This window comes from Anopheles merus, chromosome 3L (assembly GCF_017562075.2).
Source record: "Anopheles merus strain MAF chromosome 3L, AmerM5.1, whole genome shotgun sequence".
Classification (NCBI taxonomy): domain Eukaryota; kingdom Metazoa; phylum Arthropoda; class Insecta; order Diptera; family Culicidae; genus Anopheles; species Anopheles merus.
Genome location: NC_054085.1, coordinates 2,947,425 through 3,019,513, shown reverse-complemented (window position 1 = coordinate 3,019,513; position 72,089 = coordinate 2,947,425). Strand labels below are relative to the sequence as shown.

The window sequence follows — 72,089 nt, the reverse complement described above, 5'->3', positions numbered from 1 at the left end:
CTACAAATGTTGTCGTCAGCTACCAAGCTGGGTTTTTTGGAGGCAAATCCACCACCGACCAAATTTTCACTCTACGGGAGATCCTCCAGAAGAGCCGAGAGCTCCAGATCCCAATGCACCACCTGTTAATCGACTTCAAGGCGGCCTACGATACCATAGACCGGAAGGAGCTATGGAGTATCATGCAGCGGTACCACTTCCCTGGGAAGTTGATCCGGCTGTTAGAGGCCACTCTCCTGTCTGCTCTTCAACATCGCCCTGGAAGGTGTCATTCAAGACGCGGGGCTAGACTACGACATCCGTGGTACGATCCTCTACCGGTCTCTTCAATTTCTTGGCTTCGCGGGTGACATCGACATCATTGGCAGGACAACAGCAAAGGTTTGTGAGGCGTACACCCGACTCAAACGCGAAGCAGCAAGAATTGGATTGAGAATCAATGCGACGAAGACGAAGTACCTGCTTGCCGGCGACTAAGACCATCTGGGAAGCAGTGTATTAGTTGACGGCGACAGTCTCGAGGTGGTAAAGGAGTTTTGCTATCTCGGGACGGTCGTTACTTCGGACAACGACATCAGCAGCGAAATCCGGAGACGCATTGTGCAGAGGAATCGTGTAAACTACGGGCTTAACCGACTGCTGAGATCCAGAAGACTTTGAGCCCGCACGAAATGTGAGATATACCGCACATTGAGTCGCCCGGCGACGCCGGGTGTAATAAAAAAATAAATATCAATTGGGCAAATGTTTTATAGTTCTTTTGGCAAAATTTATTTTGCAAACGTCAGATTTTGTTTACTTGCCATGCTCGAAATCCTTAGACCGCTCTAACATAATATTGTCAGTTCGTGGTTCATCGGAAAGATATTCATCCAAAGGGAATATATTTGGCAACATTTCAGTGTCCTGAATGTGAACAATTTCAGATTTGCTTACATCGATATCCGTAGAATTGGTCTCAAAGTTATTCATTGCAGATCTTTGTTGATCGAATACAACATGAGGACGAACAAATTCACTGTAAAAAAAGCGAATAACACGATCTTCACGAGACAAGAGGTTCACGTCTCCTTCGATTTTAGTTCTCATACCAAAACCAATCAGGTCGTATGCCTCAATTATACGCTCCATGCTTATTGTGACGTTTTTCTCACCACTATCTTCCTGTCTAGCTGTGCTATTTGGTTCCATAATTGATGTACGAAGAGAATCGCAAAAGTCATCAACTTCAGACTGTTCAACTTTAAAAGCAGCTGCTGTCTTGGCAATGCACTTGGAATAGTCTACCGCATTAGCATCAAATGGATGCAATCCGCATGCCCGAAAACCATTGATAATCGATGGATTTTTTATCCATTTTCAATAGCTTCACATAAAACTGACCCAAAGTGCAAGATGTTAAGAGCACAACCTTATTTTTCAATCTCCAAGCTTCTGCTGCACGCTTCCATTCGTTTTTTAATGGCTTAAATATAGCCACGTCTGCGGGCTGTGTAATATGTGTGGTATTAGGATATAGGCATATCAATATTATGCCCAGTGATTTGCAGAGATCGGCTACTTCTATTGCAATGTGCGATGCATGGCCATCAACAAATAATATTATAGGAAATTTCACCCCTCGTTTGATGACAAAAGGGTGAAATATTTTATGAATAAATCCCTTACAATTAGGAGAATTAATCCAACCGCGTTCGTTTTGACCAAGACCTCATTCGGAAGGAATACTTTGCACTACCTCTTGCCGCAAACGTTTACCTGGCAGTATCACATGTAAAATAATGTCATTTGCTCCGAATGCAATCATAACTGTTACATTATGTTTGGCGGCAGCTAGCTCTGCTTCGTAAACATTGCGGGAACTAGTACGAGCAATAACCTCTTTTGATTTTGGATAAAGGAAAAATGAGGTTTCGTCTGCATTAAAAATTCTAGCTGGATCATTCAATATTTCCGCGGATATCTTTCACACTAATTCGGATACTAGCACTAGACAAAGTTTCGGGCATACGGAAGGGAAAACTGTTGTTGCGCTTCATAAAGCCGCGTTACCATTTGCGACCAGAAGTTAGGAGATATTGTGAATTATTGGGATTTAAACAGAGACTCATACGCTTCTTAGGCGGTTTGTTGTAACAAAAAGGAGTCACTCGATCTGGATTAGGTTCTAGAAATTCTTTCAACTTAAAGAGCAAAACTCTTCGAGTGACTGGAAATCCACGATCCTGCATTTCGTTCAACCAGTCAGCAATGTGTTGTTCCTCATCTGGTTCCTCATCACAATCTCAGTACAGATCGTGGACCCGGTTTCAACTTATTTCTCCAATTAGCACTTATTCTGTTACGGATGGTGGACTTCGGGATAGCAAATTCCTTAAAGGTAGCGTACAATGTTTTACCGGCATGAATGGACTTAATACAGTCGTTAAACGCATCTTCGGTGCACGTTTTCAAATTACGTGACGGAGCCATTCAAAAAAAAAACAACACATAAATTGAACGAACGTTTTCTTTTCAATCTAAACTCTACATACCTGGTGATTGTTTAGCAAATTATACAAATTTTACGGAATACTGACACGGACAAAGGAATTGCAACACTCGTTAGTTAGCACTTTGACCAAACTGACAGTATTGAAACATGCATTCATAGCATGCTGCGATAATTGGTACCCCGGTGTTTAGTTGTACCAATGGTGGAGTATGGAAAATTACGCCCCATTTTCTATGAAATGTCAGTAAAATGTGAAGTGAAGTGAATAAATAAATAATATTTTGCACCATGATATTGTTTTTTCGAAGAAGTACTGGTCCCTTATACTAAATATTCCTTATTACTCAACGGTATTCCCCTTAGCAAAATGGTAAGAGATGCCAAACATCTTGGCAACACCTTCAGCCCGTGCCTTCGCCTTCCGCCTGCCTGTACCACTGCTTGTGGGCTTGGCTTTCAGTGACTTATTGATTCCCCCATAGCAGGATAGTCAGTCCTACGTATGGCGGTACGGTCCATTTGGGGCTTGAACCTATGACGGGCTTATTGTTAAGTCGTACGAGTAGACGACTGTATCAAGAAGACCGGCTATTGGTGGGTGTTAGCATTTATGAATTTGTGTGTGATCTTGAGACGATGTGGGAGAAGCTGTTTTGGGATTTAAAGTGTTGTTAACACGAGGTCCCTAATTGACAGCCAAAGTTGTTGTTATTGTTGGCTGTGACAGCTATTCGAACAGCATGTGTTCGAATCATCCGTTCGAATGGTGCAAGGCTTTCGAAATGCTACCAAAGCGAGACAGATGTTGATTGGAAGAGCATAACCAGTTTGCGCATTAAAGGGACGAATCAGAAAACAGGTCGGCCACGGTCAGCATAAGAGTCAACTGAAGTCGTAAAGAAAAAGGGACGCGCGCAAGCGTAAACAAGTTTAGTAGCAACATCAAGAGCAAAGGAGAAACTGCGAAAACGTTTTTTAAAGTGTCGGAAAATAAAACAGTTCCCACTCTTAAAAGGAAAATTTGCCAAGTGTTTTATTTAAGCCCTCTACTTCATTGATCGTTGCAACATTCTTTAAAAAACTTTTTCATTTAAATTTTCGATCAATCTTGACAATTTTGCGTTACAAAATGTCCGCGAGTAAGTGCGAGTGTGTAAAGTGCGATTCACCAAACGACATCGACGATATGGTGGAGTGCCAAGATTGTAAAAAGTGGTGTCACTTTAGTTGCGCTGGAGTTGGTGAAAGTGTGGCAGAAGAATATTGGATGTGCGAAAAGTGCGTAGGAAAAGGGCCAGGACCGTCAATGAAGACGAGGCGCTCGAAGAGTGAGAAAGCGATGGCGGTTGCTGCAGGACCAAGCTAGCAGCCCGATCCTCGTAAAAGTACAGAGAGATCGGAGTCGATGCCTGTTACAAGCGAAGAAACGTTAACTAAGCCTCTTAAAATTACTACCGTCGTAACATGCCACTCGAAAAAAACCGCCTCCAACTCTTCGCGTTTATCGGCGCAAGTGGCACTCCAACGCTTGGAAAAGGAGCAAGCGCTGCAAAAGCAGATATTACTGGCAGAAAAGCAGAAAATGGAGGCCGAGATTACGGCGAAGATGGCCGAGCTGCAGTTGCAGCACGAAACCCAACGCAACGCTTAGGAAGACGAGCTGGAGAACCTATCGGTTTATTCATCCGTTACTAAAACCGACAGAACAGCTGAATGGGTGAAGCAACAAAGGCAGAAGCAGCAAGGAGCACCAACTTTCCCATTAGTTCAAAAAAAAGTTGAACCCTCATCACAGCATATGCCGCAGGCAAGCTCGTCGACCCCGATAGTGACGACCGCTTCAGCGGCACCGCTGAGCAACGCACAACCCAATGAAACCCCATTGCAAAGTAGGCAACCCACAAGCTCATCAATCCCCCGCGAGACTCCTATGCGAGCGACAGCGCAAAGCATCGCGCGAGATATGTACCCAAAAAACTTGCCTATCTTTTCGGGATGCTCGAAGGAATGGGCAGTATTCCTCAACTGCTACAACGAGTCGACAAGGGCATGCGGATACACGGACGGTGAAAACACCCTAAGGTTAGTAGAGTGTTTGAAAGGCCCCGCTCGGGATGCCGTTCAATCGAAGCTAAGACTGCCCAACGCCGCACCTCTTATCATCAAGCGATTGGAGAAGCTTTTTGGAAAGCCGGCTCAACTAATAAGACAGCTTACGGATAGTGTGCCGAGGTTAGATCCACTGAAACCCGAACAGCTGAATAATCTTATCACGTTCGGACTAGAAGTGGTAAACTTGTATGATCACCTGACGCTCAGCAATATGTAAAGTCACTTCAACAACCCTGAGCAAATACATCTTAAATACACACAAAGCCAGTTCTAAGAAAGTCTATCCAGCTTCTCACCAAATTGTTACCAGGCGTAACAACATTTAAAAATTAGTCTTTCTTCGATCGATTGACTTTTGCCACTAGCAAACTTGGTGGAAAAACTTCCCGCTGCGAGGAGGCTGGAATGGTCTCGATTTAAAAACCAGTTTGCCAAACCAACTATAACATTTCGGGGAGTTTATGGAGGCTTTGGTGGATGATGCGTGCGACGTTACCGCGTATGCCCCCGCCCCATACCGAGCAGTTCATCCAAGGCCGTCTAGAAGTTTCCACTTACACGTACACTCACAATCTGCCGAAACGGAAGCGAATATGAGTGTTTCGAGCGCCTCACAGTTCAGTAACGTTAAGTGCCTGGTTTGTGCAATTCATGGACATGTTGCCAAACATTATGAACTGTTCAAACGGATGGATGTGGAAGAGCGGTGTGAAAGCATATTAAGGCTACAACTCTGCTCGACATGCCTTAACAAACACGGTTCCAAGCCGTGTAGATCGCGATTTTTGTGTCGTGTACCAGGATGCAACGGACGTCACCATACTTTGCTACACCGTGGCCAAAACACCCAGCAGGTGCACTACCAAGCGCACCATGACTCTAAACAACCCGGAACTGCTGCAACACTTGCAGCACCTTCCAACGTCATCACTGGAGCACGCAAAACCATCCTTGCTGATCGGACTCAATGATGTGGATATGATCCGACCTCTGGAAACTCGGTTCGGTCTACCCCACGAACCCATCGCAATGAGGACCCAAGTGACTTTTTCGAGCAGATTGTTAGCGTTTTCGAGTTGCTGGAAGCTTAAAGAGCAGGCTTAAAACTGGCTTAAAGAGCAAGCGATAATGCAGGGTTTAAGCTTATTATAACAGTTGAAACGTCAAAGTGAAGCGTTTTTTCTGGTGCCATTTTGAGAATTGTCATCACGTTGTACACAAGCTACCAGTCCAAAACAAAACATGCGTACTCTTCAATCCGTATCAAACAAAAAGTTTATTATAAAACAGTCTTTCACGTTGTTTTGTTATTTTCTCTGCGTTTCTCCACTATTCTGATACTCTTGGATAGATCGTTTATTTCTTCTTACTCAGTGTTTTGGTTGATGAACACCGAGGACGAAACTGCAAGCTTCTAATTTGTCCGGCTTCTACCGAAGTTCTGACATAAACATCAACGCTTCAACACATCGTTGTTCACTCACACATCCATGTTTTCAAGCGTTTATATGAGGCAATGGGTTAAATCGAGCTGTTCACAAGGAGTTTAAGCTAAATATGTAGAACAGTTGTCACCTGGGGAGCGCCCTGGGCTGGGCCATCTACGGGCCAAACAACGCGAAGACAGGAAGGACGATGCTGGGAATGCATCAAATCCCCCGGCAACTAGAAGAGAGTTCCCGCGAAGACATCCGCAAAGAGGAAACGCAAGACGATCTTCTACAAGAGATCCTACCGACCCGCACAACAAAATCGAGCAGTTTTTGAGCTCGCTTTCTAGCTCGCTTTCCGCCGAAACAGATCGAGAAAGCGAGCAGAAATGTCCGAAGAACCGATCGAAGCTCTTGATCGGTTGAAGCGTTTACGGTATTTCGAGAGAGCGCGCTGTATGTGTTTATCTCTTTTTGACTAAAAAGCTCCGGTACGCGACCGTGTTGGCGCAAAAATGATAATGGCCGAAAAATAGTTACACCCACGTTTTCTTTCTCCCCTCTTTTCCCTTTCACCTCGCTTTATCGTTATTGGTTTTTGCTCTCTAGCTACATTGAGCGAGTGGCTGACAAGTTTTCGATTGCTTTGCGCAGCGGGGAAGAGCTCCCGCCCCATCCCGATGAGGGAGCTAATACGGATCTACAAGAGGAATTGGTGATTCCACAACAATCGGTGAGCGAAACACACTACCTACATACTCTACCGGTTAAGTTAACAGTAGATAAATGTGCCCGCGATATACCTCGCGACGAGGGTACAGCAAATGAAGAAATTGACCGCGAACTAAACGAATTGCTACTACAACAATTTTTGCTAGACGATATGGGGACGTTTACTGGCCCGATTCCGGAACCCAAAGGCATAGAGAGAGCAAAAAATAATTTAAAAGGCACCTCATTTAACATAGGCGGTAGGTTTATAACCGGCCTACTTAGGAAAAATGATAGTATTTGCTTTCCAAACAGCAGACCGATGGCTTTGAAAGGACTGTTTGCTCTGGAAAAGAAGTTAGAAAAAGACTCTGTACATAAAATTGAGGTACATAAGCAGATTAGGGACTATGTAGAGAACGGATTTGCCCATATAGCGTCACCCGAAAAGCTCCGTTCAGCTGATCCAAACAGAGTATGGTACTGTAGGAGTTGAGAGGCGTATAGCAGGAATTAAATATCCAAGCGACGCGGAAAGGTCAGAAAATAGGAGACGGGAGAAAACTGTATTACCTAACGGGCAGCGCATAGAAATTTGAAATAAGGCGAAAGACGGAGAGAGAGAGAGAGACCAAACAAAAGGAAAGAGACCGAGAGAGAAGCGAGCGAAAACAAAAAAGCGCGGCATGCAGAATCTGACAGGAGGAGTTGAGTCAGTCTTGTGATTAATTGTGTTGATGAAAGATCGGCAAGTGCAAACGATAAAAAATAAAATTGTAAAAATGAGCGAAAATCACGACAGGTACCTTCCTCTTAACATCGTGCCGCATCCAAAGAAACCGAGAAAAAACGGCTAGTTTGGGATGCTGCAGCAAAGGTAGGTGGGACGTCCTTGAACTCACAACTTCTAAAAGGTCTTGGGATATGGATATGGATGATTATTTCGACAGCTGCGATACGCAAGAAGAAGCAATCGAGCGTGCAAAACAACTTCGACTAATTCATTCCCAAGCTGGTTTTAATATGCGAAACTGGGTGTGCAACGACTCCATCGTTTTAGAGCGTCTGAAAGAATGCCAAACAAATCAAAACCCGATAGCTTTCAAAACTACAACTGATGATTGCCAGACAAGAGTGCTCGTTATGGTCTGGGACCCGGCAGAAGATGTTTTCCAATTTTCTTCAGCTTGGCACAAAGACTTAATCCCCTACGTGAATGAAGGGAAAAGACCAACAAAGAGAATGGCATTAAGAGTAATTATGAGCATCTTTGATCCCTTGGGAATACTAGCTCCTGTGTTAATCCATGGCCGCTTGTTTATGCAAGATCTTTGGCGAGCACACATCGATTGGGATTAACAGATGAGCGACGATGAATTCGCCAAATGGACAAAATAGACCGCTACACTTCCCAACATGTTTGAACTGAAAATACCACGATGGTACTTCAAAAGCGCTAGCTCGATGCCCCAAGAACCTATGCAATTACACGTGTTTACCGACGCGAGCGAACAAGCCTATGGTTGCGTGGCGTATTTCCAAGTAAATGATGGAGGAAAAATCCGCTGCGCATGAGTAATGTCGCGAAGCAAGGTGGCACCCTTGAAACACTTATCAGTACCAAGACTTGAGTTGCAGGCAGCCTTGCTGGGAGCGAGATTGATGAAAGCGGTGTGTGACAATCACGATTATAATGTGAGAGAAAAGTACATACACACAGATTCTCAAGTCGTACTTTCATGGCTTCGATCACCTCCTCGGGAATTTAAGCCATTCATAGCACATCGAATCGGAGAAATTCGAACACTCACCGACAGTGCTAATTTGAGATATGTCCCTACAAAAGAAAATCCTGCCGAGTGCCTCACAAAATGAAACAAGGACACAGATATTAACGAAAAGGGCAGGTGGTTAAATGGTCCATCGTTTCACTACCATCCAGAAGAAATCCGGCCGGAGCAAAAGACCGTAGAACCAACGATGGAAGAAAGAAGGGTACCTATGCTAACCCATTCCATTACGCTTCCAGCCATGTCTCTTATGGAAAATATCATTACGTGGAAAATATAATTAGTGGAAAATATTATTACGAACAATTGTATTTGTCCACAGATTCGTAGAGAACTGTAAGCTAAAACTAAAAGGCGAGAGTACTAAGGCACTAAAGGCTACTGAAAATCAAGCCAAAGTTATTCTGAGAGTAGAGCGAGCTGCAATTACTCCGATAGAATCAGAGGAACTTCAACGTGCCGAAATACTCTTATATAAACTCGCTCAAACAAAATGCTACCACAAAGAGCTAAAAATCCTATCGCAACAAACAAATGATGAAGCAAAATCGGGCATGGATAAAACGAGCCCCCGATACAACATCGACCCGTTTACGGATGAGATGGGATTATTGAGAGTCAATGGACGAACCGCAAATGCTAACCATATCCCATAACCCTATGATGCACGATTCCCAATCATTCTGCCCCAGCAACATGCCATAACGTCATCACTCCTGGGTCACTATCACGAAACATATGGGCATGCTAATCGGGAAACCGTAGTGAATGAGGTTAGACAACGTTTCTATATCCCCTTTCTGAGAGCAGCGTTTGATAGAGAAATGAAAAGCTGTCAACGCTGCAAGATAAAGAAATGTAAACCACAAAACTAAAGAATGGCACAACTACCTGCGCAAAGACTTACCCCCTTTCTGCGTCCGTTCACAAATGTAGGAGTCGATTATCTGGGACCAATAGACATTACTGACTTGCGCCGCAACGAAAAGCGATATGTGGCTGTCTTCACCTGTCTAGTAACGAGGGCGGTCCACCTCGAAGTCGCATATAGCCTATTGACTTAATCATGTATAATGGCCATCAGAAGATTCGTTTGCCGTAGAGGACCACCGACAGAGATTTTTTCCGATAACGGAACCAATTTCCAACGCGCGAGCAACGAGCTAAAACAACAACTAAAGGAAGTTAATCTTACCTGCGCAGCCACCTTTACGGACACACACACTAAATGGAGCTTCAATCCTCCATCAGCACCACACATGGATGGGGTATGGGAACGGATAGTTCGTAGTGTGAAAGAGGGATTGAACGCGTTGGATGATGGAAGGAGGTTGAACGATGAAATATTGATCACCGCGCTGACGGATGTGGAAAATTTGATTAACTCCCGACCTCTGACCTATATGCCCCAAACGTCCGCGGATAATGAAGTGCTAACACCGAACCATTTCATTTTAGGCAGCTCAACAATAAGAAAAGAAAAACTGCGAGTGATGCCAGACCTAGCAAATGCCCTTAAGAGCAGCTACAAGCGAGCAATCGTGTTGTCCGAAGCAATGCGGGATAGATGGCTAAAAGAATACGTCCCAACACTAAACCGCCGTACAAAGTGGCTTGAGCCGTGCACGCCGCTTAAGCCGGGAGACTTAGTTTTTATCCCGGAGGGACCGAGAAAAGAATTAAAGCGCGCGATTGTTACAGAAACGTTCCCGGGAACAGACGGTACAATAAGACAAGCATGTGGATGTGGATGTGGAAAAATCTGTATATCACTCACGTCTCATTCGTCATCGAGTGCAAACGTCCTTCCGATTTCGTCCACAGTATTATTGTCGTAATTAATCTACACTACTCGGTTTGATCACTTCCGACAGTTGCCACATAAACGCAACAGTTTCCCAAGTATCTTCTGCTTCAGTGAATTGTTACACTCGTTATAGTTCAGTAAATTTTCGGATGTCAACGCATTTCATAATGACCGATATTTGCGTAACTTGTTCGCGCCCTGTGATCTCAGATAACCCGACATACACGTGTGATGGTGTTTGTAAACGCCGGTTCCACACTTCCTGTATTAGTGTTACAAGTGCCGTGTACAAGGAACTCACTAAAACAGACAAACAGTACCTGTGGTTTTGTTTGGATTGCCTAGAGTCGTGACGTACTGGTCGATCCTTGATGCTACAAGAGCTGTCATTTGCTCTCTCATCTCTCAAAAAGCAATTAATAGCGGAATTTGAGCGGCGCGTGATTTCGGCTTTGTACGAAACTAAAAAAGTGTTAGCCACTGCACTTGATGATATGGTTCCTCGAGCAAAAGCCATTCCACTCCACTTGCACCGACAACGTCACTACGCAGACCATCACTCACCGCACACACAACACCTCAACAAGACCTGTCCAACACATCGAAGCGTAGACTCATCGATCGATCACCGCCTTCACCGGATGTGATCCCAGCACTTCTTTCGGGTACAGCAGCACCGCCAACATCGTCTCACCCTACTTTGACGGTACCCCCAGCACCACCAAGATTTTCGTATCGCTCCTTCGGTATCCGAATCCGAGGTTGAGACATTCGTTAAGGAATAACTTGGGACTGATGACGTCATCATCAAGCGGACACCGAAAGATCGTGATTCTGGCACACTAACATTTGTATCCTTCAAAGTTGGGATGTCGTCAGCACTAAGGGACAAAGCACTCTCTCTGTCCGCTTGGCCATGCACTATAACCTACAGCGAATTTATTGATAACCGCAAATAACAAATAAAAACATCGGTTTTACGCGTGAAACCTGTCATAACCTCTATCATCATACAATCATACACTAATAGCACCACCGCTGGCCACTGCTCACACATCCAATTTATAACCCACACATACGATCCCTCGACATCAATAACTACAACAACTAAGAGAACTCCAACAGGATATGTCAATCTATGACATCTATGACGTCATTGTTTTTACCGAAACGTGGCTAAACGATTAAATACCGTCTTCGCTCTTCTCGGGTAACAAATACAACATTTACCGTTGCGACCGCTCTCCTAATAACAGCGCACACTCTCGTGGTGGTGATGTACTAATTGCGTGTGCAACGGATCTGATCACCGAATTGAGATCATCTCCAGCCAACATCGAGATGGTCTGGGTAAAGATAAGGATGCAGAGAGTATCTCCAAAGGCGGCATTTATATCCCACCAGGTATGATATCAAATAACGTGTTAAATAGCCTTTAAGGCTATTCGCTAATAGCAATAGTATTGATGTGGTTCAACACCGCCTAAAAAGAAACGATTCAAGATTTTTGTTAGGTGATTTCAATATGCCTTCTATTGTTAGGACGCCCATTGAAAACTATTATGTTTTGAAGTAATGCACACTCATCAACCAACGCTCAACATAATGTATTTTGCGACATAATAACAGAGTGTAGTCTTCGTCAAATCTCAGGGATCAAAAATAGTCTGGGACGTCAATTAGATCTGAATTTTGTTAATGAGAGCGCAGTTGATGTAAACTCTCAGGTGCTATCGGCTGTAGCACCTTTACTTAGACCAGATGATTTTCGTCCAGCTTTAGAATTCTCGCTCTCTGCAAATAATCAAAAGGCTCCGCGCTCAGTATTGTCATATATACGTAGATATAACTTAAAAATGGATTACTGTAAACTTTCAGCTATGCTTTCGAATATTAACTGGTCGTTCTTAGATACAGATATTTCAATTCATGATGCGGTTACTACTTTTAATGCTAATATTATCTCGGCTTTCCCTTCCTGCTGTCCTACCTATAAACCTAACAACTCCCCTCCCTGGTCTGACTCTACACTCCGCTCCCTCAAAAGAGATCGCAATCGCACACTACGTAATTATCAAGACATGCGAGATACTCATCATAAGCGCATATTCAAATACGTCTCTAATGCATATCGCATATATAACAGGGCTTGCTTTAGATCTTACGTCCACCGAGTGCAAGCACAGTTTAAAATTCACCCTAAAGCCTTTTGGGGATATGCTGATAAACGTCGTAAATCTAATGATATCCCTTCTCATCTAACTCTTGGCAATCTCTCTGCATCCGGTACTGACGGCTGCTGCAGCCTTCTAGCTGAACATTTTTCAAGTGTGTATGCTGAATCAATCAAAACCAAAGCATCAATCTCTAATAGTACTCCTAACACGCCCACCGATGTAATCAACGACAGTAATCTAAACTTACACCTTAGCACAGTTTTACAAGCAATACAAAATCTAAAACAGTCATATAATCCCGGTCCAGATGGCATTCCAGCAGCACAAGAAATGCAATACTGTGCTTGGTTCTCTCCTATTAAAACTGTACCGTATATCCAATAATTCATGTTTATTTCCGGACACATTGAAATTAGCTCATATTACTCAAAATTCTCCGAACACCATGATTTCTTCCATCGCTTTGCACAGCGGGTGGGGATAAACCAATCCAGTATATATAATATTCTTCGAAAATTTCGCAAAACTGGCCAAAGGCATCGGCAAAACGTGGTGGTTGTACCGTTATAAAACTACCTGAGGTAGCAGTAATATCGTTACGCTCTTAGATTGATGAGGGCTGCAGTCTCTCCTTGAGAAAGTTGGTGGAAGAGATTTAGGAGGAATATTCTATTCGAGTCAGCTCATCGAACTTGACTCGGGAAATAGTTACATTCAATTACATATTTAGGGGAAAGCGGGATATAATGGGCACTCTCTATTTAAGCATTATTTCACTACAAAGATACTTTCCAATGCTCAAAATATATTCATTAGTGTTCTATGAACACCATGTAAGTTTCATAACCCTTAAATAACAAACAACCAAGAAAAATACAAAATAAGATTTAGTATCATATAGATGTAATTTTTGCCACTTCGAAAATAAGCTTAAACCAATGTCACAGGGATGCGTTGAAGTTTTACATGATATTTTTTTAAAGATACGATATTTCTATACAATTTGTCTGAAGAAAGCAAGGCGATTGAATGCGTATTTTTACTAATATAACAAAAAATACAAAAAATGCTTCACGTGGGGCAAAATGGGCAGTTACGCTTGGGGCAAAATGGGCAGATGCTTTTGACATACGGCGCTTGGTGAGGCTATGGTGTTGTATTTGTCGCCTCAATAATGATAACAGGCACAGCTTCAAAAGATTCGATTTTGTAGATTTAAACGTGTAAACTGTTTTAATTTTGATAACATATTTTTGGAAGAATTTAAAGGGCTTTCCAGAAAAACAAAAGATAGAACGAAAATACATTTCACGAAACGTGCGCAAAAGCATAGACCATTACCCAAGCGGAGTTATTGTGGTCCATATTGCCCCAGTGTATTGACGTTTCACAGTTTGTTTACATATGCCCATTTTGCCCCATGGCTATGCCCATTTTACCCCGAATGGCAAAATAGCGTCTCGTAAAACATCAACTTTTATTTTACACTGTTTTCATGATTTTAAGTTGTTTTCATTCTATTTGACACTTTTAATCCATAGATAAAGGGTGGAGGCATACAATAATGGAAGAAAAATTGAGTTTTGTGGCATATTCAAAGGAATATTCAGTAAACTGCCTACAGGGTTTCTCAAGCCAGCTCAACATCGTAACACTATTTTTCGAAAACGTCAAACGATTATCAACATCGTGCATAAAATTCGAATCTGTAGAAATTTATAAAGTAGGTGCCCTAACGTCAACCTCTGACAGCTAAGAGTGAAGCGAAGTGATGCAACCCGGTGACGGTTGTTATGTCAAATCGTAAAAATAAACCGGTTCAATTGCCACTTGAAAACCAAAAAAGCCAAACGCGTTTTCTTTGTGGAAAGTGAGAAGTGAGATTTAGCTACATTTACAAATCCGTAAACTCTTTTCGATTTGGTAACACTAGGTTTTGAACGCGTAAAATCCCAACTCGAATCTGGAAAATGCATGTTGGCTGTCTTGTCACCCATTATACATTTTCCAGATTCGAGTTGGGATTTTACGCGTTCAAAACGTAGTATTACCAATTTGAAAAGAGTTAACGGATTCGAATTTTATGTACGATGTTGACAATCGTTTAACGTGTTCGAAAAAAGTGTTACGATGTTGAGCTGGCTTGAGACACCCTGTAACATGCCCATTTTGCCCCGGTTACCCCTAAACGTATCCACAAAGTCCCTGAAGGCCGAAACACATAAAATACTATCCAAGAACGCAAAACTTATGTACATAATTTTTATCTGCTAGGGTAACGATTTAGCTATGCTGGTACCCCGCCATGCAATTGACAGCGATTTGCGAGGGCGTGCGAGGGCTCGCACGCCATACAAGTTCACAATCCCAGAGCCCTCGCATCAAAGAGCTTGCGAGCCCAAGCAGTTTTTTTCGCCCCTACCCGTCAAACATTGCGAGGGTTGGGAGTAGTATCATCTGCTCGAAATCATAAGGTCATTGAACAATCTTTATTTTTCATACATAAGTTTTTGTTGTTGAGATGTTATTTGCTGAAAAGATTACTTCTTCAATTTTTGTGGATTTTTGCAAAATAAAATCTCAAAATGTAGGTGTTTAGTGAGCTATAATTTTCAATGTTATACCTTCTCTCGGGGAGCTATAATTATAACTGCCCGTCAAACATTGCGAGGGTTGCAAGTGGTATCATCTGCTCGAAATCTTAAGATATTTTAAAAAATATTTCTATACACAAATAATTTATGTTCTGTGTTATTTGTCGAAAAGATCCCTTTCCAAGTTTTTTGGATTTTTGCCAAATAAAATCTCAAAATTGAGGTGTTTAGTATGCTACAATTTGTTATACCTGCTGTCGGTGTGCTATAATTATAACTGCTAAAACTAGGAGTGAAAAAAACTACCAAGGCTCGCTAGCTCTTTAATGCGAGGGATGTGGGCCTGTGACCTTGTACGGCGTGCGAGCCCTCGCGCGCCCTCGCTAATCGCTATAAATTGCATGGCGGATGCTAAAACTAGGGGTGAAAAACTACCAAGGCTCGCAAGCTCTTTAATGCGAGGGTTCTGGGGCAGTGAACTTGTATGGCGTGCGAGCCCTCGCGCGCCCTCGCAAATCGCTGTCAATTGGATGGCGGGTAGTTTTAGCAGTTATAATTATAGCACCTCGAGAGCAGATATAACAGTGCAAATTTTAGCATTCTATACACCTGAATTTTGACATTTTATTTTGAAAAAATCCACAAAAATTGAAATAGTGATCTTTTCGACAAATAACACCGCAAAAAGAATAATTTATGGATAAAAAATAAATATTGGGGCCCTTTCCGTTGTAAGTTCGTAGGCTGAAATTTCAGCCTGTCAGCTGTTTGCATTGTATAGCAGTTTTCAAGCAGCTATCTAAGTGAGTATAATATACAGGTGGGCTTATCCCAAGGTGTATGAATTTAGAAGGCTGATTTTTATCGCTTCTGCTTCTGAATGAAGATTTTCAGAGTGTTTTGAGTATTCGTTAAGCCTCAAGAAAGCTTGTTTGAACAAAAGTTTTCACCCATCTAATCAAAAAGTGATATTCAAATTTGGTTTTAAAAAACATGCTATGAGACCACCTGTACTACATACACTTTGAATCTAGATTCCACCACGTGATCTCTTTAATGCACCTTGGGGTAAATGTAAATAACACCGTGTTTTCGAGCAGGTACTCGAATCTAATTCTAGCTTTGAGGCTAGAATAATTTAGACTGAAAATTGCAGGCTAGTTTTTTGTGTGGTTTTGTATGGAGTGCTTACATGATTTCAGCCTCCAACTGTCAAACTCCATACAAAAAACTGACTAGAATCGTGAAGGGCCCCATTATTTAAAATACCTTAAGATTTCGAGGAGATGATGCCACACCCAACCCTCGCAATGTTTGGCGGGACAACACAACCGAACAATTCTATAGCACTGTCAGACAACCCGCTGCGCAAAGCGACGAAAGAAATTATGGCGTACGGAGAATTTTCTCATGCCTTCTTTTTCATTCCAACGGCAAATTTGTCACGCAGCTCGTCGAGCTACCCGTCCCTGGCTCCGCTTTCTACCCCTCGCCTGAGCACGCTGTGACAGGTACAGGTATCGATTTGTTGGTGCGTCAGACTGCCAATGGCTGTCAGTCGTCGTCTGTGCTCATTCCCTCCATAGCGCTTTATCGGTCTCGCGTGTTGTCAATGTGTGGAGAAAGGAAACGTCAAGAAATGAAAACAAACGCTGACAGAACTTCAACCAGTGCACATCTGTCATTCGCAAAGTTTTTGAATTAAAAGCGTGAAAATGGAACGTAATCCAGATAAAACGAGGAGAGAGTATTCCGTCTTGCCTGGCATCCGGAGCTGCCGTCTGTGGGTGCGTACTTGGTGAACGGCTATGAGTGAGGTGAATGTAACGAGCAGTGTAGTAAAATGTTCTACGTTTCTATATTACAGAAAACCAAGCCGATGATGCTGAGCCATCGTACATTGAGCCCGTGCCGAACTATTTAACAGACTATGCTACTTCGCTTTGCGACAGCGAGGACAGCATGGTCGACACAAGCAATGTTGCAGAAAGTGACGTCGAAGACATCCAGTTCGAGGTGGAAACGCCGAACCAACCGTACCCTTTCCTGGAAACCGGACCCTTCGTGCGAGGAAAGTTTGCGGCTGTGGACCCTGTAACCTGGGCAAATTTATCGTAGTTTGAACCTGTTGCTGGGCCATTTGTGGCAGCATTTTCCTAACGCCATATTGCCTAAGGATGCTCGAACGTTAATGAACACGCCCGCGTCCAGAGCACCGGAAGACAGCCATTACACCTATCGCAGGGGGGGAGCTGTGGTACCAGGGTGTGGGAAAATGCCTTCTGTCATACTTTCGGTAAGACTATTTAACTAACCGTGCATTTGGTAAAGTGCTAATCCTATTTTTTTAATCGTTCCAGTGATGTTCAGCCAACCCAGGAGGGGTTTGAGTTGATTTTTTTGTGGACGGCCTGCCGCTGTACAAAAGCAGCCGGGCCCATTTCTGGCCCATACTGATGCAGGTTCACAACGTGCCAAATACTCCGGTGATGACGGTTGCTATTTTTTGTGGCGAATCGAAACCTTAAATCCTCGAGGAGTTTTTGGATTAGTTTTTGAACGAAATGAACCAGCTTTTTATGAACGGCCTGGTAATTGGATCCCGCTTTTACTGGGTAGCCCCGCGTGCTATCATGGCAGATGCTCCAGCACGTGCATTCATAAAAGGTAGGTTGTTGATAAAGTGCCTTCTACATATACAGTGGAATGTGTGTCCGCTTTACATGCCCAGTGAAATACGGTACTATGCATTATTTGTAATTATTTTTCGTTTCATTTTCTTGCAGGTGTTAAAGGGCATAATGCATACAGCGGGTGCCAGAAATGCACGATCGTAGGGGTGTTGGACGGGCACCGGATGTATTTTACGTATGATGCGGAACGCCAGCCACGAAACCACAATGACTTTTGCAATGACAAAAATCCGACATACGTCAACAAACGCACCCCCCTTACCAGTCTATTAGGTTGCGATATCGTGGCTGATTTTGTGTCGGCCTAAGATATGCACCTACTGTACAAGGGCGTGGAGGCCAAAATGATAGATTTGTGGATAAAAGGCTTCCCTGGCGTTCCGTGTTACTTGCCACGCCGACAACAACGTCAAGTGTCGGCGCACTTGCGCCTGTTAAAGCTCCTTTCCGATTATCAATGCAAGCTGCGCGACCTGCGATACGTCTAACTCTCGAATGCTTCCGAGTATAGGATGTTTCTTCTGGTTGCCGATTTCGTGGTTCTGGAGGGTAGACTTCACTATGCAGCGTACCAACACTTCATGTTGATGACGATGGCTGTAACATTTATGACCACCACCTAACACCGCGCAAAATGGGCACTGGCTGACTCATATTTGCAAAGATTTGTGGCAGCCTATGGCGTTTTGTACAAAGTTGGTACATTCCGGGAGGCACAGCCTGGTCCAAACGGTCCATCGTTTGCTGGAACTGCAACATATAAATATTGCCAAGCGCCAGCAAAACAGACGAAAGATGGACGAGCCATCGGTGCGCCCGGTTGGTGTCGAGACCATAGCGACCGTACGGGAGGGCTTCGCGCTGCGGCAAAATTTCCACGACCAGTGGTGTATGTCCAACTCGGGCGAGTTGGTCCTGTACGAAACGGTAACAAAACCGGGCAAAGAAATAACATTGCAGGGGTATGGTTTCTTTAAGCAGGTGCCTGCAATCACAGAACCGTGCCTCTCGACGGAGGCGAATATTTATTCGACCAGCATGGCCGACTTAAACACCGGTACCCTTAAACACTACCCCAGCAGTACCTAATGTGTAGTACATTAATGTGCAAGTTAGCTGTAGTGCAGACAGCGCAGGACGGGGTATACTCATTTGTACCGTTGACACACACTTATGTTGATGAAGCATAAAAGAAAAAATATGCCTTTACCCAGCTTTGTGTTTTGTACACAGAAGAATGGAGAATTGTGAATGTAAAAAATACGCATCTTCCCGTATTTCCTCCATAGCCCAACTTTGTGTTTTGTGTTTCAGATCAATCGGGTGAATAATGAGTAATTTTTGGTTGGTTGTTTTGTGAAATAATTTAAATGTTATTTTTGTAGTCATAGTCATAATATTTTTACATTCTTTCAATATTTTAATATTTGTATACGTCTTTAACTTTTGCTTACTTAACTTAACTATGAAATTAACTTAATAACCTTATTAAATTGTGTCACTAAACTATCTTAAACTTAAACTTAAACGTACATAAACTAACCAGCTTATTTTACGTATCGCAAAACATGTTTGAAATAATCGCTTAAGTATTTTAATGTAATCGACGAATTCGCCGATGATGCTGCTCTACGGAACAGCTCACATACGTTATGGAAATGGGACAACACTATTTTTTCGTTCCTCGCAGACCAACGGCAACGCAACGGTGTACAGGCTGCAGTGTGAAGTCCTTCGGGACGGGAGGCAAACTTCCATGCTCATCGCCACATATTGTCTGTTGCAGCCGGTTTACCATGGCCTCCGTAACAACCGTAGTTTTCCGGACAACGACGACCTCTTTGTGCACAGATTCGTTTTGCGCCGTTAAAAAGTCCAAGCGGCGATTTATATCGGCTGTCTGGCTGGGGAGCTCGGTTGTCTGGTTGGCGAGCGCGGCAGCCTGGTTGGCGAGCTCGGTTAGCAACTGGTGCACATCGGGGACGGTGGTTGAATCAACATAGACAAATGGAACGACGGTCCGTATTGCGGTAGAATCGGTGCTGGGAGTTGCGGTGGAAACGGTGGTGGTCCGAGCGGCGGTGGAAACGGTATGGTCCGAGCGGCGGTGGAAACGGTGATGGTCCGAGCGACGGTTGAAGTGGTGGTGGTCCGAGTTGCGGTGGGAGCGGGCTGCTACAACGGTGCCTTGAACCTGATCGTAGGCAGGCTATATCGAGACGTCGATGCTACTGGCTCGGTTGCTACGGGGCGTGCTCAGACGGTGGTGATGCGGTTGGCGGTGGTCGCGAATTGAAATCCCATAACTTTCGGGGAATTGTCTTCTCGTGACCGGTACAAAGAGCTTTTTAATGCCTCTTCCTTCTAGTAGGAGATGGTGTGGAAGGGAACGGCATGGGAATCGCTACTTTGAGCTGGCAGAAATGGTTCCCTCAACTCTCTCCGCTTCTTCATCGCCTTCAAGTCCTCCGATGTGAGGACCGTCATACGCTTGGTTGGTGGACGGACAGATTGGTTTGGAACCGTGGAGGTGCCTGGGCTGGAGATGGTACTGGCGGAGAAAGAGGCGGCGGTGGTCCTTGTGATGGTGGTGGTGGTAGTGGTGGTGGCTGTGGCCGGTGCCGGGCAATCTGCCTCATCGTACGGCAGCATGGTTCAGCTGATGCGCATTTTAGAATCCATTATTTGCTAGGAGAAAGAAAAAAATTAAATTAGAATCGTACACGTTAATGGCAACCGCGGTCAAATGGTCTAAACGGATCCGGCATGAAGGAAGATGACCGAGAGCAGAACATTCCTGCGATCGAAACAACACACGGTAAATAAAATCAGGAAAAAAATATATATCTATACTACTCACCAATAAATCCGTTACTTATCCGCAACAACAAATAACGCAACAGCGTTGGTGTGAGGAGGCTAGCTAGCCTAGCACTTATACACTAGTAGCGACCAGAGCGCCATCTGGTGCGCACACCTAGAACTACCGACAGAAAATGTTTGACGGGCTGGTTAGGCAGGGACTGCACACAAAGCTAGAGCACGACAAACAGTGGTAGCATGCTGCACCGCAGCTATAAAAACGGTGGCTTGCTCCATACACGCTCTCTCTCGTCCTAAACGTTTTAACACCGACACGCGCGTATCCGTCCGGCTTAACCGATACATTTCTCTTCTCCGGCAACTCTCAAACGAACAACACTAATTTTCGCGTCTCTCCCGAACTCACCGTTCCGCGGCTTAAAAGAAAAAGGAATAAATCGAATTCTACCAAAACGTAGTTCGCAAAGCGTGTTGCGTATCTTCTTAAAAAATTAGGGACCACATTTGTGGCGCCCCTAAAACTGGTGACTCCGACGTGATTTGCAACCCGCCGCGGCATGCCGTCGGGATCCCCTAAAACTGGTGACCCCGACGTGATCCGCAACCGATGCCGCGAATTCGTACGTGAGTTTGTGTGTGTACCACGCATCGCAAACTTGTACCGCGTTGAACGTGTTAAAACGTGCCACCGGCAGCGGAGATCGACGCAGAGAAGACAACGTGTGTGTGTGCCTACGACCGGGAGTGCTACCAGCGTTAGAGGTACCGGCAACGCAGCTGGCCTCCTCCCCCCTTTCCCTGTAAAGTGTGCAACGAGCGCCCTTCCATCATTCACAGGACGTTGAGTGCGGGCCGACGAAAAAACGCAGAAACGCCGTATTAGTGCGCCCGTAGCTACACGGAGCGTTCCTGCATTGAGCGAACAAAAGAACCACCCGCACACACGCGCGCCGCCTCGAAGCGCGACAAGCGCACACACACCATCATTGGCGCAGCAGAAAACTCCATCCTTCTCTCACCGGCTGACGCAATCGACGCAATTCCAGGAAGCGGAGCGACGACAATCTCCGCTGGTGGTCTCCTCGACGCCGATCAACGCCTCGCAAGCTGTTCCTACACCTCGTGCTACTGGGATTTTTCCGTTTGTGTGTGCTTCCATCTACGGGTGCGATCAAGAAGGAAGACACCAACGTCGAGTTGCGCACGCAAATTACCCAGCCGTAGCAGTAGTGACACATCGCCGCCATCACGATTTTTTCGCTCGAAGGCGAACCCGCGTGAATCCAGCCGACAAGTAGAACGACCCAGCCATTTTGTCTGCACAATTCTGCCGCAAGTGAGAAGATGCCATTTGCTGCTCGCGAATAAAGACGACGCACGCCATCATGCGAACCGACGCTCTTCATCGTTCTCACCTCTACCCGTGCATGAACGTGGAGAAAACCAGGAGTGTTCGCGTCATCATCACTGCTTAACACCATAGACGAGAGAGCCGCTGCCGCCATCATCGTGTTCGCGTGGATCTACCCAACCGTAAGTGCCGCTGATAGGCCCCGCGAAGACGCCACTACGCAAGCCGTCACCACGACAACGATCATACGTCATCATCATCGTGCTATTAAGGTAAGATCCACCCTTTTACGACTAACTGCGAACATTCTGCAGCGATAAAAAATGATGTGCTACCCCAACGTCAACGGGAAAACCGCCGCCGACCGCCGACCATGCGGTACATCACAACCGACCGATAACCGACCTCGTATCCGGACCGCCGAAGACGACTACCTTACAGTCCGCGCCAGGCACCCAAGCTTTCTATTAGCTTTCGAACAACCTACCGACCACTACCTATTCGGTCAGGAGGCGTTAACTGCCGGTCTCTTTGCTCGTGCCACCATGGACCGCAACGAGGCAGTACGCAATCGACTTCCTCACCACGAACCATCGAAAACTCTCGACGATTAGTATCAACGGAAAATGATCACCTTGCCACGTTTCTTCGTCGCTACCGATGCCGACACCTAAGCGATTAATCGAATCGATACCGAATCTGCCGCACAGCGGCCCGACCGAAAACGCTACACGCTACATATGCCGACCTCGAAGCAGAATCCCCACATCGACCGCTACTCGAACCCTAAAGCGAGATCCTTCGCCCAACCGATGACACTATGATTCGTTTGGCAGGACCGTAAGGGGGAACAGGATTCGTCTGCTTTCCTGCTCATCCACTTGCCCAGACATCATCGGGTACTTTTCCGCTCAGCCAGGGTAACCGCTACCGACGAGCACCAATCTGCTTACCTGCTGACCCGAACGATACCAAACCGAAACGTATCGACACTTGTTTCAACGTTCCTACAAGACACCGTCTGGCACTTTGACCGATTGGAACAGTTGCTCGCCCATAGCAACATATCATTCGACCGTCGCCGCAACAAACGTATCACGCTTCATACCAAGTACTTACACAAATTTTCGAAGTCGTTTCAGATCTTTGTAACGGACAGCTACGCTAATCTCCGTCAACCGCCTGAAACCAACCCAAACAACGAACGACCACGACCATATCGGCCTCGTGACACCGTCACTCGATCGCCCGCCGATGACCGGACGCGCACATAACTCCGATGTCCCAACTGCCATCGCCCGAACAACCGTTGGCGAGCCGGCAAAACACGACTTCGATGTCTCCGCCGTCGACACCGACCTGAACGCCGAAAGCCCGAAAGGGCACTTAATCGATTTCGCATGCACTGTCGCTACCTGCAGCTACGTCGACCGCCAGCAGCATCGACCGCCAGCTGCACCAACCGCCAGCTGCACCCCACCTTCACCTATCTTACGACATATGGAATCGATCGTATCGACCGGTGTTACCAGGGCTCAACGGAAACTCGCCTTCCTCTACGATACCAGTAACACCGCTCTAGGAGGGGAATCCTGTAGCGACCAGAGCGCCATCTGGTGCGCACACCTAGAACTATCGACAGAAAATGTTTAACGGGCTAGTTAGGCAGGTACTGCACACAAAGCTAGAGCAGGACAAACAGTGGTAGCATGCTGCACCGCAGCTATAAAAACGGTGGCTTGCTCCATACACGCTCTCTCTTGTCCTAAACGTTTTAACACCGACACGCGCGTATCCGTCCGGCTTAACCGATACATTTCTCTTCTCCGGCAACTCTCGAACGAACAACACTAATTTTCGCGTCTCTCCCGAACTCACACTTTCCGCGGCTTAAAAGAAAAAGGAATAAATCGAATTCTACCAAAACGTAGTTCGCAAAGCGTGTTGCGTATCTTCTTAAAAAATTAGGGACCACATTTGTGGCGCCCCTAAACACTTGTTCAACACTTGACACGGATATGATAAAGACGTGCGCAGCGTACGCGCAATAAATACCCTGTGGCGATAATCAGCGCGGGCAAAGGCGAAAAGCAACACACGCGCGCATACAAGTACCAGAGCATCCGCCAATCACACATTAGTCAAATATATTTTTTTTCCATTTAAAGATATACAATCAGCGCTGTTTTGAATTTAAACATTAAAACTTAGACTTTTCTGCTGTGACAATTCATTTATTTTGACCGATCGCGTCGAGTGTTAAAGATGGACTGATTTTCGATTTCATCCTCTCGTGATACGAAACTTCTCTGGTTTGTCGCTTAACATAGGAAATTCTAAGAAAGGCCGATCGGCCACCAAAAGCGCGCACGTGCCTTATCGCAGACAAATGTCCTTTGTTTTACTTTTCAGCCAACTTGCGAGCAGGCTTCACACTGTGCCATATTGTGTCATTGTTTTACAAAGGAGATACAAAGTTCTTAGTATTGTTTTTCGCTTCGCTCACACCATATGACGCCCCTAGTTCCTAGCACCCTATTATTTTGCTTCAACAAGCGCTGTGGAAGCTTTTTGCTCCACCAGGTTTGAAGTTTGGTCCATTAAAATTGTTAGAAAGAGATGGACCACGTTTTCCCATTTGCCCTCTCGCTCCGTCTAAAAAAACTGCCCGAACTGCCCGAACTGCGCGACCATGCGCAGGATTCGCTGAAGTCCCGCGCTATTTCCTGCGCAGGAAATTGCTCGAAGTCGGTGACAATATCCGAACAATTCAATATCTCGCTGAAAGAGTCTATTATATGCCTGAACAAATCTACAACTCGCTGAACATGTCTTTATACTTACTTACTTACTTGCTTTTACGGCGCTACAACCGCTTTGCTGTCTTGGCCTGCCTCAGGAGTGTCCGAAACAGCTCACGGTCTCGCGCCTTCGTCTGCCAGTCCGTTATCCCGGCCCTAATGGCGAATGCCTCCACGCCATCTTGCCACCTCAATTTGGGCTTACCACGCCTCCTCTGTCCTTGTAGACGGCCTAAAAAGACTGTACGGGCTGGGTCGTCCGTTTCCATGCGTACCACATGACCAGCCCACCGGAGCCTGGCGAGCTTCTACGCTTTACGACAGTGAGGTCGCCGTACATTTCGTATAGCTCGTCATTATAGCGGCTCCTCCATTGTCCTTCCACACATACGGAACCAAGTATCCTTCTGAGCATCTTCCTCTCGAACGCGGCTAAGAGGGTTTCGTCAGATTTGGAAAGTGTCCATGTCTCAGAGGCGTATGTGAGTACCGGTACTATATAGGTACTATATAGTCCCAGTTTCGTCCATCGCGACAGGTTCTTTGAGGTGAACTGACTTTTCAGGCTGTAGAAAGACCGGTTGGCAGCCTGCATCCTTGCGCGCAACTCAGCTTCCATACTGTTGTCGTTTCTGACCTCTGTACATCACGCCTACGTAGATTCGGATTATTTATTGGTAGATTCGGCCTGATGTTGCCACCATCAGTTTGGTCGTTGCCTCGTTTATCTGCAATCCGAGGTTCTCTGCCGCCTGCTCGATCCCTTGTTAGGCTTCTGCTAAATAGGAGAGCCGCAGAGCAATGATGTCTATATCATCAGCGTATGCCAGGATCTGGGTTGATTTATAGAAGATGGCCTCGAGTCACGGATGGCCCTCTCTAGCGCCAGGTTAAATAGGAGACAAGCTTGCCGTCTTCCTGGCGCAGACCTTTGGTAGTAGCAAAAGCTCCTGAGAGTTTTCCATTCACTCTCACCTGGCATGTGACGTAGGTCATAGTCATTCCAACTAGCCTTACCAGTTTGGCCGGGATTCCAAAAGAGCTCATAGCGTCGTACAGTTTTACCCTGGCTATGCTATCATATGCGGCTTTGAAGTCAATGAAGTGATGGTATGTATCGTTTCTGTATTCAGCCATCTTCTCCAAGATCTGCCGCATGGTGAAGATCTGATCAGGGGTTTCGGAATCCTCCGTCAACATTCGTCCAAAAACTAATCGCTGTGTCGTTCTCTCTCTCCGTCGTCTCCAAAGCTCTCTCCGATTTCGTTCGTCTCTCGTGGTCATCGCTCCAATTCGTTTCTCTCCCGCTCTCGTTTCTCTGCCGCTCTCGTTTCTCAGCACTTTGTGCTTCCTTTCTCTAGCTCCGTCTCTAGTCCTAGGTTGCTTATCATTTTGACACTTGCCTATACATGAATCTTCTATATTTTTTATTATTTCTTATTCTATTCTCTACAATATGTTTATCCTTTTTTGCAGGTATCCGTCCAACAACAGGTGTCAGTGGTAAATGTGCAGAAAGCTGTGTGGTGGAATGCGTAAAAAAGCACTTTTGAAAAGTTAACTGTCCAGCGATGTTGTCGGGCTATGGTGATGCACGCACGCACCTTAATGTGCAGGGACATTCACCGACAGAAAGATTATGTTTCGTAAGTATTATAAACAGATGTGGATGTTCATTTATAGTGCATCAAACACAATTATCATATGCATGCAATTTTGTTACATTATATTTCAGCGACATGCAGTTACACACAGAGCGGCAGTTAACAAAGGTAGATGTACGAACAGTCGCTACTAGTTGATCGTGACGGACGATGAAATGAGGTCCCTTCGAACCATTTGAGAGGAATCGTCCTAAATTTGTTCACAGTAAGTCAATTGTTTTGGCATTCAATTCAAGTCAATTGTACGCAAGTCCCTTCGCACAGCCTGGTTATGACCGAACCAGTAGCTGGAACCAATCAATTGGAACCGATGGGTATGTTGTATGCTTTGGTTTAGTAATGAAGCTGTGCAAATTATTTTTTAGAATGAAAGATACCCGCTCACTAGTTTCGAGAGGTCCAGAGAGTGGTGGGGAGACTTTGTCGGCATACAGCAGCGCTGACGAAACCGATGTGCTTGACGACGGTATCGTGCAGGACGAGGGTTTGGAGTCGGAAGGAAATATCGTCGATAGCTGGTGGCCAATTTTGGTACTAAGGCATCGAAAAATGCCTTCAATCCTATTTCCCGTAACTAGATTGACATTTTAAAGACATAAATCAAGGCTTAAGTTATTTTATAATGTTTGTGACTGTGTATATTTTTCTTTTTCAGCGATGTGCCTCCAGCTGAACGTGGTTTTGAGCTGGACTTTTCTGTCGACGGCCTGCCGTTATTTAAAAGTAGCCGCTCGCAATTTTGGCCGATCTTGATGCGTGCGCACAATGTCCCCCGACTCCCTGTGCTGACGGTGGTAATATTTTCTGGTGAGTCCAAGCCACTCTCGCAGGACGAAAACTTTATAAAGTTCGTCGATGAAATGAACCGTTTGCAGGCGAACGGTTTAAAAATAAGCAGTTGTGTGTACCGGGTAAGGCTTCGGGCAATCATCGTCGATGCACCTGCGCGCACATACATCCAAGGTAAGGCAAAGCAAGCGATTAATCGAAACATGATATGCAATTGGACAATGGCTAACTTTTTTTTTGCAGTTGTTAGGCGTTCAACGCGATCGAGGGTTGTCAGAAGTGCACCATACGAACGGAGTATGACGCCAGAACGCTTGGGCGTTTCTTCCGTTAAGGTGTAATCGCCCGGCCAAGGACGGACATAGAGTTTCGGGAAGACAAATATCGGGAGCATTGTAAAACAACTACGCCACTTTTGAAATTAAAGAAATGCAACATCATTCGGAGCTTTCCGGGTTCCGAGCGAATGTATTTCGTGGATAAAGGCGTTTTTGGCAAGCTAACGCATTTGTGGGTTCGAGGTTACCGATACCGTGATTGCCGTATGACAGCAGAGCATAGGCGTGCGTTGTCGGCGCATATCTGTCGGCTCAGGCTTCCGACGGACTTTAAACGACGATTGCGGGACCTACGGTACATTGAGCATTGGAAAGCTTCAGAGCACAAGCACAACATGATGTGTGATTTCGTGTCAATAAATTAAATGATCTGTGATATGTTCCTATTATGTGATATTCATAAAATATAGTACAGCTCCTAACAGCAATAGAACACAACAAATCATTTAAAAGATAGTTTTGTCTAAAAAAACCGCTGCGTTTGTAGCGCATAATTATTGTAATTCTAGTTTTATCCAAAGCTCATTTCACTTGAACATAAAAACTATTCTAAATAACTATATATAACAATATTGTTCAAGAAAGAGTACGACTAAATAAAGACAGAAAAATATCCTACTTCTAAAGTTTGAAATTCATTTAAAAAAAAGCTTATCCTAGCTAATCTTATACAGTATGGAAAAAAAATCTTATCTTATCTTATCTTATCTTAGTACTAATCCTAGGTAAAGGAAAAAATAGACCTAAACTTAAACTATTGTCCCTCCTGCTGTTGCTCCCAATCATTGTTTGCTGTTGGATTTTCAAAAGCTTCTTTTTCTTTTTTTTCTTTTTATGTTATACTCCCCATACCTAAAATACGTAACAAGAAAAAAAATTCACACCTACTGTAAATTTTGTTGTACTGCCTACTGTTACTGGTGCTCCTGAATTATAAAATCTATACCATCCAACTTCTTTAAAACAGTGTCCATGAAATTGGACATGCTTTGCGGGAGCATTGCTTCCTTGCTGGATGGATGGGGTTTGGCATACGGCGATGGATAAGGAGCAGATGTGCGAGAGGTAATATTTTGCGTGTGATAGAAGCTATTGTGAAGGGTGAACTTTCCTGGGCATTGTACCCGTCGAGCTGCTCGACGGTGGTGCGTTGGCCATTTTTACAGGGCTTTTGGAGGAATATATAGACATGCTCTGTAATGGGATGGGATCCGAAGCCCTCCGAGTGATAATACAGGCTCTCCCATCCAACTCCTATTCCGACAAGTCCTCGTCGTGCAGAGTGGTAACATGTACCTCCATATATCCTAGCTTGGGTACACGGGCAAGATCCAATCCCTTCGGCGGATGGTAGGATATGGCGAAACAGAAGAGGGGTGGGTATCCCGGGATCTGGGTGCCTGAACGTCGGGGGGACAACCCGACGTTAAATAAAACAGTTAAAAATTAAAAATAAAACAGTGTTAAAATTTTATTTATCTTCTTCTTCTTCTTTTGGCTCAACAACCGTTGCCGGTCAAGGCCTGCCTGCACCACTTGTGGGTTTGGCTTTCAGTGACTTATTGATCCCCCCATAGTAGGATAGTCAGTCCTACGTATGGCGGCACGGTCCATTTGGGGCTTGAACCCATGACGGGCATGTTGTTAAGTCGTACGAGTTGACGACTGTACTACGAGACCGGCTTATTTATATAACTATATTATTATAGATATGTATATATCTATATGTATGTATGTATGTATATTTATATTCCGATATATTTTATTTTTTTTATATACATTTTCAAAACTGATCAAAATGTTTTTGTATTGGAAATAGATCACAAAACATTTTCAAAATGTTACATACCTCTAAGTTCAATTTACTTCAATCATTTAAAGCAAAACATTACATTGAAAACAACATTCGTTTCAAATCCACAGCGCAAAACCTCGCAGATTTCTCCCCATACAAACGGGAACGTTCGACCCCGGCAGGTAGAACTCATTCTGTCACGCACTTTTTACGGTCTCTCAATGGTACGTTATTTTACAGGGTTTTCAACGGTTATATTGACATGTTCAACTAGCTATTGAATCGTTCGAGCATATAATTGACAAGTTCAGAAAGTTATTGAATTGTACGGAAGATGGCGTTGACAAGTTCGACACATCTGTTGAATAGTTCGGTTGCAGCGTTTTGCCGGCTGCACCAATTCGTGTAGTATTTGCACTGGGTCAGCCTTGTCAAACTTGTAAACATACGAAGCGTCAAGCTAGCTGCAGATGTGTTGTGGCTCGTGCATTTTACTATACCAAACATTTATCCAAACTATTAGTTGGCTCTCGGACAATTGAACAGGTATTTACAATTAAACAGGTATTTCCTTCGATCTATGTTTTGCTCACACCTTCCTTCATACATGCAAAAATGTATTACGTTCTCCTCTAGCCCACACCAATACCAGCGTGGTCGCAGCAGTTGTCTAGTGGTGCGGTAGCAGCTATACATTACATATTTGTGCCAACGAGCAATTCCTTCGCAGGAAAATCATTTTGTTTAACGCCGCCACAAATTCTCAATACTATTTTTATTATTGTTCCAGTTTAATTCAACCTGGCGATGATATTTTTTTAAATATCGTTAGTGTTGTGGCTTCGTACTGGCTGAAGGCATCGGAGCGTTGCAACAGAAACCGGCAGTGTGCAGTTCCCTGGGTGTTAATATTGTTTTTAAGACCAGATAATTGTTTCCAGGTTACTGCTTAGATTGAAAACGGATAAATGCCGCGGGTTCGAAATGTATACATATGTTGACCGGTCGCACTATGAATTACTTGAGAGCAATGCGCGGGCTTTTTGTATGTGTGATAAAGTTTCCTCGTGTGTGTGTGTGTGTGTGTGTGTGTGTGTGTGTGTGTGTGTGTGTGTGTGTGTGTGTGTGTGTGCGTATATGTGTGTTTTTTCTTTCATATATCACGGACAGGTTTTATTTGTCTGTTTGATGTGCAAATTACACCCCCAGTACTCGCCCACTCCATTCCCTCTTGCCCAGCGAGGGGTCTGTGTGGGAGGGCTTGTACTGATCCTCGAAGCCTTTCCGTGCAAGGGCTTTCCATGCGCAGAACACCTAACACATCTTATCTAATCATCCCTCCCCACTTCCCACTTTTCTAACACCCTGTCCTCACTACCGCTAAGAGTGAGGAGAACGTCCCCAGAACCTCCCCAGAGGTCTAACATAAGCTAAAGTGAGGCCACGTCCCCCTTGGTTGTTGCAGTCTCTTTTGCACCGTTCGTGCTTTGTCGAGGCCTCTATACCAATGCTCTGATCACTTGCGGGATAATTCGACCGTAGCATTCTGAGGATGCGGTCGGTTCGCGGCCTCACGCACGGCACCTTGTTCTGCCAGCTCTCGACGGGTTTCGTCCCAATCCTATAAGTTAGGGGGGGGGGGGGGTATAAGTTTGAGAGACTGAATGAAAAAAAACCATCAATACGTATGATATCCAGTGTAAATTTAAAGTGTTGTAACAACAAATAAATTTGAAATCCCATTCATGCAGTGCAATAACCAACAATTGTATTTTTGGTCATTCAATGACATAACATAACACTAGCCAAATTATAATTCATGTTTAGTAATTCAAATAATTAAAAACTAACATAACAACTAGAGAACGTTAACATAAGTTTTAAATATCAACGAAACAAAAATAACAAAGTTCATTGTAACAAGTACTAACAAAAGGAATTCATAATAATTAATGAATAATTTCTTCTCCTGCGCTGCATTTTCGGATGTACTTCAGCATGCTTTTGTAATATCCCGTACAATCTTCGCACGAGATAAGCGCAGCACCATCTTGAATGGCCTGCATTAATTGGTCCTCCTTTTGTGGCCGCACTCTGGAGACTATGTTCTTCCACTTCGAGAACATGTTCTCGATAGGGTTGAGGAAAGGAGAATACGGTGGTATGTATTGTAGCTGAATATTATTAGTTTCAGCAAATTCTTGAACGTGTCGCGATTTAAGGAACGCGACGTTGTCCATGAATATAATAGGTGCATTGATCTCTTTTTCATCGATATTGTTTTTCAAGTCTTCCAAGAAGTCGACAAAGGCTGCTGTGTTAAACGCCCCATCTCGTGATCGATATGCCAATACACCATTACGTGTCATGGCACAACATATGCTGATGTTGCGGGATCGAATTGATCCGACAACATGAGTAGCCGGGGTTCCAATTTTAGAGCGGCCTCTATTGATTCGTAATGAAACATTGAAACCAACTTCATCTACAAAAATAAAACTGTCCGGATCCTGTTCCATTTGCAGCTCTGTAAACAACGAAGCGTATTGTTGTCGCACTTCTATGTTGGTAGCATTGTTTCGACGTTCTGGTAAAATTTGAACTCGTTTTAGCGAGTAATAGAACGCCTTGATATATGCATGCAGCGTGGATTTGGCTACATGTATGCCAAATTCTTGCAAACATTTGTCCGACAATTTCTTTAGAGAAATTGAACAATCATCATCAATCCACGATTGCAAAATAGATATTTGTTCATTATTTAGTTTCTTGGGTTTGATACCGCCGCGCTTGTGCAAATCAGTAACAATTTTTCCTTCCTTCATAAACTTTCGGATGATCTGGGATACCGTTGCTACTTTGTAACCCATAACGCTGGCAATATCGGTAACCCGGCGTTTATCCAGGTACGCTTGTACAATTCGTTGCTTTTCTTCGTGCGAAATAGTTGCTCGTTTATTAGTAGCCATTTCTCCAATGTTTTTTGACGATTTTCACTGAAGAAAATAATTTTGCTACAAAGGAATTGCTCGTTGGCACAAATATGTAATGTGTAGCTGCTACCGCACCACTAGACAACTGCTGCAACCACGCTGGTATTGGTGTGGGCTAGAGGAGAACGTAATACATTTTTGCATGTATGAAGGAAGGTGTGAGCAAAACATAGATCGAAGGAAATACCTGTTTAATTGTAAATACCTGTTCAATTGTCCGAGAGCCAACTAATAGTTTGGATAAATGTTTGGTATAGTAAAATGCACGAGCCACAACACATCTGCAGCTAGCTTGACGCTTCGTATGTTTACAAGTTTGACAAGGCTGACCCAGTGCAAATACTACACGAATTGGTGCAGCCGGCAAAACGCTGCAACCGAACTATTCAACAGATGTGTCGAACTTGTCAACGCCATCTTCCGTACAATTCAATAACTTTCTGAACTTGTCAATTATATGCTCGAACGATTCAATAGCTACCCGCTGCGCAAATTCGAGCAGTTTCCAGAGCAGAAAATGTACCAAAATCTGCGCTGGCCTGCTTGCGTTCGCGCTTTCGTGGGTGCGTGCTTGCGTTTGCGCTTTCGCGGGTGCCTGCCTGCGTACACGCGTACGTGCATGTGTGCGTGTGTGTGTGCGTGCGTGCTCGCGTGCGTGTGTGTGTGTGTTTTTGTGTGTGTGTGTGCCTGCGTGTGGAAACCCCAAAACTATTTGATTCTGATGCGTACATTTTCATCCGCTGCGGCTACAAAGTCCATGCATTTTCGATTTCGCTACCTGAGAGACAACACAACTATCGGATTGGCACCACGATCTTTGCGATCGGTTCTGCTGTTGGGGGTGTTAAAAAGGCACACGATCGAAGCAAACGTGCGTGTGATATGTAGCAAATTTCTTTCGCGCATATGGTGCTGCACCTGCCCGTCCAGAATCTGGCGGCTTGTTGGTTTGGAGAAGTTATCATGACGCTGATTGACCGGCATTGCCTTGGAATGGGTTCGGATCGGTAGGTTCATGTTTTAGTCGAGTGAATTCCGTGCATTTGTCGCGCCACAGCGGTAGACCCGGCAGCACCAAAGTCAAAACAAAAACCTTCCCCGAGTGTGGACTGCTATGCTAAGTTCTTCTTCTGCTTATTATTATTATTATTATTATTATTATTGGCGTAATAGTCTACGCGATCATGCCGGCATTTTCAGGACTTGAGTACCACGTAGCCGGATAGTCAGCCCTTGCTACGGCGGACGGTTCATACGCGGTTAGAACCCACGACGGGCATGCAGATGTGAGGAATGACGGCGGTGCCGCGGGACCGCTCCTATCCAGCGGATAACTTGCATACTGCCACATTGTCTGCTTCCCGATGCATACGCTGCAGGCAGAAGGAAGGATGCACCTCCAAAATAAAAAAAACATCGTCATGAACCAGCGGCGGATCTAACGGTAGACGAACTAGGCGGTCGCCGAATATCGCTAGTCTGTAGTATGCCGTATGTCTACAAGTGGACAGAGTATTAGCGACAAGGGCCGCCGGAAAGATGGTCGTTGGGGCCCCGTCGCTGGAGAACCTTCTGCACTCCCCCCCCCGCCGGCAACAATTTTAGGACATGTGACCGATGATCGTAGGGGTTCCATCGCCAATCCCCCCCCCCCACCCCGCCGGCAATTTAAGTATAATGTTAAATCTCATAACAGCTGTATGCCAGTACCTCCTCCTCCTGGTCATCAGCTACCATTTACAGGGGCCTCAACTCGTCTTTCCGCCTAGGGCGCCCCCGATTCCCCCTACTCCGCCACTGTCATGATCACCTTCCTTCGATCGATCATAACATTTTGGAAGATAACACATTTGGCGACAGTTTTGGCACACACACGCACACTCACACCCTTGCGCAGACGGCTCAGTATATCTGTGTAATCTACACCATACAAAAGCAAAAAAGCTTAGTGTAACTTAACTTATGTAACTTATGCTTAGTGTAACTTATGCTTAATGCTTAACACGTTAAGTTCGATGGCAGGCTCCAGGGACTGCCAGTGAACTTTCCAATATGCCGGTTGCAAAATCAGCTTGCGTTCTAGATGCCGGCGGAACGGTAAGCTCATGAAAATCAGCGCCGGACTGAACGTGTTAATGCGGATTAGGATTCTGCGCGTTGCACAGCAAACCCCCCTGCGTAAACTAGCGATTCCTTAGTCATTTTTATATTGTAGTGTTTGAACTCATTGCGATTTTTTGGTTTGATTTGTTTAAATGTAACTTCATCGCCGCAATGTTTGTTAACGGCATTTTTAGGCGCCACAACAGCTCGCGAGCATTGACCACACGCGAGAAAGAGATGGCGCTATGGAGGGAAAAAGCACGGACGACGGCTGACAGCGATTGGCCGTCTGACACACCAACACATCCAAACCTTCGGCAGCGCGCTCAGGCGAGGGGAATGAGGTGGAGCCAGGGACGGGTAGCTCGACGAGCTGCTTGACAAATTTGCCGTTGGAGAGAAAAGGAAGGCATGATAAAATTCTCAGAACGCCATAACGCCTTCCGTCGCTTTGCGCAGCGGGTAGTTGAACATGTCAATATAACCGTTGAAAACCCTGTAATATAAACATCATCTTATTCTATATTTTAGGGGCCCCCTAGACTAGACCGTATATATCAAACTCAATTCGTAGAAATTGAATAAACGTGCCAACAGTGAGTTTGGTCATCCAAACCATTTGGTTGTGGTTTCCGTGCCGGATGGTGGCATATGATTCTCGTGTACATGACGGAAGTAAAATTACTTGTTATGATTCTATTATTTGGCGCTAGTGTTGGGTAAAGTAGCACAATTCCACAACTGTGCCCTAAGTGTGTTGTGCGCACTGTGCGCACAGTGCGCACTTCGTACCAGTGCGGAAGTGCTAGCACAGTGCTAGCCCTATTAGCAATGAGAATGAAAAAGTGTGCGACTTTCAGGCGAGGGGCATGTAGAAGCATGGCGAGACGGTTGGAAATACGCGGAATTACGCGGAGGCGCGAGTTTTGGTTTTTACACAGTTTTTGCACTCACACAATCACACTCGTGTGAATGTTTGCGTTGACTTTCTGCCTGCGCGCTCAGTTTTTTTTCGCAGCGGTATGCTGGTATCGGTGTCTCGCTCGCACTAGTGCAGCGAGTGTTCCTCTGTGCGTTCACTTTCTTGCCACCACACGAAATCATCAGTTCAGCTCAAGCGTTCACCGTGAAAGGTCGCACGCGTGTTTGCCTAAGTCCCGGGCGATCGAAGTTTCGCTAAGTGTTGAAGTGTTGTGCACATCGAAATGAAGCTGCGCTTATCTTTCATCATTTATCTTAAATGTGTGATTTGCGCTGCTTTATTTCAATGCTTTTTTTTTGCTGTATTGAACATCACTAACGGGATCCACGCAGTTAGGCGGCTATTTGAAATGCGACGATTTTTTTTCTATGTGTGTGGTTTGCAGCAAGATTGTGTGAAGCTATGTATTTAAATGTGCTTTTATTTGCAATACAAGTGAAAAAATATAAACCTACTTTGATGTGTACGAGTTTTTGTTTTGATTCGGGTGCACCAAGTCCGTGTGAAGGGAAGCGCGCTACGAAAGAAACGAGCGGGAGGGGGTGTCAATTCGCTGGAATCAAGTGCGAGGGGGTACCAGTTCAGCGCAGAGCAAGCCGAGCTAGGTCCAAAATGTTTCCTTGGATTTTCGCACTGTGCGCTCTCTTCGCACAGTGCGCTCCCTCAGCACAGTGCGCTCTCTCACCCAAGGAAACATTTTGGACCTAGCTTGAACAAAAACTGGGCTGTTTTGCTCTATACCGCACCCCTACTAGCAAAGAGAATGTAAAAGTGTGCGTCTTTCAGGCGAGGGGCATGTAGAAGCAGGGGGAGACGGCTGGAAATACGCGGAATTGCTCGGAGGCGAGAGCGTGTTTTGGTTTCTACACAGTTTTTGCACTCACACAACTACACATGTGTGAATGTGTGCGTTCACTTTCAGCCTGCGCGCTCAGTTTGGTGTGCTCGTCGTTGCATGTGCGTTCCTCCGTCTCGCCTTTACAACTTTTGATCGCAGTACCCCGAGCTTTCTCACTCTGATTTACGTGAATAAATTTTCAGCGACGCAGACTAGTTGACACTTCGAAAATTTTCTATCTTTAATCCACTAGCGTCTGCGTGAAACAAGTGTTTTCAATAGTGTTTATTTTAGCTTTCGATGTTTAAAGTTTTGCTAGTTATACAATGTTTTGTGAAATATGTGAAATGCTTTAAGGAGTGTGCAACTACGTTTTAACAAAGTGCAGTGTTTGTGAACAAAGGTAAGAAAAAGTAACGTGAGTTTTTGTTTGTTACTTGTTGTACATTTCATATTGTTTGTTGTTGTTGTTGTTAAAAACGTGTTATTTGTACCCCTCTGGTACCTGGTTTGTCGTATCATATAAATACTCTGGTACACGAATAAGGGTACGATGTTTATTTGTCCTTAGTTCTATATTTTTACCTAACAAAGTATCGGTTATTATCCTTACCTTGTCATAAAAAATACCTGTCAAAGTATCGGTATATCGATTGTTTTACCTTTTATCGTGCTTATAAAAACAAACACATACTGTACTTCTGTCAATTGTATTCGGGCAGTCACTTCATTAGGAGTTGAACATTCGTATTCCCTTTAAACATTTTTGTGTTGTCAAATTGTAATAAGTCAGACTGAAGATATATTTTGCGAGCTTACGAATACTGTATTTTGCCTAGATTTTAACTATGGAGAATCGTGAAATTGATAACCGTGAAACTGAGAACAGTGAAAATAGTGAAAAGCGTGATTCTGAAAAAAGGAAGCGTGGAACATGTTCGGAAAACAGGATGCGTGAAAAAGGTTCAGATAAAAGGATGCGCGAAACGGGTTCGATGTATAAAATTATCAAAAATATGAACAAGCGATACGAAGCAGAAACGTTTGACGATAGTAGCAGCAGTAGGTCCGATGACCTACAGAGCCAAAATATGGCATCGCCGGATGCAGAGATCCCTAGTGTTTCAAATATTCCGTCAACAAGTTACCAAGAATGTATCAGCTACCCAGTTGAAGAGCAGATCGTTGAAGAAGAATACATTGGTGATTGGATAATTTTCGACGAGTGTGACAATATAGAAAGTTATGAAAATATAGACGACACCGAAAACATAGAAGAGACAGGCTCCGATAGTGCACAGCAAACCGCACCAACTAACAGTGAGGCGATGGCGGAACGACTCAGAATTTGGGCTTTGAAAACGTATCAGACGCATACGGCTCTCAACGGACTGTTAGAAATATTACGCGATACAACCAATTTTAAGCTGCCCAAAGATGCACGAACACTGCTTAGAACAAAGCAATGTGGACGAGAAATAAAGCAAATAGCAGAAGGAGAATTTTGGTATCCAGGAATAAAAGCAGCTCTTGTGAAACAATTTGGTAATGTTCAACCAAGAGTCAACAAATTTTCATTAAACTTCTCCATCGATGGACTGCCATTACACAAAAGTTCTCGTAAGCAGTTTTGGCCAATATTAATGAGCATTGAAGAGATGCCCGAGGTTCCAGTATTAATGGTTGGAAAATTTTTGGGGGAATCAAAACCCGCAAGCCTGAAGGAATACCTTGAACCTCTAGTAAATGAGCTCAACGAATTTATGGAGACTGGCATTGTAATAGCCAATAAGCTGATCACAGTACGCGTTTGGGCTTTCATCGCTGACTCACCTGCACGAGCTTTTATTAAAGGTAGGTTGTTGAAAATCTAGTACAAACGACAACATGTTTATTTAAAAAAGATGCCTATTACGGTCCAGCCAAAATTGTGACATGTATAACTAATATTACCTTTCTTTTTGTCTTTTTTTTCAGGAGTAGCATACTTCAATCACAAAAATGGTTGCCAGAAATGTACCGTTGAAGGAAAATTCAACAAAACTGCAAGAGTGATGTGTTTTCCCGACATAGACGCACCGCCGAGAACGCACGAAAACTTTAGGAACTGTAACTACGGCGAACATCACAGGGAAACAACGCCACTTATAAAGCTTCTCCATTTCGATATCATCAAGAATGTTATTATTGCAGATCTGTTGCATCTGATTGACTTCGGAGTTACACGAACGTCAATAAACGGCTGGAAATCCGGCAAGTTAGGTAGTGGTCCGAAATGGAGTAAAGAAACAATTGATAGGATCAATAACATTCTTGACGAGGTGGAAATTCCTTTAGAGTTTCACCGCAAATTGCGTAGTATTGAAGATACCGGTTTTTGGAAAGCCAGTGAATTCAATATGTTTTTGAACTATGCTAGTTTCATAGTGTTGAAGGAGGTGTTAACAAAAGAACAGTATGAACATTTCATGTTATACTTTAGTGCGATAAGACTATTCTCTTCTGATTCTTACAAAGAACATTGGCCAGCTGCACATATTATGCTTAAACAGTTTGTTGTACAGTATGGTACTATTTACGGGGAACATCGGATAACCAGTAATGTGCATAATTTATTGCATGTTTTCGAAGATGTGAACAAATTTGGACCACTTCCTAAATTTTCTTCGTATCGCTATGAAGCTAAATTACAGGATGTGGGTAAAACCCTACGAAATGGACATAAGGTTTTGGTGCAGACGGCGAACAGGATATCTGAACAGATTCCAACACGCTCGTCAAGCAGTGAAAATTCACCTTTTCCTTACATTGAATCTAAAAGTAATGGTGTAGTTGCACACGTTAACTCGATTATTACTCTTTATCCCAGTAAGCAATCCAATTGGTTTTTAACTCACGATGATTATATAGTTCAATATACCAGTGCAAAAATGGAAGGATCAGTTATGTACATTAGCGGCAAGGCTTTTAGTGAAATAGATGAAAGTACCACATACCACTCCTCTAGGTGGATGATAGATATGTTTGAAGCGAATATGTGCCATCTTTCCACAAATGAAATGGTATTTTTACAATCAGATATAAAATGTAAAATGGTAGCAATTAATATAAGTGATAATAGATTTATTTTTGTACCTATGCTCCATACTTCATTGTAAAAACATAAATAAATAACTATTTACAACTATTTATTGTTCAGCTAACCTTTGTTTTGATATTTAACTTGAAGGGAGATTTTTTCTGATCAGATGCCGCAATCTCAATGCCACTCTCATATACACCACCTAAAGTGGATATCACCTTGTGGTATAGAGTATATAGACAGAGCGTATTTGTATGTATATAAAATTAGAATTAAATTAGTTTAGTGCAGGACGAATGAGGAAGCAGCGATCGGATGCGCCGATCGCTCGGCCACTTCTCTCGCAACCATTGGCCAGTTCGGACCAATAAAGCATAAAGCAATAATAAAGTAATAAAGTTAAGCTCGAACCCAAAAGCTTACACGCATTATGATATGAAAAAATTAAACAGATTTTGGTATGTTTGATAATTTTATTTCTATATGTTACCCGTATCCGTTGAATTCACTTATATAATAAAATAGTAATTCATTTAATCATAGCTCATAGCTTTAACAAATATCGCAGTTTCCATCATAAATATTCAGTCTTTTTACGGCTATTTAATTTTTCTTAGCCTATTGGAAAATAAATCATTTTTGTTGTTCAACAAGAGAAATGTTAAACATACAGCCTTTTTTAAGATTTCGCTAACATAGTTCAAAGGTTAATATTTGTATATACATCACAGTTCGTTCAGTTTACTTCATCTTATTGTACTAATTCTCTATTGTCTAATATTTAGCTTGAATAGCTTAAATGATAATATTTGTATATACATCACAGTTCGTTCAGATGACTTCATCTTATTGTACTAATTCTCTATTGTCTAAAATTTAGCTTTAATGACTTGGAAGATAATATTTGTATGTACATCACAGTCCGTTCAGTTGACTTCACCTTAATGTTAATTTCGGTTAATGGTTAATTTCGCTTGCGTTTCGTTGCAGTTGTTTTAAATTCATTTAAGTTCGTTCTTGCCGGTGCATGTTTCAATTTACCTTGAATGTAGGTCTCAACATAAGCATAATCGACCTCTATGCCAAAGTGATTTGTTGCTATTGATTGAAAAAGCCGTAACACATTTTTAAATTCACTAAATTTGTGTTTCGGTTCTGGGTTACCTCTTCCCGACCAACTGCATGTAGCAAAAAAAATTCTGTCGAAAAGTCTATCAAGAGCTTGATGTATCCTACTATTTGCATCTTCAGCATTTATATCAGCATCTATGCGCTGAGTTGTTGCATAGAAAAAATGCTTGTCATTTAATTTGCTATCCAACTCAGCTAATTCATTAATAGTTTTGATTTTTTCTATGTCAAGCGAAAGCGCGTTAAGCCGTGCATTTGCCATAGGTTTTAAGATATTGAACATATCACTAATCATAACAAACATTTGTGAATTTCTTGTTTCTGTTTTTTTACGATTTGCACGACACAAGGAACAGCATGTGTGTACTCGTTCGCACTGGTTCTGATTTTCACCAACTGGTTCTGTTATATTGCTGTGCTCCACTGTATCATCATATTCTATCGGTTCATCATTAGAATTTGTTCGATCAACCATATCAACGGAATCATGCTGGGTCGGCGAAACAATGGGCAATGTGCTTGTTTTTACCGTGGCCGTTTTCGACGAAGGAAACGCAGTTTTCAAGTCCGATGGCGACCCAGTAACACGAGGTAAGTTTACTGTTTCTGTTAATGAAATTTTCTTCACCGTAGACTCATCGGATGCAGCTCTGCTAGACGTCGCCAATGGCGGAATTAAATAATCGGGATAATTTAAAGCTGCAATGGTTTCTGGTGCCGCTCCCTTTGAAGCCAATACCGGTGTTTCTTGTGTAGGCGCTGCTGGTGGTATGGTCCGAATCTCGGTTTCCGAAGAGATAATTTGTATAGAAGGCATGGCGGAAGAAAGAAATGAAACTTCTGCAGCGGGCGACATTTGCTTGTTAGAAACTGCAGCGGTGTAGTGAAAAGTGGCTGGCGTTGTTGAAGTTGATCGAGGCAATAGCCCAACAGACACACTTTGCGCTGATACCGATGGTCCAATTTGCCTTATGATGGTTCCTGAAGGAAGCACACATGGTGTTTTTATATACACTGAAGGCTCAGACCCCACATAACTGGACGAGGATCGTGTTTCAGGTGCAGGCGTTACCAACGCACCATGCGAAGACACCGATTTTAAAAAGGGCTTAACCTCGGTTCCAGTATGGAATGCATCCGTTGTAGTCACTTTCACTTGACCCCCAGCGTATGATGGGACATATACTGTAGCAGCAGTTGTCGATGGCTGCATACGCCAAGCCGTTGTCGTTCCTGATTTAGCCACAGTGGATGCACCATACGCAAACATCGACGGTGTCACGATCCGAACCATGGTTCCAGAAGGAAGCCTAGCTAAGGTCGGCATTCCTACCGTAGGCTCAGAGTATGATGTTACTGTTGTAGTAGTCGTCGATGGCTGCATATGCCAGGCCGTACTTGTTCCCGACGTAGGCACTGCTGCTGAACCGTGCACAGATACCGTTGGTGCAGGGAAACGGATCATTTTTCCTGATGGAAACATAAATGCCCTAGGCATTCTAACCGACGAGATACTTGAAGGTACAGCAGCATACGACGAAGGCTGCAAGCCATATATTCCTCCGCTATACGTGGCTGATGTTGGTGTTTTTCCCGTCGATGCTACTACGGATGTTACAGCACCTGCCGTGGATGGTGCAATGGTCCGGATCACGGTCCCACAAGGAAGCAAAGCTGCCGTATTCAAATTAATCGAAGTAACAACGGATGAGGCAGCAGAATTCACATTGATTGCCGACGTCGATGGCTGCATTCCGTATATGTTACCGATAGAATGCGTAGTAACGGGAGACATAACTTCAGCAACACCTGTTACGGATGATTCTCGATTAGCTCGATTCACTTTGCATCTTAATCGGCCAGTTGGTACGCTCGATAAGGGCATAACAGTTGGTCCATGCACTATAACTGGCACAGCAGGTTCCAGCGGTTCATTTTGCGATTCCACCATATTTTGGTCACAAAACAAATGCTTTGCGGGTGTCGACATCTGTAGTAAATGAATGTTTAATTAAGATATTTAACTCATTTCCTTCCTTCTAATAGTAACAAATAAAATTACTCACTTTTACTTCTTCTTACTTTCCAGGACAATATCACTGTTTTGCAAACACACAAACGATGCACGGCTGTAAAATACTATATTAGAGGTTAGTGAACATTCTTCCATGTAAACCATTAAACTAAAAGTAATTTGTAATGTTTTTCACTAACTTTTGTTTCCTTTTCCAGTTCCACTATTCAAATAACTCCGACGCGTTCAACTATTTGGCCGATATGAAATGTAAACAAAGTTTGATTTGACAGCTTTGAATAAACGCAGCAAGCTACGACACACACACCATTGCAAGATCCGCGATGTTTCACTCACACAATGAAAGAAAACAACCTCGTGAATTCGAGAGAGCGTACCGTGTATTTTGAATGCAAACGAGAGAGCGCACTCCTCTCCCAGGGAGCGCTCCATCCGCCATTTTTAATTTCGAGCCCAAAACAACGGACTTCGGATCCGATCTTGGGCCGGGCCTCCACCGCGTGTTTCTACCTACCCCTCGCCTGAAAATTTCGTTCTCTTTGTCTGTCGGGACCTGCTTGCACTTATTCACGAGCGTTAAAATATACTCTCCCGATTTCATGTTCTCGCGAATTGCCTGCTGCTGTAAGAATGTATGAGTGAATGTGCAGCGTTTTTCTCTGTGCTTCCTCTTCTCCCCTCTCGTTCGTACTCCCTTCTTCCATCGATCCGATGCGCGATTCCTGATTCGACCGCGCGATAACATTTGTAAGGTTCCGCCGCAATGAGATACTGTACGAAAATATACACAATGATTTCATTTCGCATCGGTGGTCCACACGGAACGCCGATACCCCAAACACCACCGGCCGATGTCGAATTTTCGATATTGGCGGTAACTGTTGAATGTGTCATTCCCCACTCCCCTCATCAACTTTAATTCACTTTGCTACATCTCCTCCCCTTTCCCCTTCACTTAAAACTCATACATATTAAATTCTAGAGAGTGGGAGAAGAGGGAGATGGTGACCGATAAAAAACGGTCCACTCGAAACAGAGAAAAAAAAGAAGTCGACTTGTGCTGTGCGTTCGTGTTCTATAAGCCGAATTCGCTCTATATAAGAAGCTATAAGAAGAATGCGTTCGTTATATGTTCTATAAGCCCGAACGCGAATCTATATTCGCACACGAATTTCGAACGCGTTTGATACTATAATCTTTCTCTCGACCAATCGCGTGACGACACGTATCGCCGCCACGTGTAATGCAAGAGGAACGCGATCTCTACCGTCCGGCGAGAGAGTGATCAAAGGATCAAGCAACGGAAGATCGCTCTCTTTCGTTCGAAGGCCATCGGGTCGTGAAGACGCGTTCGCGAGTGATATCTATATTGAAATAAATCTCGCAGTGAATGCGCAGAAATATACTTTCGTGATCAATCGTACAATTTAGTGAAAGAAAATACCTAATTCGTGAGGAAATATTTGAGCGGCTTCGAGCAAAAACATTTGGTGACCCCGACGTTATACAACGCGAGTGTAGTGCTTCGTGTAAGCGTATAAAATATTACAAGTGCTTCAGCCATGACGACGCCGGGTGACAGCGAGCACAGCATCGAGGTAGCGCGACAGCTAACTGCGCTGGAAGGTGCAGTTAAAGCGATACTCGATGAGGCTCGCGAAGGAAAGCTTTCCAAAACCATGTCTTCTATAAAGGCCGAAATACTAGAGTCGCTATGGAGCGACGGTAGAAACGCTCTCCTGCAGCTCGAGGGTCTCGCGGGACCGCATCCAAGACGGGTCCCCTTCACCGAGGCGTACGCGACGGCAAAGTGCGCCTTGGCCGAGCTGCACCCGGGGAACATATTTACGACGCCAGCACTCGACATGACGATGCTGCCGGTCGTTGCAAAAAAGAACCATCTCCCACGGCTAGATCTACCCAAATTTTCGTAATCGTCATCGGAGTGACCTGCGTTCGCGGGGCGGTTCAACAAACGCGTGGATGGATTGGAAGAAGATGCAGACCGCTACGCCTTCCTCATGCAATGCTTTGAACGGTGCGAAATAGCCCGTAACAGCTGCGAAGCAATTTGAAAATGCTGGAATGACGTTCCAAGACGCGTGGAAACGTCTTGAGGAACGCTTCTACAAAAAGCGCGTGGCATTTCTCGGCCACTTTCAGCAGCTGTACGAGTTACCGAAATTGACAGCAGCGTCTTCAACGGCATTGATGCGGCTTATCGACGCCGTGGAAACATCGACCTCGTCAGCGCGCCAGATTGCTGGCAAAATGGATCAAGCCGCATCAGCAGTGGAAGATGGTATGATTGTGAGTTTCGTTTTGAGTAAGTTGGACGAAGAAACCACTGCTCAGATCACTCGCCGCCTGGATGCTCAGCAGATCCCTACGTGGAAGGCACTCCGCAACGTATTAGATCAGCTGGCCAACACCCTCTACTACGAACCTAAGGCCAAGCCTGGAAACAACTTCCGGACGGAACGTCCCGCCACAAACCACGCACCGGCGCGGACGGAGCGCGCGATGCTGTCCGCTACTGTGCACGCAGAAGGCCGGCATGCAGATATCGGAACGACAGGCCATAGAAACCAATCATGGATGGCGGTGCGACGGTGTTATGCGTGCGATAAAACAGGGCACTTGTCAACGTTGTGTCCGGAACTGCGCGTGCGGTCGTTTTTGGAGCGTACCAACTACATAATGGCCTTAGGTAAGTGCATCAATTGCTTCTCCCGACAGCATGCTGCAGCAAAATGCCCTTGCGAGAAACGATGCCAAGTATGCTCCAAGAAACACCATACGATGCTGCACGTCGAAAGCAATGGGAGTGAGAAGTGACTATCTGGTTATCATCGCACCCCATTCGTCATGCCCATCCGTTCCCGCTCATCATCGCTTCGTGGATGCGCGGTGCCTGATCCTGTTGTTGCTGTGCTGCATCGCTCTCGCGCGGTGGCCCGTTCCTGCTCATCATCGCTTCGTGGATGCGCGGTGCCTGATCCTGTTGGTGCTGTGCTGCATCGCTCTCGTGCGGTGGCCCGTTCCTGCTCATCATCGCTTCGTGGACGCGCGGTGCCTGATCCTGTTGGTGCTGTGCTGCATCGCTCTCGTGCGGTGGCCCGTTCCTGCTCATCATCGCTTCGTGGATGCGCGGTGCCTGATCCTGTTGGTGCTGTGCTGCATCGCTCTCGTGCGGTGGCGCGTTCCTGCTCATCATAGCTTCGTGGATGCGCGGTGCCTGATCCTGTTGGTGCTGTGCTGCATCGCTCTCGTGCGGTGGCCCGTTCCTGCTCATCATCGCTTCGTGGATGCGCGGTGTCTGATCCTGTTGGTGCTGTGTTGCATCGCTCTCGTGCGGTGGCCCGTTCCTGCTCATCATCGCTTCGTGGATGCGCGGTGCCTGATCCGGTTGGTGCTGTGCTGCATTGCTCTCGTGCAGTGGCCCGTTCCTGCTCATCATCGCTTCGTGGACGCGCGGTGCCTGATCCTGTTGGTGCTGTGCTGCATCGCTCTCGTGCGGTGGCCCGTTCCTGCTCATCATCGCTTCGTGGATGCGCGGTGCCTGATCCGGTTGGTGCTGTGTTGCACCGCTCTCGCGCGGTGGCCCATTCCTGCTCATCATCGCGTCGTGGATGCGCGGTGCCTGATCCTGTTGGTGCTGTGCTGCATCGCTCTCGCGCGGTGGCCCGTTCCTGCTGTACACCAATCACAAGGGGCATGGCACTACTCGAAAATAGTACGGTGAATAAGTCATCGGGCCCTGCTCATCCAGGACCTAATCGCACCAGGTCGCCAACCAGACAGGAGCAGTTAACGCGCGCGGCTACCAACCCCGCACTTACAGTTAACCTATTACTTCCTCAGGAATACGTTCTACTGGCAACTGCGGTTTTACTGTTGCAAGATGGTGATGGTAAATGGCAGCGTATTCGCTGCATAATAGATTCGGGCAGTCAGGTGGACGCCATCACTACTGACGCTGTCCAACGACTCAGACTACCATTGACACCTGGATACTTAATACTGAATGGGGTAAGCGGCAATATCCAAATAACTAATAAAACACAAGTTTCAATTACTACCACCAATGGCACGTATCGGCGCCAATTAAATATGTACCTTCTTCCTGGACTAAATGACCAACCTACCCGAGTAATCGAGTATGCTGAATCGGAATTGCCCCCCATGAAATCACTTGCTGATGCGCGCTTCAGTTATCCTGGTTCGATTGATGCTATACTAGGAGCTGGAGTCTTCTTTGATGCTCTTCGTTCCGGCGTTCGTCATTTATCCAATGGCCTCAGGCTTCTGAATTCCAATTCCAATTTCCATGCGTAGTTGTAACTCTTTGGAATGTGTAGATGAGTTCAAGGAATGTATCGAGCAATTTTGGAAGGTTGATTAGATCACTCCGATCTCAACAATTAGTGGTATTTCTCAAGAACTCGACCTGGACGAACACTTCAAAAGACACTTAACCCGTGCTGAAGATGATCGCTACGTGGTTCGAATTCCTCTACGGGGGGAGTTGACTCAGCTAGGAGACTCTCTTGAACAAGCGCAACGACGACTATTTTCCCTCGAACGGAGGTTATCCCGGCATGAGCCTACTTACGATGAATACCGGAAATTCATGCATGAATATTTGGAAATGGGACATATGACGCCAGTTCAGGCGAATGAACTACATATGGTACGCTACGTGATACCGCATTCGTGTGTGATCAAACCTGATTCAACCACCACCAAATTGCGTGTAGTATTTGATGCGAGTGCAAAATCCAGCAGTGGAGTTTCACTCAACGACATCCAAGCCATCGGACCAGTACTGCAACCTGACCAAATGCATATTTGGTTGGATTTTCGTACACAAACGGTAGTGGCCACTGCAGACATCGCAAAGATGTATCGTCAGATATGGGTGGCAGAACCTGATACCTGGATGCAATGTATCCTATGGCGTGATCCACAGCAATCAGCGAAAATGTATCGACTTCGCACTGTCACATACGGTGAAGCTTCGTCCTCATATCTTGCCTGTAGGGCACTTCACGAGGCCGGTCAGGAAGTACGCTCTACGTACCCAAAAATTGCCGACGTAATTAAAAAATCATTCTACGTAGATAACCTATCTTTCGGCGCTGCAACGCCAGAAGAACTACGTGATCTTCGAACCGGCGTCGAAAGGGCACTCCTGAACAGAGGAATGCCCTTACGAAAATGGGCATCCAATGTTCCTGACGTGATCGATGACATACCCGTAGAACATCGAGAGTCTACGGTTCAGATTGGCGATAAGCAGGCCATAAAAATGTTAGGTTTGGCTTGGTGTCCCTCAGAGGATACTTTTCAACTGATCATTGATGACTCCTTCTTTGAACCAATTAAGACCATGAGTTAACGACATTTGGTATCCAGAATTGCAAAACTATATGATCCCATCGGAATTCTTCAGCCAGTGATTATCAGAGCAAAGATCATGATGCAGAATCTGTGGCGCGATGGCATAGAATGGGACGAGGAGGTGTCACCTTGCGTGATAAAGGAATGGAATGAGTTTACTGCCCAGCTTCCCTTACTTCGCCAGTTGCAGATACCACGAATGGTACTGCCAAGTGAAACCAAAAATGCCTCCATTTACGGATTTTGCGACGCCTCCGCGAAAGCGTATGGTTGCGCTATATACTTGCGTTTTCTAAATGTCAAGGGTAAATGGAAATCGCACCTGTTGTGTTCAAAATCAAGGGTTGCACCACTAAAAGAACTCACCCTTCCGCGATTGGAGCTACAGGCAGCATTGCTTATAGCCGAAGTCTACGAAAAAATAAAGGACGTATTCGATACTCGCATAACTCAAACAAAATGGTGGACAGATTCTCAAGTAGTGCTAGCTTGGGTGCGCTCTAACAATATGAAATGGGATGTATTCGTGAAGAACAGGGTGGCAAAAATACAAGCAATAACACATGTTTCCGACTGGCATTACGTACGCACGAAACTCAACCCAGCAGACATAGTTTCTCGAGGACTGTCAGCTTGCAAATTAACTAGCGCTGAGTTCGTACAGCTGTGGTTTGAGGGGCCACCTTTCAACAGTACTGATGAAACACCCCAGCAGTGTACCTACAGCATTCCCATCCCAGACGAAGGCGCTAGCACCTCACAGTTACTGACGGCAACCATAGGTCCGACTTGTGCTGATCTCATCTCGCAGTACAAGTACCACAACTCATTCATTAAGACTAGACGACAATTTGCCTGGCTAGGCAGAACTATTCATAACTTCAGATCAAATACCACTAAAATTCGTGTCAATTGCAAGCAGGCAGCTGAGAAAAGAAATGGCCCACTAGGATTGGATGAACTAGACCATGGACTAAAGCTTCTACTACTGGTGATGCAAACCTCAGCATTTCCAAATGAAGTTCAAGAAAAGAATAACACCGGGTCTGTAAGTGCGAAGGGACCTTTCCAACACCTCAACCCAATCGTCAAGGATAACTTGATTCACGTGCAAGGACGACTATTGAACGCTGACCTGTCTGAGGAATGTAAGTTGCCCATACTTGTGCCTCAGGCTCACCCATTTGTTAAAGTAATGATTCGACATATCCATGAAGACAACTTTCACGCCGGTGCAGATTTTGTCATCACTGAGTTTCGCTCGAAATTTTGGATGCGGGATCTTAGGCGCATGGTAATAGGTGTGCTATCTCGTTGCGTATTATGCGTTCGCGCCAGGCCTCGACAGTTTTGTCAACAGATGGGCCAGTTGCCAGCTGCCCGCGTAACAGAGTCGCCGGCATTCACCCACACTGGCGTAGACTTGTGCGGTCCGTTCGAGGTGATACCCGGCTCGCGATCAAAATACAAAATAACGATCTACGTGTGCATATTCGTGTGCGTCTCAACTAAAGCAATTCACTTGGAAATAGTAGAGAATCAGTCAACATCTGCCTTTATCTCGGCACTACTCAGATTCGTGTCCCTTCGTGGAAGACCAGATATTATATATTCGGATAATGGTCGTAACTTCGTGGGTGCTGAAAAGGAGCTAAGTGAGCTTCGGAAAACGTTCAACAACCGAGAATTTCAAGACGACGTAGTAGGGGCCGCTGCCGAGAAGGGAATTCGATTTTCATTCATCCCTCCTCGGAGTCCCAATTTCGGAGGACTTTGGGAGGCCAATATTAAGGTGGCAAAGCGACTGTTGAAAGCTGCCTCTAAAGGAGCCCAGCTAAACGTGATTGAACTACAAACATTACTGCATCAAATCTCAGCCATTCTCAATTCCAGACCTCTCACCGCAACCCACACCAGCCCTGATGCCATGGAGCCTCTCACTCCCGCTCATTTCCTGATTGGAAGACCATCATTTGGAATTCCCGCCGAGGTGACGGTCATGATTCGGAAGGCACAAAAACTCGATGGAAGCGAGTACAAAAACTATCACAGCAGTTTTGGACACGATGGAGGACGGAATACCTAGCTCAGTTACGTTGCAGCGCCAAATGGACGAAAAGGACCCCCAACATACAAACCGGGCAGATTGTATTAGTGGGCGACGACAACGTACCAGTCGGGCGGTGGCCAATGGGAATGGTGACAAAGATCTACGTGGGACCTGACGGAGTAGTTCGCGTTTTGGTAGTTTGGGTAGTTTTACCCATTCATCGCGTTTTGGTCATTTGGGCAGCACAGTGCGTTCTCTCAGCACAATGCGTTCTCTCAGTAAGTCTTCATACAGTGTGTATGTGTTGCCTTGCAGTGTGTTCAGAGAGCGCACTGTGCAAAGTGTGCGAAAAGTGCTAGCACTGTGCTAGCACTTCCGCACTGTGCTAGTACAATGCGCACTTCAAGCACTGTGCTGTGCTGTGCGCACAGTATGATGTGCTGTGCGCACAGTGCGCACAGTAGCACTTTAACCAACACTATTTGGCGCTTCCAGATTCCATCCATCCAGATCCAGAGAAACATTACAGAACCAACGTGATTTAGTTTTTGAAGCTAGCCTTACATACAATTTCGGAGGTGATGTTTTCGACGTAAGGTTTTGATATTTGGTTTTACGTATGTATTCATTTTACTAAATTTATTTTGTCTTTTAGGGTCCGAACTACTCAATCCTGGTATGGGTTGTAATTAAGCGAATTACAATACTCTTACAAGCCAAACATATTTTATAAACATTACTCGTGTAACTTAATGCGTAAACAGAACAGCTACAGTCAGTGAGAAAAACGATATCGCTATCAACAGTTTAATCACCTCTTAAAATATTTTAAAGGAAATTCTACATCACAGTACTTACCTTAAGTTACGCTTAAGCACATGTACGCATTACTAAGGAACGTATACAGATTAATTAGATAATATTTAATATGTAGACAAATTGATCGCACAGTTTTGATATGTTGAGAAATTTAAGGTTAATTGTTATTAGTAGCTTCATCGTTGCTCTCGTCTTTTTTTTTTGTTATCGCGGAGTGAAACTTTCAAAAGGCACCCACGACTTTCATATCAACCGTCCATGGCGTGGGTAGTGTGGGATTCATTGATCGTAACCCATCTGTATTAGATGAGATGCGACCTCACTAAAACACTCTGCGTACCTTTTATCTTCCTTTAGGCGTTTGTGTGATGGTTCATCTTGATCCTTAGTATGTCCTCCACGCTGATATCTAGAAAAGAAAAGTAAAGAAAATAAAAAAAAGAAAAGAAAAAAAGAAGACAAAAAGAAGCTGGCTGCCATCCGGGATAAGTTGCTCCGTCACGGTTGAGGCTTCCGGTTATCCATCACTCATCATTAGGTTCATTTTAATTCGTTTTTGGCTGCTAGTTTCAGTGGGCTTTCCTCATTATTTTCGTTAGATTAGAAAGACATATATTTTCGGATACTTGTAGGATATTCTTTTCTATACACCAGTTCGACAGATTTAGCGTCATTAGACTGGTCTGACGTTAAGACATTCCAGTTGCCTGGAATGCCTGCCCCCCTCCTGGTTGGCCATGTACCATCATCCGCCCAAGGGGTAGGGACTGGGCCCGTGTACCCAAGCTTGCATTTACGATGATGCATGTTACCACTGCACGAACCGGACGTCGCAGGATATGAGTTGAGTAAGAGAGGCTATATTAACCTACAAAGAAGTGTCGGATCTTACCTCATTTGCAGATAATTTCGTGGTATAGTGCTTTTGTTTACTATCCTTCTCTTCTTTTTAATTCCTTTTGGATCCTGCTGTTGCGACTTTTGTTTGCGGCTAGTTGTGCCATTAGCTTCAAAGCTGGCTTTCATGTTCAAATATCGCATGCGAACTATCACTCTCTGTTTTTCGAATGATTTAACTATCTCTGAGGGTAATTCAATTTGTTTGTAAATTGTAAATTTGTAAATTTGTTTGCGAGGTAACCTATTGGAGTTATGTATTGCAATCCATCTTCTTCTTGTTCTGTCATTGTTAAAGGATTACTGCTCGCCGAACTGATAATATCACTATCTTCTGAGCTTATTAATCCATTAGCTTTTTCCATGCGTTGCATGTCTGGGAAGTTTGGTACTATTTCGGCTCCTGAAAACACAGTTGCAGCTATATATTCCTCCGGCTCTTCATTTAAATTACTTTCTTCAACGTTAGGTTCCACTGTCGTCAAATATTCATCCGGTTCTTGGTTGTTTTGTTGTCCGGTATGAGTTTGATTCCGTAATATGGTAGGGGATTTTCCAAGTATCATTATTCTTATACGGTAAAGACAGCTCAACGGCTCAACGGTGATCATTCACCCCTCCTTTTTGTCTTACTTGCGAGAAGAAGTTTTCTAGTTCATCTTGGTTAAGCTGTTAATGAAAATTATAATACGAAGATAGAATTGATTATTATAACATTTAAAATAACTATACAGCATTGCACAATGGACAATAAATTGGTCCAACATTTGCTGCTTTATACAATGAATAACTACTTGCCTTATATGTTGATATGAATTTGACTGCGTTTTTATGCTTTTCCTTCATGTCGTCAAACAGCATTTGTAGAGCAGTTGTTTGCATTATCACAGATTTTTGAAATGTTTGTAACGAAGATTTTCCCAACGCAATGGAATTCTCCATTAACTCGCGCATATCGTTGAGAGCCTTTTGCTGCAATTCGTTACCATTTACGGATTTTTGGTAGTCTTCTTTTGCAAATGGTGAATACGAATTTGAGACACGGAACCATAAATCAAGTTTTGCTATAAAATCTGTCAAATCACTTGCTTCTGTAGTGTCATCGTATCTCCACAATAAAATTGCCACTGTACGCGATAGAAGTTGCGCTGCTTTCCGAACATTTTGTTTTTCTTGGCTGGTGATTTTTATGTGTCCTGTATTTATTTTTAATATGGATGTAATTTTTGTAGCCATTCTACCTTCAAGAATATTTTTGAGTGGTTCAATTGTAGTAGTTTTTTCTTTATACTTAAATCCATGATCCACTAGCTAGTTTCTCGTTAATTTCAGCAAATGCGGCACATCAGGAACATCGTACACATTGTGTTTTGTGACGGGATGCGGAAAGAATGGGTTATTATAATCTGCTCCCAGTTCTTTCCAACAGCTCGTATTTGCTGGGCAATTATCACTTACTATTGCAACATCATTTATATTAATCTCGCTCAGTCTGTTTATGATACTTTAATTATATCTTTTGCCATACTTTGATCAAATCCTATGTATATTGGCTGCTTCCAGGTTTTGAATAATCCTCTAGCGATTACCACTCGCATGTAATTGTGAGGTCCCAATATTTCACCTGCATCCTGATCATATTCCATAATGCTTTCTATCTTCATCTCATCGAAGCTTAAGACGCATTCCTTGTCTCTTTTGGTAAACGTTTTTGTTACGATCGCGATTAAATTAATTATATCATCTAATATACCTTGTTTAAGATTAATTTTTTGGGAATATTTTTCCAATGTTGACGGCGCTGGCATTGGAATTTTCATATCATTTCCGAGACGCTTGTTTGGAAAAGTATCTTACTGTGAAAGCCTTGCTTATTTCTTCCTTTTCCATCTGACTCGCTGCTTTCTCTTTGTAATTAAATCGATTTGATTGCTAGTTTATGTATCTCCTAACACCTTTTTTTTTTTTTGCTAGAACTTTTTACCAGTTTAAGATCGTTTTCCAGGCACGTGTTTTGTTTCTTGAGAGTTGTATTTTCTTTTACAGCGGAATCCAGATGCTGCTTCAGAATCAAGTTAGCATCTTTAATTTTTTTTTGCTTCATCCAATCGAGTTGTAAGAGTACATATTTGTAGCTCTAGCTGTTTGATGGTTTTGTCTTTTTGGTCACAGTTTTTACATTCGTTTTCATTATTATTGTACAGCACACGTCGACGTTCCTCAATCATAAGTTGATAATTATTCTTATCATTATTATTTGCGTCGTTTCAGGTTTGTAATATTGATGGAATAGCTTTTAAAAAGAATCACAATGTACAAAACACATAATTAATAATCATCAAAATTTCAAATAGTAAGTAAGAACCTCACATTTCACATGACAGATAGCTATTTGCTCAGATAGATCATGCGATTAATTTAATGACATGACACGGAGCATGTATGTGCGTACCGGAATCGTTTCACACCCAATCCAATCCGTGGGTGTAACGCGTTCGAGTGGACCAGAATCTCTCTTCTTCTCTTCTTTTGGCTCAACAACCGTTGTCGGTCAAGCCCTGCCTGTAGCACTTGGCTTTCAGTGACTAATTAATTTCCCCCCTAGCAGGACAGTCAGTCCTATGTATGGCGGCAAGATCCATTTGGGGCTTGAACCCATGGCGGGCATCCAAACTCACTTCATCAACGTGTGTGGTTTATGCCAACGGGCTTATGTTTCCTTACACCTACTGCAATTGTTACACCTACTGAACCTACTTGTACCTTACTGGTTGTCCCCAATGATTCCGAGTTGCTTACGGATGGTCCCGACTCAGCAGGTGTGCGTCGATCCGTGTAAACTTAAGCGATAGTAATTATAATACGATAGATCCGTTTGAATGCCTGTCATGGGTTGATGCCCCGAATGGACCGTGCTTCCATACGTAGGATTGACTATCCTGCTATGTTAACAATAAGTCACTGAAAGCCAAGCTCACTTCACCAGTGGGTACAGGCAGGCTTTTACCGACAGCGGTTGTCGTGCCAAAAAAGAAGAAGGATCGTTTGAATGTGAATCAAATCACTTGCCGCCTTTACAGGAAAAAAATCTCAAAACCTCTCAACAAAATCTTGTACATCCCTTCTCTTTACTTTAGTAACGACACAAAATTAATTTAAAAATTTACTCTGCGTTACCCTGCGTGTAGAACTGTGATAAAAAGGATAAAATATGTGTGTCTGTAGTTACGTGACCTTAGTTACCGTTACGTGTGCTTGCGCGTTCGCTCAACAAATCAGCAGCAACACGTTACACCCAGATGCATTACTCATGACGCACACGATGCATTCGGTCACAGAAACATGACTTCAGTGCTTCTTGGAACTGGCAATGAACTTGCTGTTGGGAGATTGAACAGTACGATCATCAGTCACAGGCTAAAAAACTGGCGGCGGAAGGGGGGGGGGCAATCATTCGCCAACCTCGGGGCTCCAACGTTCATCATTCCGGGGGCCCTTGTCGCTAGTACTATGTCCATACGGCATACTATAGACTAGCGATTTACGGGGCCCCAGGCGACCGCCTAGTCCGCTTACCGTTAGATCTGCCACTGACGACACTTAAATATTTTCCGCAATCCTGATTTCGTATTATAGATTAAATGAAGTTTATGTTTAAATAGTACACGGGATGTAATTTATGAATTATTGATAAACACTACTGTAATAACAATATAAATATTCTTTTACTTACCGCCACAGTTGAGCTTCCGCAATTGTCCATTTTTCATTAAGGGAGCATGATGCAGCTGGTAATCCTCTGGCTGAAAATGAGAAAAGCAAATAACAGAACATTTAGTAGGTTCTCAATCGTCACCAGGATTGCAAAATTTCTTCCAGACAATGCGCAACACAGTTTCTTTCGAAAATTTATAAAATGCCGTATTTGTTCCCAGTTGTTTCACTTTGCAACGATTGTTGCTACAACAAAACACAGAACACGAGATCGGCATGATGAAAAAAAGGTTCCTGAATAGGATGAATGGATAAATATCGCTTTTAGGCAGAGAAGTATCCTAAGCTGCGGATTGTTCATGCAATGCATGAACAAAAGTGTGATGATATGATAATAAACCGCCTGATAATAAGAGATTCCTGAGAATTTTTGAAAAAACGAAACGTAAACAAGACACCAATACATGTACAAGAGGTATTCTTGCCGTCAAAATCGGTGACCAAGATGGTAGCTGTCAAACGGGCTAATATGTGACCTGATATCTCAACAGCTTGGCATCAACACAACGAAAGGTGTCAGACGAGACGGCAGACGATCTTAGGCGAGGGTTAGGAAGGAGCTCAGTGGTGAGGGACGTGAAAGCTCTGCTGAACACAATTGCTAAAGGAGGAAGCGAGACAACTAGAAAAATTATAGCCAGAGCTACCTCAGAAACCCTCGCATTGTTTGCCGGGATGCGATCTCTCCAAATCGCTCCTCTCTTTAAAATGCTCCTTTCGCGCTTCTCTGTTAATCTTTTCTCACCGTGTGTTAATCTTGTCGACGAGCTTCTCTTTCTACCCCAATTTCTCTCTGTCTCTTTTCTTCTCGCAATCGTTCCTATGCTTAATTTTAGTGCTTTATTAATAAAAAAAACTTAATTTTATTTACCCTAACAGTCCTTTCATTTTAAATATCAGTTCTAAATTATTATTTTACTATTATTCTCTATATTCGCCTCCTCTCCTACTCTAGCTTTAAATTCGATATAAAATATGCCTATAAGTTTTTCTTGCTTACTCAACGTCCTTTGTGGTCGCTTAATTGGACTGCTCCTTGCCTTATCTTCCGAAAGACGTTTAGACTGATTTTCGGAATCCTTCTGATTTGGAAATGCTATACTATCTGGTCCTATCTCTTCTGATAATTACGTTCTTTGCGACGTTTTTTTTTTCGTTGCGAGTATATTGAACACTTTGATCGTTCTGAAGTATCTTGTTTGGATCATTTGGAAAAAATCTCCTTCTCAAATACGTCAGATCTATCTACTTCACTTGTTACCTTCGATTCCCACAGACTTAGAAAGAATCCGCGATACTGCCATCCTACTAATAATGGATGTTGGTGATTTTAGTGAAATATAATTCTTTTATTCAGGAATATGTTGTTGTGTTGCCTGCCCTACGTTGTGTTCTGTTCCATGCGGTTTTCAATCTGACACTTCCCAAGCAGCCGTCTTCCTACCTTTGACACTTCGTTCGTTAAATGTCATTAAGCTCGTTAATATTTTGAATTCGCTAACTTTGATAGTTGATCATTAAATATTCCCAACATACCGGCCGCCTTGAAGTAATGTTTCAATCAAACATTTTCAACATTGCCTACTCTTCACCATCTGGTAACAGACACACCCTTGATACAGGTCTCTTGTAAGTTTCCTTAGACGTCTTGATCGTCACTACCCTTACTACCTCATCACTACCTGGATGCACTCCTATTACTCTGCCTAGACACCATTCGTTAGGTTGTAAATCCTCCTTCACAATTACCATCTGACCTATCTCGATCTTCTTACTTCGTAATCCCCTTTGACTGACATTATGCAGCTCACAAATGTACTCCTTCGACCATTGCTGCCAATGCCGTTGCACAAGCTGCTGCAGAGCTTCTCCAATGAGAAAATGGCCAGGTGTCAATACGTTGAGCTCCTCCGGATCCTCCGATAAGGGTGTGAGTGGGCGCGAGTTAAGCTGAGCCTCGATCTAAGTCAGAGGTAGACATGTTAGCAAATGGCAATCGCTGGGATCCAAACAGTTTGGCAAGCGTCTTCTTAGTTGACTTCACGGCCGCCTCCCATAGCCCTCCGAAGTTGGGTGCTCTCGGAGGTACAGTATCGGACAATAAGATAGGGCCTCTTTATATCATCGCACCGCGCACTTTTTTTACTACGTTACTTGTGTTTGTGTGTGTGTGTGTGTGTGTGTGTGTGTGTGTGTGTGTATGTGTGTGTGTGTGTGTGTGTGTGTGTGTGTGTGTGTGTGTGTGTGTGTGTGTGTGTGTGTGTGTGTGTGTGTGTGTGTGTGTGTTTGCATGGGTGTGGGTTTGTGTCTGAAGAAACGTAGCTTGACATGATGTCATATTGCGTTGAAAGTATTCTGATACTGTGTGTTATCATGTGAAACAGCGTGCGTTCACACTTGGATTAAAGCTGAAGCTTGCATCGACAGCAGCGCTTGTTCTTCTGACGAGAACGCAGGTATGCTGTTTGATGAATGTGAATGCGACAGCGGTGAGAAATGGAAACGCGCACAATAGCAAAGAATTCGGCATTTCCTCACAGGTGTCTCGCCAGTGTACGCCATTGAAAGGCCTGAGTGCATCTCTGCGTTGAACGTTATGTGCGCATGGGAAACTTTGTGTGTGCATTGAGCAAGCGCGCAGGTGTTCTTTTCAATGGGCGTTTTGTTTCATGAGCGCGGCAGTATTCTGTTCTCGATTTGAATGGGTGGATGCTCACTCGCTTAATCATTGATAGTTTTTATCCATGTGCTTTTTTTGCTGCTCGACAACGATGTGATTCGCGTATGAAAGCAGAACGCAGGCAGTGTGTTCTTGACGGTCTAAGCAAGCAATTTTTGTTACGATGGGTCGAGGTAAACATTGTACCGACTATCAGCGCCATATCATAAAGCGAGTGGCGGCTGCTGGCATTAAGCACAAAACGATCGAGTTCGTGATGAAACGATCGCGCACATTTGTGGCAAACGCGCTTCGGACAACCGAAACGCGCAAATCACCCGGACGCCCTCGAAAGACCACGGCGGAGGAATAGCGTAAGATTGTTAATATATCGAAGAAACACTGATCGCGAGGGCAGTGGCCCTGCTAATTATAACAAAAACCTAACTCAAAATACAACAAAAAACTACTAACAAATCTATCCGAAACGGCATACTTGTGACACAAACACACACACACCAATACACACTCAAACATACACACACACACACACACACACACACACACACACACACACACACACACACACACACACACACACACACACACACACACACACACACACACACACACACACACACACACAACACATACAAACACACACACACACACACACACACACACACACACAAAACACAAACACACCCACAAACACAAACAAATACGAACCAAACATAAACCTGTCCCAACAGGTTCATGGTGCGTTGAAAAAAAGGCCCTATCTTATTGTCCGATACTGTATATAGGGTTATATGCATCACAAACACACATAACAACCCCAAGTAACAATAGTAATCCATTGATCAATTCTTAGTATCGAATTCATTTTTCGAGGAAGTATATCAAGAATGCATTCAATACACCTATCCATACATCTCACACTTGTGAAATACACGCTTCTTAGGGAGGTACACTACACACTTTTTTATTATTATTATTATTTATTTAATCTTCAACGGGCCGTATGGCCTAATTAAGATGTAACAGTTCAATTGAAAAAAAAATAAATAAATAGCAAAAATAAGATTTGCATCGCAATTCACTGCGGCCACGGCAAAAGCCGGAGACGTTCCTTGAAGCACTGAGTTGAGATGTCGAAGTCGAAGCAATCCGAGACAGTGTTGAAGACAGCCGACATGCGGAACATAGGGTCAGACCGACCAGCACTGGAACGGGGTTGAGCGAGTCGTAGAGTTTCTCTAGACCTAAGTGTTCGGGATGGTGCATAGATATCGACTCGATGCAACAAAGGCGATGAGTCGATAGAGCCATTTAGCAATCCAGCGATGAAAGAGCACTGTGCATTGCGTCTTCTAACCGAAAGAGGTTCAAGGCCTAGAAGACGGCACCGCGCAGCATACGGAGGAGGATTATTGCGATCCTGCCAGGGAAGTAGGCGTAGGGCATATCTCGTGAGCTTACGTTGAATCGCCTCAAGTCGAGCAATTGAAGAAGCGGTAGTTGGGCTCCAGACTACGCACGAATATTCCAGAACCGAACGAACGATGCAGTTGTACACAGCTTTGATGCACATGGGGTTGCGGAATTCATTAGTTGTCCGGATAACCACGCCAAGTAATTGATTTCCTCTGGCTACAACGTCATCGATATGCTGTTTAAAGTTCAAACTAGAGTCAAGCAGAACGCCCAGGTCTTTGGCATGATTCTGTCGATTAACTGCAGTGCCGTCCATGAAGTAGGTCCCAGTCACTGGGCTCCTGCATCGACTAAAAGACACACAGTAGCATTTCTCGATGCAGATAGTCAGTCCATTACGCTTGCACCACGAACAGAAAATTTCGATGCAGTCTTGCAGGAATGTACAATCACCTGTGTTGTGAATAGGCGCAAAAATTTTTCGTAAAAAAAATCGTCGGCAAACAGACTGATACTGTCGGGAGGTAAAGCCAGGGTAACATCGTTGATAAACAATATGAAGAGAAGCGGGCCAATATTGCTTCCTTGTGGCACACCCGAGCTGCTGACTATTTCTTTGGACATGTGCTTATCAATTTTCACGATGTATGTGCGATTAATTAGGTAAGACTTAAGCCACTGTACGAGCGAGCTGGGAACTCCTAGCTTGTCGAGTTTAGCGAGAAGAATTGCGTGCGGAAGAGAGTCGAATGCTGCTTTCAGATCTGTATAAATTGCATCGACTTGAGCTCCGGCATCAATTTGACTAGTGCAATAGGTTACAAATTCAACCAGGTTCGTGGTAGTCGACTTTTTGTCACGAATCCATGTTGATACGGGCTTAGCTAGCTGCGGCATGCATGTAGCAGATGTTTGTATATCACTAGTTCGAACACCTTGGCAATGGCACACCAAGTTGTAATACTACGGTAGTTGATGGCATCTGTCCTGTCGCCCTTTTTGTAAATAGGAACCATCCAAGATTTCCTCCATGTTTTGGGAAAGTAGCCATTGGCTAGCGATGCATTGAACAATTTTGCAAGGATAGGTGCTACTGTCGTTTGACAGCGTTTCAGCACGGTAGAAGGAATTCCGTCGGGTCCAGGAGCGAAGGAAGGCTTTAGTTGCATTAGGGCTGATAAAACGATCTCACTGTCGATGAAAGGAGTGCTCATGTTAATTGCGCCAGCCGGAGTGTTGACGAGAGCAGCATCAATGGTATCGGTATCATTCATGGCCGGTGAAAAGCAATCTGCGAAGCGATCCGCGAAGAGATTGCACATTTCATTAGTGTTGGCACTTGTTGCTCCTTTGTACGTAATGGATTTCGGTGTATGCGTGGTTTTTGTTTTGCTGTGGTAGAAGCGCCAAAACGAGTCAGGCCACCTGCAGAGGTTACGTTGGATTTTACTTACTTAAATCCAACCACGTCCTGTCCACTTCAACGGCCCAAGCCGAAGCGAGCCTCCAATATTGTTAATTAAGAAGGAAATAAATGTAACAATTAAACTGAAGACACTACCTCGCTTGCTCCACCTGTCGATAAGCGCAGCAAAACTCTCAGCTCCGCTATCTGATCTGAAAAGACTTATCTGGACGTGGAGTGAACGCGCCCACGATTTGTTCGGTTTTTTATGACTTCGTAAATGTTGGACTGGCAGTGGGACTGGCGAGATTTTACTCGTTAAGAGGGGCATTCGTAGAGCATTTAAATTTGCGTTATGTGAAAAATTATAAGGAATACTCGTTATGAACGGTTCCATTGTATTTGATAGTGATGCGCGGGTCGACATGAACCTATCGGGTCAGAACCTTCCGGAAGCGACACGGAGTCGTTCGGGTCAACCCGAAAAGTAGAAGTTGGTTATGTAGGTGCAACGATTCTTTAAGTTTCAAGAAAGAATAAGCTACTCCGAGCCGTTGATACAGCGAGTTCTAGTCGGGTTGGGTAGGCAGATTCAATACCTGACCCGAACTCGCTTCACCAAAAGGTCGAAGTTTCTTATGCGTTCTTACACCTAATCATTATTATCGACCCGAACTCGCTACAAACACGGATCGCACTGGCTTGGCCAAGCCCGAACTCGCTGCACCAACGGGTCGGAGTCGCTTATTCTTTCTCGCACGCACTGAACATTCGAGTCGCCCGGACTCGTTGCACACGGCGCTGGATTTGTTTCCAACTCAGACCCAACGCACTGGCTGCACCCACAGGTCGGAATCGATTCCAACTGGCTCGCACCCGACTCCGAGTCGGATCGTGAAATTAATCGTATGAGCCACCACTAGTATATGAGTGCAGTTTCTTACATTTCAGTTTCGCTTTTCCGCTCAGTTCCGGAATCTGCTGAAATTAAAAGGGATCTTGATATACTTCTTAGCTGGAAAGGAAAAGGGTTAACCAGTTTATCATACTGTCTTAGTGTTACTTTAGATACTGTCAGACTTATTTCAATTTATACGTGAATATTTGTCCGCATGGTTCGGTTCTGACCATCTGGTCAGACACGAGAAAGTATACAGGAACAAAATATGTGACTTTTGGACCCTGCAGAGACAGCTTGCCGTCATGTTGGAGTAAACAATCGATTATGCACATGGCTAGCAGCAGGAGTGGGACGACATCACTGGCAGTCCATATGCTAGCCGTTAAGCACGTTGGTGGCCGGTGACCCACGGGGTGTCCCACTGCTTCCCGAAAACGGTAACGCAGTTTATACAGCATTCGTCTGAAATTAGATTGATGAAATCGGAAATTGATTGTATCTCATACAAATTAAGAAATTAGTATGCAATAAATTACCATGTATCATGAGCAACCAAACCTGCATCTGGTTGGAACGAAATGATGACGGTGGAGACGTGGGGAGCGTTGTCACGACTGCCTGCTAAATGCAATCAATTATATGGTTCAATAAGCGGAGTTGCGGCACTAATATCAGCGGCCGTACCATCGTCTCCGAAAGACGCGTTGTTTAATTGGCTAGAATTTATAAAGGGAAATAAAGTTATGTCATTGTATTGAATTGCAGTTTAGAAATATGATAGAAATAACTAAAAATGTTCATTGTTGATTTTTTTCGGATTAATCGTCTTAACAGCTAGAAAAGAAACAGTAAAGCAATGTTTTCCATTTTATGTGTTGTGACCGTATTGTTGCTCACCCCTAGATCGTGGCTGGAGACAGCCGCCGATACCAGGCGGCCGACGCAACGAGAGAGGCGAAATTAGATTAATAAGGCGAAATCTGATTAGGAGAATTAGAATTAAGGAATTGCTCTCTCTCTCTCTCTCTCTCTCTCTCTCTTCCGATCTGGCTTTGGTGGCGAACGGTTGTGTGTCACCGCGGCACGGAATTATTATTTTATTTTTTATAGTAGTTTTTATAGTAGTTTGTGTTCGCGTCATTATCATCAACGCTTTATGGGTCATCCGAACACAAAATTATGTTCTTGCATTCATTTTATTTTAGATATGTTAAAGATATTACTTACTTATGTGAGGCCGAGTGGAAGCAGGACGAACCAACTGCAGAACGACGAGAAGCAGCTCGGATGTGATAATAAAGGATCCGTAGATTTCGAGAACGTGCAGAGCAGCTTGTCGAGATGGCTCCATCACACAGCCAATTGTACGGCCCAAGGGGTGGACTTGCGTTATCGCTACCACCCGCAGGACCATCGTTCCAAGGACACCAACAACTGTGCTGAAATTTGATGAAAACAAAAATTATGTAGGTTAAGCAGAAGTTTAGTTTTTTTTTCGGGCGTCACCGACCGTCGATTAGCAGCTCCAGGCGGGTTCAGACGGCTTCAGATAACTCCGTTGGAACCATCGGTTCGATATAGCCGGAATCAGAGCCAGAGTAGCAATCTTCTTAAACGGTGTGGAGCCGTGAGTGCGAGATCGCGAACCTATCACTAGCATCAACACCGTGCCAGTGTTTTAGGGAGTCGGTGTACACGCATAGGTTGTTTCGCATGTTATGTTTCGCACAGCAAATCCGTCCATGTTGATTTGTCCCAGTACCCTCCACGGAAGCAGTGACATGCATCCGTCAACGAAAGCTGTTGCAAAGAATGTAACGGTCGCAGGATCACCAGTGCCTCACGTATAAAAATGTATTAAAATCAATGAATACTGGCCAGCGTGTATTGATGTTAGAAGGTTGATTTGTCGACACAATCTGCCGCACCGTTGACAATGTATATTCCAATTGTGATCCGTCCGTCACTATTCCACGCCAGCCAAATGGTCGATGTCCATAATTAACAACCGTTGACGGGAGACCTAAAATCAAAAGAAAATCCAATGAATCACAGTTTCATACAGGTGTGTTTTTGCTTTACGTATAGCGTCAGGACGTCAACAACACAGCATATTCAGTTATCAATAAATTAAACTATATTTATTTTCCTTGCCTGACGCCTGTTCGATGACGCTCCTCCGATGACACAGAAAATCGCTCACACACGATCATTTTTTTCTTTTGTTCACTTTACCTGCAACACATACAAATTTTAAAAACATTAATGACACTAAAACACGTAAATGTCCAATGTTTTTTTTTTGTGACTTAGATGCAAAAGCAACTTGATCGATCATCCGCTTTGTAAACTTATGCGCTTTGTATGAAGGTTATCATCTATGTTCGCTGGTTGAAAATACACACACTTCCTGACGGAACGTCGCAACAAGCCGTTTGGTGCTGTTTCACACACACAGCTACATTTCACTTGCGCTCTTACGTGTTTCTCCATGCTCCTCCGTGTATTTCTACACCACTCGCCATAGTATTAAACGTCAAATGCTAGCCAGGTAATTCGACGATGATCTATCATTAAAAAAAAAGTTTTCTGGGCCATATTTGCCCTTGACTGTCAGTTGATTTTGTTCAATGGGCCGGCAGATCTTTCTGTGGTTGAACATTTGAACACTTTTTTCACTCACTTAATCGCCTCGGAACACATACGCGACCCGATATTCGGGGTCAGCGACCCCTAAGTAGCTATAAACACTTCTGGCAACATTTTCACAAAATTTTCGGGCACTGGGCTACCGCAATGGGTAGGGGGGCATACACACACTCACACAACAGATACAAAATAGTTGTTTTGTAATTTTGTGACTTTTTCACTAAATTTTAAAAAATCGCACATCATTTTCGGATGATCTTGACACTCTGATAGCGTTCGTGCATGTATTAGAACTGAAAAATGATGTTTTGAACTACTTTTTTCTCACACTTGTCGGAGTGCACTTTCATGTGTCAACGTTGGATAACGACCACCCTTACGGACTCACGGTACCGTCATCCTGGGCGCCCACAATTGAATAATCGTGGAACCGTCCCAGCAGCGTATTACGTTAAGCGCCAGTGGAGATATTGGCCATCCCGGGTACGATCTATTTGACGTGTGCAATGAAATTGCGGTGGTGCGGCTAGATGAACCGATCCTGTACACTGACCGGATTCAACCGATCCGTTTGCCGGGCCGGTCCGATACGCGTACCTTTGCAGGGCTGAAGGGAACAGTGTCCGGGTACGGTGTGTACTCGACCGTCAACCGAGGGCTTTCCGATGTGCTCAACTACGTTTTAAGCCCCGTCATAACTAACGAGGGCTCGCTGGCTCCATTACTAATTGCTTCCATCAGTTCCTCCTGATCATTTGGCCTAGCACGTTTTACGTGATTCTTCTATTGACTAAATACAGGGTTTAAAAGTCCATCACACAACTATCCACTTGTTTATAACAATATTCCTTTTGAATAGACACCGCTGTCTACCACTTGTTCACACGTCAGATGGTGTAAGCTACTCTGTCCAACTTAACAAAATTTTCGCCTTCGATTGCACAGCAGTCGGATTCGGCACGGTTTCTTGTGGTTGTTGCAGTACAGAGATTATCCAATATACGATATCGTACGGGACCGAGCACAAAAGCGTATCTCGAGTTTTCGCGTATAGCGGATTCCTATGGGAAAATAGTTTACACTACTGGTTCGAGGGATGAAAATTATCGTCACAGAGTTTTGCATTAATATATTTTGTTGTAAAACCGGTATCTTTTGCACAAATTTAATGCAAAATGCTTTAAGAACATTAAAGAAATTTGAAAAGAACATTAAATATTTCAAAGAATTAAAATATTTTCAAAAAAAAACACATGGAGCTGTCAAATTTAAAGGAATCGCGTACTGCGAATTCGCGTATATCGAGTATCGCGTACTGCGGATAATTGCTGTATTAACAAAATTAATGTTACGAATTACTGAAATGTATGGTTTATACTGCATATTGCTTGAATAAAAAAAATGTGATTGAATATGTTTTGTTTTTGCCAATTTTGGCCTAACAAAACAAACTGTGCCGAATCTGATGGTTGCTAATTGTCGAAGGCGAAAATTGTGTTATTAAATTGGATATAGTAGCTTACACCATCTGACGTGGTAGCATGTGGTAGACAGCGGTGTCTATTCAAAACCACTATTGTTATAAACAAGCAGAAAGTTGTTTATTGGACTGGTAAACCCTGTAAGTTTTCTATTGGGTTTAAGAATGGAGAATATGGAGGTAAAAATGACGGCTTGTCCTCATCGTTGCCTTTGGTTTCTATAACTGAACTACTTTTGTGGAATGCCACATTATACATAGTAAAATAGCTTCTTGCTATAGATTTCGCACGTAAAGTAGTTTTTAATTCTAAAATAAATTCTATATACTTTTCTCCCTTTCCTGCTTGGTTATGTACAGTGTATAGAACTATACCAGAGGCATTCATTGTACATATGATTGACATGTTCCTAGCTCTTATCTGCGGAACGATGGTTTTTGCAGGCGTTCTTTTGCAGATCTTCCCTTACTGGTCTGGTACGCATACTCACATTAAATCCTTCTTCGTCTTAATATATGAGTCCATTTACAGGAAAATCGAGGGTTAAAGTGTAAAACTCTGCGGCATATGTAGTACGTTCCTCTGTGTTTGCTGCTGTGTTGCGTCGTTCAGGAATTCGTTGCAACATTTTAAATGGATAGTTAAATCCTTTAACTTCTCTAGCAATAGTTGATGTGCTGACTCTTGTGCCGTATTGTTGGAACACTTTTTCAACCAACTTCTTCATGGAAACAGTAGAGTCTTCGTCAATCCAGCGTTGAATACTGTCACCTGCCTCCTGTGTTAGTAATTTGGCGTTGTGTCAACCTCGCTTTTTGGAAGTTACTTTCCATGTATCTTTGTACTGCTTTATGATGCCGTAAACAGTTCCTAGCTTTATATTCAGCATGGCGCTTATTGCTAGTGCTGAGGAACCTTTCTCGTATGATGTTACGATGCGCTGTCAATTAGCATCATTCGTGGTTTTCAAACTGCTGATGAAGCATATCTGCTATAGAGAACTTATTATAATACACCCTATCAGCTTGTAACACACACATTGTAACACACTTCGGAAATCCAAACCACACTATTGCAACACATTCATTATATTACATCAGCAAATCAAACCACACCATAGCAACATATCCAGACCATACCGTTCATAGTATAAACCATTGAGACACACTGTCGCCGACAGAAATTAACTGGGTGAGATTCTAAAAATAGCAATGAACTAACTGATGAACTAATTAATATAAAAAGACTAGAACTAGGATGAATTCGGAAGTAGGATGAACAATAGCATCAGATAGGAAGGCCACGCCCACTTTGTAGATTAGGACACCTAGTGCGATTAGCAGATTAAGTGGTGTTAGTAGTTAGGATGCGTGCGTAAAGTGCGTGGGCATAGATTTAAGTCACATTAAAATAAGGGTGGGGGTATTAATCATAAGGAAATAGGGCATAATAGATAGTCAGGATAGTCAGTCCTACGTATGGCGGCACAGTCCATTTGGGGCTTGAACCCATGACGGGCATGTTGTTAAGTCGTACGAGTTGACGACTGTACTACGAGACCGGCTTAACATCTATTGAGTACAAATAAAACCAATTCCGATCGCGGCAGAACAGATTCGTTCGGACTGTCAAGAAAGGACGTTACGTTGCCCAAAAACTTCGCCCTCCAACTTATTTCAAGAGTTTAGTTATGTCTACCTTCCCAAGGTAAGGCTTATAAATTCCTACGTTTCCAGTAAAGGAAACCCCTACTGGGTTTCTATGATCGCCTGGACGATCAAGTGTCGAAAAGTCCGCTTCGAACAAAGTGTTATTCTACCTCTGTACATGTCAGCGAAACGCTGACCTACCGCGATGGTGCGGATTGATCAGTTGTACCATATGTGCGCTCATCAGATTACATGGTGACTGTATTCAAAATCGAACACACTACATGGCGATTATCTCGTAACTATCTCCAAACTTACTACACCGAGCATGAACTAGCTTCCATGTCTGTTAAAAACTAAATCTTTAGTTTAAGTTCACAAGCCTCCTCTCTGAAAATTAGTTAAACTCCCCTGTGTGGCTCAGTCAAGTATTGATAGCTAAATACACAACAACGCCAACGCTTCAAGTGTGTGAATATTAATAGGCTGAAAAAGTGATAATTTTCAAATCACCATCGTTTCATGTTACGATCTTGGGTATGTGTATAAGGATGGTTTGACAGCTTGTGTTTCGTATATTCTTGTCATAAACTGCACGAATATTATGAGCGAAATACACAGCGACTAGAACTATGTGATAGTAAAAATAATGTTTAAAGCGGTACTTAACTCAATTACAAACAAAATAAAACTTTCTCCAATATGCTCAATTTTTCGGATATTCCACTTAATAAACCCTTTTGTGACATGTTCCCAACCCAAAGTCTGTGTAGGAACATGGTTAAGTAATAGCCTAAATCAGTTTGGTCATCTTGGATGCCATTTGACAGCAGAATGCCCTAGAAAATTTATCAAACCCTCAAACTATGGCAAACAAAAAAAGAAGAAAAAAAACACTAATCAATTTACAATTTCCTTGTTATTCACATTTGGCTAAAGCGTAGAGAAGGCCTGAGAAGTTTTGCTTCCACGCAACTTGGATGCAAGTGAGCAAAAAGTACGGCAGGTCCCCTCAAACATTTTTATCACAATTAAAATTTGAATCGGAAAGGGCTCTTAGATATCAAACTGCCTGTAACGAACTTTTGGCTACTTGTCAAATCGTTCTATATTACTTGATCTCGTTCATACACAGTCCTTAGTGCGGAATCAAAGCGCTGGCATGGCGATGACTGTTGGCTGCCTTTGTCTGGTCGAACAAGATCAAGAAAAGAACAAGAAAAATAATAATTCCTACTCACGAATATAACTGAACAGAATTATTCGCTGGCTGGCTGGTTGGCTAATTGGTTGGCTGACTGATTGACTGACTCCCTGGCTGTCTAGCTGGCTGGCTAACGGATACGTGTGGCCACACGCTGGTTGCTGTTGCTGAGTGCGCTGCACATTGGTGTTGCGTTGCTGTAGTGCGCGTGCACATGTAGCGCTAGCCTGGGTCGTTAAAAATATAGTTATTTACATACTTACTTACTTATCAGGCGCTACAACCGCTTTGCGGTCTTGGCCTGCCTCAGGAGTGTCCGAAACCGCTCACGGTCTCGCGCCAGTCCGTCGTCTGCCAGTCCGTTATCCCGGCCTTCATGGCGGACGCCTCCACGCCATCTTGCCACCTCATTTAGGGCTTACCACGCCTCCTCTGTCCTTGTGGGCTGCCTGAAAAGAATTTACGGGCTGGGTCGCCCGTTTCCATATGTACAACATGGCCAACCCACTGGAGCCTGGCGAGTTTGATACGCTGTACGACAGTGAGGTCGCCGTACATCTCGTATAGCTCGTCATTATAGCGGCTCCTCAATTGTCCTTTCACACATACGGGGCAAAGTGTCCTTCTGAGCTTAAAATCATTGTGCCAAAATAAAGTGCCTTCTTTATTCATTCTACAGAAAATATTTTTCTGAATAAGTGTAACACCAAACTTAAAATTTAAATGCTATCCTCTCGCATTATTTATATATTCGAGGATCTTTGGCGTGTTTTTTATTTTATTTTAAAAGGTTTATCTAGTGTTGCATCTAGTTTTGCATCTGATTCTTCTCAAGCGTTATCCAGAGCTTTAAATTTAAATTTTTTTTTTGTTAGAGTAGTTGTATCAACCTTCGCACCTAGAATCTGCCACAAATTCTCGATGGCACCAAGATTTAGACTTTATGGAGGACATGTAAGGTGTTTTATAAGATACGAGTTTAGAAATATGTTTGTATTGATTGTTTGTGTTGAGATGTTAGCCCTTCAACCCGGGGTATTTTTGAGTAACACGATTTGTAGCCACATGCACTGATGCAATTTCTTGCATACGGCCGGCCACCTGTGTTACTACATGCATGTCCGATCTCACATATCGGCGTACAATTTGAAGATAATTCTCATACCGATATGCGGAATATTTACGAACCGCTCTAAACTTGTTAACGTCTCCTGACACGTGCAGGAGATTGTGGACGTTGCTGATCATATGTGCTCGACCATAATACTGCGGAAAGTTCCTTACAAAGTTCTAGATTAACTTTTCCGCAAGAGGCCAAAGATGCTTGTGTGCCGTTGAATTACAAAACGTCACATTGCAGAAGTAGCACAAGAAGTGATTTAATACATCAGAAGACATAAAATCCTTCAAGACCGCAATACTAATATGAAGAAGGAAGGACCGAAATTCGGTGACCTTCCAAAAATGCCAATAGCGGAAGGATCGCATAGGGTGATTCACTTCCGAAGGAAGCCGTGTCTTTGTAAAAAAAGCATTCGCGGCTTCCTATTGTCGGGGTGACCACTTCTCAAAATTTTCGAAAAAATTTCTCATATAACCCCAGAACAACCCCTAGTGGAACTCTTAAATTAGGGAAGCCCGTCGATCGACATTTGTATTTTTAAAGTGTCGTGTTCGGGAATGGTATTTCGGGAAGAAAGAAAAATAAAAATAAATTAGGAAAACTATACATTCCAATACATAAAAATTATAATTTAAGGCTATAAACACTTACCTAAAATAGTGGCGTAGGACCGTCTCAATCCTCTGATAACAAAATTCACCGCCCGAGATCGTTTGTACTTCCAAACCGACCTCGGTGGGGGTTTTGAGGAATGTCCGCGCATCTTTTGGAACGTCAAAATGATACAAATCCCGCAAAACCGCCAAAAGTAAATTGAGCGTCCTTTACGGTACGTTTTTAACAATAGCCCATGTTCTCAGGCCTTCGATGGGTCATAAATTACCCATGAAGGCCCAGACTTATTCCCAACACGCTGTGATATCCTCATCATCATTGCCGCGATCAGTATCCCCGTGATCACTATCCGAGTCTGAAAAAATACCTGAAAAAGGGTTAGTAATATCTAATTCAACGTCACCTTCAAGTAAATCGCTGCTAGTTGGATAGATTTTAGGCAAGTTGAAACCATCACCAGAAGTACTGCGTCTATATACATTGTTTTCGCCTGAAAAGGCAAGACAGAAGTACAACATAATTAGTTTTGTGTGATTAATACAGTCCTGGAAATATATAAGAACAACTATTTTAAGGTCTATGCTGATTATAAAATGGGCAAAAATTTCCCCCTTTTCAGCAGTAAAAGAAAACATTAACATCATATTTAACAAAAAAAAGTTGGCTCCATTGAACCTATAGCTGATTTACCCATATTTTACACATTAAACGAACTTAATGATTAACACGAAGAACAATTAAAGTAGTTATGGTATTGCGGGCAATATGGCCTTTTTCTACCGTTCCTACTGAAGAAAAAAAAGCATACCCTAAGGTATTTGGGATGAACCATGCTCAGCATGTTCTTCATAAATAAGTCTCACCAATACAATAAAACGCAATCGTTTCTGGTGTCCTAATACTTATCACTACGATTGTTTACTATCCATCTGATCCCAAGTATAGCCCCCAAATAGTGAGTGGCCAACCAGTGGGTGTATCGACTAACATAGCAAATAAATATGCAAACGTAGCCCAAATTCATTTCGCTAGATACGAGGAAGTCTGCTCGTGCCGGTCGCTTACTCGACAATGCATATGCTGCACCTGTTTGGTACGAGGCGAAGCCACCAAGTGCATCACTTCGTAACTCCAACGCTGTTGGGATCAAGAACACGCTATTATCGTCACCTAAGCCAGGTTGGAGAAATCCGACAATCGGTCCGACCCACACGCTGTCCGGCATGCCCGGAATGATGCGAGAAGGGCTCCTCACGGAAGTACGGCGTAGCGAACGGCCACCGTCGCCGTCATTATCACCAGCGCGAATATCCGCGCAAGGATGGCGAGACTTCGGCAACGGCATCGCCAGAACCATCAGGAAAAGCGGAAGAGATTGATGGAGCAGACACTGACAGCGGGGAGGCTAGCCATCCTTTGTTGGATATCCCTTCCCATACCGCTTACAGCGGTTTGTCCGTAGAACAGGAAATGCCAGCTGTATAGGCGAA

The 72,089-nt window shown here is 43.9% G+C and overlaps 3 protein-coding genes and 2 long non-coding RNA genes across 5 annotated transcripts in view; 3 read left to right on the top strand and 2 right to left on the bottom strand.

Annotated features, from left to right (window-relative positions):
- LOC121598724 overlaps positions 1 to 2,722 on the bottom strand; it is a 3,688-nt gene extending 966 nt beyond the window's left edge. Inside the window, exons 1-4 of the mRNA XM_041925957.1 lie at positions 2,692 to 2,722; positions 2,114 to 2,284; positions 1,522 to 1,710; positions 937 to 1,172 (exon numbers count right to left, since the gene is read on the bottom strand). Of these exons, the coding sequence (XP_041781891.1) occupies positions 937 to 1,172; positions 1,522 to 1,710; positions 2,114 to 2,284; positions 2,692 to 2,722 (627 nt within the window). The remainder of the gene's footprint in view (positions 1 to 936; positions 1,173 to 1,521; positions 1,711 to 2,113; positions 2,285 to 2,691) is intronic.
- Positions 2,723 to 16,742: 14,020 nt separating this feature from the next.
- Positions 16,743 to 18,730, top strand: LOC121599893. The gene is made up of 4 exons (XR_006005757.1): positions 16,743 to 16,902; positions 16,983 to 17,411; positions 17,476 to 17,782; positions 17,902 to 18,730. It is a non-coding gene; the product is annotated as an uncharacterized LOC121599893 (long non-coding RNA).
- Positions 18,731 to 36,467: 17,737 nt separating this feature from the next.
- Positions 36,468 to 42,823, top strand: LOC121599897. Its single transcript, XR_006005758.1, has 4 exons — positions 36,468 to 36,688; positions 40,849 to 41,089; positions 42,588 to 42,648; positions 42,731 to 42,823. It is a non-coding gene; the product is annotated as an uncharacterized LOC121599897 (long non-coding RNA).
- A 2,576-nt stretch (positions 42,824 to 45,399) lies between these two features.
- Positions 45,400 to 48,740, bottom strand: LOC121598708 (early nodulin-75-like). The gene is made up of 2 exons (XM_041925934.1): positions 48,661 to 48,740; positions 45,400 to 46,225 (listed from the first exon to the last, which is right to left on the bottom strand). The coding sequence occupies exons 1-2, from the start codon at positions 48,738 to 48,740 to the stop codon at positions 45,400 to 45,402; spliced, it is 906 nt and encodes a 301-aa protein (XP_041781868.1).
- A 556-nt stretch (positions 48,741 to 49,296) lies between these two features.
- On the top strand, positions 49,297 to 50,022 carry LOC121598707. Its single transcript, XM_041925932.1, has one exon. The coding sequence runs from the start codon at positions 49,297 to 49,299 to the stop codon at positions 50,020 to 50,022; it is 726 nt and encodes a 241-aa protein (XP_041781866.1).
- The last annotated feature ends 22,067 nt before the right edge of the window (positions 50,023 to 72,089 follow it).

Coding starts and splice junctions, on each gene's coding strand:
- LOC121598708 (XM_041925934.1), bottom strand. CDS start 48,740: ATGAGATCAGCACAAGTCGGACCTATGGTTGCCGTCAGTAACTGTGAG. Junction 46,226..48,660: donor TCGTCTGGGATGGGAATGCT/GTAGGTACACTG, acceptor GGTGTACAGCAG/GAACGGGCCACCGCGCGAGA.
- LOC121598707 (XM_041925932.1), top strand. CDS start 49,297: ATGGGCCAGTTGCCAGCTGCCCGCGTAACAGAGTCGCCGGCATTCACC.